This window comes from Chiloscyllium plagiosum, unplaced genomic scaffold (assembly GCF_037043375.1).
Source record: "Chiloscyllium plagiosum isolate Xiang-an unplaced genomic scaffold, Cpla_swu_hap1 HiC_scaffold_19, whole genome shotgun sequence".
Taxonomy (NCBI): domain Eukaryota; kingdom Metazoa; phylum Chordata; class Chondrichthyes; order Orectolobiformes; family Hemiscylliidae; genus Chiloscyllium; species Chiloscyllium plagiosum.
Genome location: NW_028270157.1, coordinates 35,876,964 through 35,949,052, shown reverse-complemented (window position 1 = coordinate 35,949,052; position 72,089 = coordinate 35,876,964). Strand labels below are relative to the sequence as shown.

The window sequence follows — 72,089 nt, the reverse complement described above, 5'->3', positions numbered from 1 at the left end:
CTTGAGAAGGTTGCTATAGGTTGTCTTTTTGAACTGCTGAAAGCCAATGAACATTGATTTTGATATGATTACATTCTGTTTTTGTTTCGCTAAATTTAGAAATGCAATTGATTGCTCTGGGATCAATTTTATTGTTGATAATGGCCTTTTCAATTTTACATTCCTCTGACAGCAATTAACAACACCCAGGCATCCTGTTAGAAATAGTGTTGCCATGGTACACAGAGAAAAGCCTGTGATGTTGTGAAAGACAAAGGGTGATTCTAACTAGAAAGAATGGCTGGGTCGAGGTTAAATTCAGAGATGTAACTATGAACGCAACCCACTGACATCCAAAGAGTCTGATATAATCAGCAAGAATACTGGTATAAGAGGTGTTGGTGACACTGTAAAGTGATAACTATATGCAAATAAGCACATTTTCATAACAACTTAACTTTCATTCCAATGCAAGTGGGTGGGTTGCGCTTCGGCGGGTCGGTGTCGACTTGTTGGGCCAAAGGGCCTGTTTCCACACTGTAATGTAATGTAAATGTAATGTAATGTAATGTAATGCAAGGGAAACTGACGAATGAACAAGAATGCAAGTTGCAGATGCATTCTTGCACTCATGATATCATGCTACAACTGGTCTCAGTGCAGTAGCTCCATCAACGTAGCTCCATCAACTTCAGATAATTGCAACTGAAGATATATTCATGACTGACAACTTTATCAGCTTGCTTTAACAAGTGTTTCACAGAGAACTCTTGAAGATTTGGAGAACTTTGGAAGTCTCAAGTCAGGCTGGGAACTACTGTGGATGTTTCTGACAGTATGTCAGAAGAAGATGATCACTATCCAGGGTGACAAAAAAAAAGCTGTGTTAGAATCAGTTTGATCACAGGAGAGATATCAGTGTGACAGGAGGTACTATCCATAAGGCAGTGTGTAGGGTTAGCTTCTTTGATTTGCTGGAAGAGCATTACTACATGGGTTATGGCAGTGGCAGACAACAGCAGCATCCTTGAAGACAACATGCTACCTACCTGACCTCACAGCCTAGTATTAAAGTGGTTGTTAAAGTCTGCACCACCCTCAACCTTTTCGACATTTGAGGCTGAAATGCTAAAAGATCCTGCTGCTGGGGTCCAAACGTGAGAGTGACCCTACTGTGAGGGAATATGGATGCCAGGGGCTCCATTTTACCACTGATGAGTAATTAAGAGACTTCTGTCAGGACTGTCATCCAATCTTAGTACTTCTAAACCAATTAGAGGGCAACAGCTCAACCACTTTGGCAGCATGTTGAGTGGTTCTGAGCAATTGCGGTCAGGCAGACAGGGCCCAGTTATTTGGGGCCAAATGGGCATATTGCAATAATGGTAATGGAGCTGTGAGGGCAGCTATTTCTATTGGGTAATCCCCACCATGGACCAGGCAGGTCCATTAAATTGGATTTCCTTAACTCCCCCAGAAATCTCTTGGATGCCTGCAAGTGTTGATCAGAGAGCGTAAGCCACATGGTCAGAGTGAGGGAAAGGTTGCCTGAATAAGATGGAGACAAAGGGTGTATCTGGGAATTGGGTCAAAGTGGGAATTTGGGGCAGAGGCTAAAGTAGTGCTTTAATTGGTATTTACTGCAAGGAATAAAGTCTCCAGAGCGAGAGGTGAGGGAGGCAAGAAATAAGGCACTGATTGAGAGGCCTATCTGCACTGAGACCAGTTGTAGCATGATATCATGAGTGCAAGGAAAATAGCAGCTTGTGTAGGAATGGCCAGTATTTTTAATCTTTTAAAGTGAACATTGGATATCTAGTTTGTGTTTTCATTACACACTTTTTTTCTGACAAATATCTTGTTAATTTTTCACAGTTAAGTCCATACTTCTTCAAAGAGTAACAGATAGTTTTAGAGCTATGGGATGGTAGATCATAATGGCCAAGTGGAGTGCACATCCTGCAGCATATGTGAAGTCATGGACTTGCTATGCTGGTGATTAACTTCCAAACTTCTATAGATTTTCGAATGATTCCTGAGAATTGGAAGATAGCAAACGTCACCCATTATTCAAGAAATGAGTGAGAGACAAAACAGGGAACTGAAGACCTGTTAGCCTTACATAAATATTAGGAAAAGTGCTGGAATCTATTGTAAATAGACACTTGGATCAAAAATTACCTGATTGGGCATAGTCAGCATGGGTCTGTGAATGGGTCACTGTGTTTGACAAATTTGTTGGTGTTTGGGGCAGCACGGTGACTCAGTGATTAGCACTGCTGCCTCACTGCGCCCAGGGACCTGGGTTCAATTCCTGCCTCGGGCAACTGTCTGTGTGGAGTTTGCACATTCTCCCCATGTCTGCATGGGTTTCCTCCGGGTGCTCCCGTTTCCTCCCACAGTCCAAAGATGTGCAGATTAGGTGAATTGGTCATGCTAAATTACCCGTAGTGTTCGGTGCATTAGTCAAGGGTAAATGTCAGAGAATGGGTCTGTGTGGGTTACTCTTCGGAGGGTCGGTATGGACGTGTTGGGCCGAAGGGCTTGTTTCCACACTGTAGGGAATCCAAAAAAAACATGTTAATAACAAAATTAATAAAGGAAACCCCATGAACATGGTACATTTAGATTTTCAGAAAGCGTTTGCGAAATTCCACAGCAGGAAACAGGTTATAAAGATTAAAGCACACAGCAAAGGATGCTTGGATTAATGATTGGCTAACCATTCGAAAACAGAAAGTAGGAATAAGTGGTTCAATTCCATGTTAGCAGGCTGTTACTAGTGGGATACGCTAAGGCTCTGTACTTAGGCCCCAAGTGTTCACAATATGTATCAACTATTTGGAAATGGGAACCAGATGTAATATTTCCTACTTTGAGATAATACAAAGCTAAGTAGGAACATGCGTTATGAGGAAGCTGTAAATCAGCTTCAGGAGGATTTGAACAAATGTAGTGAGTAGGCAAGATCATGGCAGATGGGATATAATATGGAAAAATAAGAGGTTATCCACTTTAGTAGAAGAAATAGCTGTGCAGATGGGAAGAGGCTGGCGAGTGTAAATATACAATGGGATCAGGATATCCTTGTTGATATAATTACTAAAGGGTAACAGCAAGCTATTAGGAAAGTTAATGGAATGTTAGGTTTTATACAAGAGGATTTGATTATTAGAATATCAAAGTCATGTTTCAATTGCATGATTCATGTGAGGAATGTCACTGATCAGGTACTGGCACATGCATCAATAAACTCCAAGCCAGTCGGTGAGATATGGAAGCTAAGACCCCTGAGGTATCTACCTTTTATGGAGGGATGCTCAATGATTTCCTCAAGTTAGCCCCTTCCATCCAATTTCCAGAGCCTAATCCATATTTATACATGCTAAGTCATTTGATAGCTATCACCTAGTTCTCGAACAATTAAAGATATTGTGAAACAATAATAATGGCAGTATTACTGTTCCACGGTATCCAATGTTAGTTGCCTCACTAATACATTGCCCTGTCATCAGCATTCCACTCACCCCTGCTCCCTCTTTGCAAAATCTTTAAGTAAAGACTGTTTATTTGAATAGCCAGTTTTGATCATAAACTATAGCCTTTTCTTCAAAGGAAAATCATTTTACCTTCTGAAGTTGCAAATGTTTCAACCTACATTTAAGATTTGCATCTGAAAACTTCACACTTGCTATAGTATAGAGCCAAAGTATGCACTGTGCAAAGGTTTCTTTTTGCCTTTCCATCCCATTCCTACATTGTAGATTGGAAAATCTGAGGATTTTCTTTGGCTCCTTGTATATCTTATTTAGTGAAAAAATGTTTAGCAAGCTAAAAAACAAATAATTGACAATCTAGCTTTGATGTGGTGCCCCTTCCCTTGTTTCCCCCATTTTGAATTTTAATTTTTTAATCACACTGCACCTCATGCATTAATTAGTTAATTCTTTGTTTTATTTGTCAACTATTTGTTAATTCAATGGTTCCTTAATTGGGTAGTTGGTTTTATTTACTAAAGTACATAAATTTGATAATGTGATTAACCAGATATTAATTCATTACAATGAGGACTATATATTTATCTGGTGCATCAACGAAAAAGCTTTGGATGATGAAGCCACATTCCAGGTGCCATGATAGGTGCCCTTCAATACTCACCACTGAGGCATCCAGAATAGTGGTGGTTTTCTGTGTCCTGCACTACATTGCACAAGTGGACGAGGACAAATGAACTCAGCTTCAGCTGAAGAGTAGATTGAAGAGAAAAGGGAGGCATATGAAGGTTATGCATCCATCCCCAAAGCAGCTGCACAATTTGCTGGCAGGTCCACCCTAATAACAGCCTGCAGTGACACTCACAGGAAAGTATCATAAAATCCCACAGTACACTTCCAACATTGACACGAAACCACCAAACCCTTCCTTTGCCCACAGCAATCCTTCAAAAACACACCCATGCATTACATATCTGCTCAATGATTGGTATTCATTAACAAATTGAAAGTGTGATCTTACACTTGAGCCCTAATTTTGGACAAAATATGAATTAATAAATGTTGTGCCCAATGAGGAAAAATAACTTAACATTTTATCAAGCTTGTGTATCTCCTTTGTACGTTACAATAGCTTAACCTTATGTTTCCTACAACTCCCACAGCATACATTGCCAGTAGCGTACAGACTGTTGAGACATATTCAAACTGAAGGCCCTGCCAAAGATTGCTCCCCCTGCTCGAAGGCAGACTTAGACACCGGAAAAAGAGGTAACATAGCAAGGAATGACTAAAGGTGGGATAATGGATGAGAAGGATAGGTAGTGCTGAAGTTGTTATGTTACTGGATTAGTAATTCATAAATGCAGATTAATATTGTGGGGATGTGTATTTAAATCCCACCCTGGATGGAAGGAAATCTGCCAACCTTACCTTGTCAGACCGACATGTGACTCCATGTCCACAGCAATGTGGTTGACTCTTTAATGCCCCCTGGACAATGAGGACAATGAGGACTGTGGTCTGGTGACCTTGCCACATGCCGTGAACTTTCTCCTGGGCCAACAGCATATCACTCTTACAAATTTGCTGCAGACCAGTTTGGTGCATGTTAGTGACACGCTTTAAGGTAGTAGTGAGTTCCTTACCTTCCTTTTTAAGGCAGCAGACGTTTTAGCAGCCAAATGCTGCAAGGGTTTGCTAGTGTTCTTTCTTTGTTTGAAGTTGCATGGAGGATGCCACTCTCCATAGCAGATATTTCACAATTTACTACTTGCCCAATTTCATTCTTCTATCTTCTCCCCGACAGTGGGGCATATGTGTTTGACAGATTTATCTTGATAAGTGGTTGATGCACAATCATTTCCCTTCTCATTAATAGCCCATGGACCTCAACATCGATGTTCAGCTCAGTGCAACTTGAAAGGGTTGTGCCCCTCAAAATAGAACTCTCCGCAATGGTCGCTGCACTGGTGTCTATTTGTGCTCACTTTAAGTTGTGAACCAGTAGATGGAAATCAAGCTGGACCTACCAAAGTGCAGATGTTTTTGTATAGTTGTGCATCCTGTAATGGTTTACCCTCAGAGGGTGTGTCATCCTCTCAGAAGTTGTTCACCTGCAGTGAGACTGAACTAAATTATTCTTCCCTGTCACAATGCTGTTAATTTCTGCATATCTTCTGCATTGGCCATTGTAAAACTCCAGCTCGACATCCACTTGGAGAGTTTATATCTAATCTCTGCCAGTCAGATCCCTGTCCAGAATCTACTGTCTGCCCAAGTGCTCCATTCCCCCACAGATCAATTGATGGTTCTTCATTTGTAGTCTTCACTTTATATGCTAAACTTCCAATGATGGAACAATGACTTCAGAATTTTTTAAAAGGCAAAATTACACAGCAATTTCCAAAATAAATTACTCAAAATACAAGGATTTATGGTGGAAATGTTTGACACTATACCTTCAATATTATCTGGATTCCACTTTCTACTTCACAGTCCTGAATTAAGATCAAAGTTTGTTCCTTAGTCTTAGCCCATTTTCTGACACGGTGTATCTCCTTTCCCCTGTATGAGGCTATTCACAAACAAACTGACTTGAATCTGAAGTATAGACACAATTGTTATAAATAAAATAAATTGTCTATTAAAAAGGAAGATCATTTACTACCTCAATATTTAAAAAAGAAATGCTTCTAACTAACTCAAATCTTCCTCATACTAAGAGTTCTGAATTGATTATGGAACTACATTTTGCAGTGGCAGTTCAGATATTGGAGATACATTGTGTATTAATTAAAGCTGCTTTTGAGATTTTCATTTACTCCTGCATCTGAATCAGTTTTGTACTTAGACTGAACTGACCGGTTACATTAGTGTGATTATTATTCACTGCTGATTGATCAACAATTAATAGTTAAAATAGCTGTGCAAAGTCAAACTGTCTCACTCAATTTAGGATCTGCTTAATTGACCCTTTTTATAAGGGACTGGTGTGGTTCAATAGCATTTGGCAGAGCCACAGGAAGCCTGACAAGGAAGGACAGTCTCAAAGGCAAATGGGAAACAAGAAATGTCTTGGTCTTTGTTGTCCCAAGCACTCCTCCTTTCTCCTGTGAAATGGGTTCAAATCCCACACCACCAAAAAAGAATATCTAATCTTTATTCTTGATATACAATTAGGGAAGAGTCAGTTGATTCTTTGTGCAAGTCAGAAGATAAAAGCAAAATTGCATTTTTGATCAGTCTATGTATCGGCTTCATTTTTCAGCCACCTGTTAGAACCAAAGTAACTCATATTCCATAACTTACAGGTAAAGTTCACTGCACAAATTTTCATCAGACCAAACTATCAAGAACAGTTTGATACTATTATGAGACTATTTGATACCGCAATAAAAAAAGTTTCTTCAGGATAAATTGTATTGTGTTGTTGTTAGATCCAGAGATCTCAACAATATAAGTGCTATATAAATTCAAGCTTTTGTAATGTAATCAAATGCCCCAAGATACTTCAAAGGAGCACTAACATGTAAAATTTGACACTGAACTGCATTGGATCGATGGTCAAAAACTTGCTATAAGAGATATGCTTCTAGGCACATCTTAGAAGTGGTAGTGTTCCTGCCTTTGATTCTGAAACTCCAGGCTCAAGACCCACACCAGGACTTGATGGACAGTCAATCAGCATATGTTCTTGTGGGCGGCATGGTGGCACAGTGGATAGCACTGCTGCCTCACAGCACCAGAGACCCGGGTTCATTTCCCGCCTCAGGCGACTCTCTGTGTGGAGTTTGCACATTCTTCCCGTGTCTGCATGGGTTTCCTCCAGGTGCTCTGGTTTCTTCCCACAATCCAAAAATGTGCAGGTTAGGTGAATTGGCCATGCTAAATTGCCCCTCATGTTAGGTGAAGGGGTAAATGTAGGGTAATGGGTCTAGGTGGGTTGCGCTTCGGTGGGTTGGTGTGGACTTGTTGGGCTGAAGGGCCTGTTTCCACACTGTAAGTAATTTAGTAATCTAGTCTTAAACGTTGAAAGTGGATTAGAGATATTTAGGTTGGGACGATTCAGAGTTTGCAGCATTGGAAACTGAAGAGTTTCTTTTATCATGTGGTTTGATGTCACATTATGAGTTTGGTTTCAAGACAGACTGGTCAATGAAAAGACTTCAGGCCTTGACTTCAAAATAATATTACTTATTATACATTGATACTAAATACACCTAAACATGGCAATCATACATATACCAGTCTTCAGTCTTTAAGTTACATTAGGTAAGGACTAAAATATCATCTTCATGTGATCTTGTCAGTGTGCTCTCAGGACTCTATAGTGCAGGCTAGCCTAATGTTGTGTGGTCTGTTCAGATTTTGCCACATTGTGCTACATAGGCCTTATAAAGTGCAACTCCGTGGCATCACCATGGAGTTGCTCCAGGATCTGAAAACATCAACACAGCAAAGCTGGCTACCAATACTTGAGCAATTAAAATCAGAGATATTCAGAAGGTGTTTGGAGGAATGCAGTCATTTTGATGGGGCTGGAACTAGAAAGGCACACTGTAATGCATGGGCCTGAAAACATGAGTATTTTAAAATTTAAATTTGTTTAACTATGACTTACCAGTGTAGGTCAATGAACACAGGCAAGGAATCTAATTCCTCTTCAAACCAGAGGATTATGAGGATCTGAAAGGTTCGCACTCCCCAACCACTCACTTCCCCACCCCACCCCTCTCCTCCCAAACTCTCCCCTCCTGTCCCCTCCCAACCTCTCTACTCCCCCCAACTTCTCCCCTCCTGTCCCCTCACAACCTCCCCCCTCCCCTCCCAACATCTTCCCCAATTATCCCCAATGGAGTAAAAGCTTGTTGCCAGTTGATTGGCTGGTTGAAAATCCATTTCACAGCCAAAATCTGCTATGGGTGGGCCAAATTGAAGCAGAGTGGCAGGAAGTCCCACCCTCTGGAGCAGCTCCAGCGTATCGAGCTCCAGATTTCTTGGTAGCCAAGGCAAGTTGATTCAGTGGGGATTAAATCAACACCAAAATAAGATTAAAAGCAAAATCCTCATCTCATCCAAGAAGAAAGCAAATGGTATATTTGACAAGCCAAGTGAAACTTAGAAAATCCATCAACAAGGACCCCAAATAAGGCCTTACTTCATCATTTACATTTCAAGGTAATATCCAATGGAGAAATTAACCATTTTTCAAAATTATGAGATTACTGGCAACCCAGGTTAGTGCTTTTCACAAAAAAAAACAGAGATTCCTGGAGAAGCCTCAGCAGTTCTGGAAGCATCTGTGCAGAGAAAGCAAAATTAATGTTTCAGGTCCAGTGATCCTTCTTTGGAACCGTGCTTTTCCTGGTCATTTGACTCTGGCAACTATATGCACCAGGTTCTAATCTGCCATTTCTTGCCCTGAAATGGGAAGAACCGAGACAGATCTGATATTGGCCTTTGTCCTTATTTATATGTGAGTGGTGAGCTGCAGATATTTGCTGGGGTGCATTAGGCAGTCTGCTGACATAATCAATTTCAAATTTGTGTCATCAGGCAGATTAATTCTGGGAGACCAATTGGTTTCAGCTCGGTTCTGGATGTCCCGTCTCTTCTGCATTCACCAACATGTCAGGTGGTGAATTTTTAAAGAAATGTCTGCATATCTACCATCCAATAAATTGGATTGTGTACTCATGTTATACTTGTAAAATATACACAATGTCAATCAGTTTCTCAGCCAACAATTTCACAATGTCCATCGTACTAAATTGGTACTCAGAGTGCAATTGTCGTCTTCAGCAATCTTTAGTTGGAAGAGTCAATAAACTAGTGTTTCAGGCCATACCGATAGTTGATTACTGGAAATTCGTTTACACTTTAATACATCTGAAACAATGATTCTAATAATAAACTGGGTGTCATGACAGAATCCACAATCCAAATCTAATATACATGCAGTGTAGCATTTACATTGAAAACCAATTGTCTATACAATTGAGTGAGCCCCTTTCACATGCTAGAATTATCCAAAGTTTCTACAGTTTAATCTATTGCTCTGAGGATCTTGTAAAAATTCTAAAATGGATGTAATTGCTTTTTGGGTTGCTTTTGCACCTGAGGTCAAACAGAAGAAAAACTGATGATCAGCCTGACTGATCAATGTAGCCATGACTTGACTAATGGTGTTACACATGACAAACTAGCTGATGCTTGCAGAATCCCCCGTGAGTGCCTATAACAAGCCAGTGGCATTAAAGTTGTGCACTGTGGTCATTTTCAAAAAAACTAAAATAAGTGTAGCAATGACAAGCTCACCTTCTGTACGTTGCTGCAAAAATATCCTTGCATAAATCAAGCACAGCTCCTTGTAAATGTCCTCCAAGTTCAACAATTGATCGTCCATGTCCACACATTACATTAAAGTAGCTGCAGCAGCTCCATGTTTTTTTCCATGACTGCCTTTGTTCTTGGTCTTCAGATTCTCCTTTTATTTAATTAAAATCAGTTTTTACCAAATGTTAATTGCTTCACTGTCCCTGACACATATTACTGAAGAGGTAAAAACAATGACTGCAGATGCTGGAAACCAGATTCTTGATTAGTGGTGCTGGAAGAGCACAGCAGTTCAGGCAGCATCCAAGGAGCAGCGAAATCGACGTTTCGGGCAAAAGCCCTTCATCAGGAATAAAGGATGCTGCCTGAATTGCTGTGCTCTTCCAGCACCACGAATCCAGAACATATTATTGAAGACCAAACAACAAAATTTGAAGTCTTTAAGTGAAGTTGCAAAAATTGTATTGTGCTGCCACAGCTTGTGTGCTCCAGAATGATAATTCTTCCCTGCATTTCAGATACAGATGGCACCATAATCCCCTACTTGAACTGTTCCATGTGTACTGTGCACGGGAAATATACCTTAGGATATGTTACCTTAAGGAATGTAAAATATGGATTTTTAAGTGACATGTAATAACTTATTGCACAAGTGGTTAATACCTTAATCCAGTAACATCTTTATCCTGTTCTCCTAAAAAGTGAAACAACAAAAACACTCTTGGAGCCATTTAGTAATATTTCAGTCTCCTGTACTTATTGTGATCATCTCGAATAATGCCTTGCCAATTGTATATCAAACTGTGGCTCTAAAGTGTGTTGGTACTACTTCACACATAGTGCCATTGCCAAGATAGATAAGAAAATCCACATTAGGAACCAGTTTCATGCATTAGGAAGAGATTTACAATACCTTTATTTGCAATATTATGTTTAGTATTTTAACCTAAAAATGCTAACAATACAGGAAGACAATACAGGAAGTAACAATGGTGCAATGTTACTTTTTTGACTTGCTTTATATAGTTGATTTTACACTTCATTTGCATAAACCTGGACATTTGATGAGCTCCATGAAGTGTGCTGGCAGTTGGTGGGGTGGGAGAGTGAAAAGTAATGTGGGATGACAGTGAAGTGTGTTAGTGTTTACTATTGGCAGGAAAGTGGCAGCTTGTCTTTTGGCCATTTGGCCAATTGAGGCCTTTAAATCACTAATGAAGGACCATATCAGGGCCTTCTGCCTCATGGTTCTTTTCTATGGGGAGATCACCAAGTATTCAAGTGAATTCCTCATTATCTTGGAGGAGGGCAACCTTGCATGATGAAAGCTCACAATATATCATTATTTGGAAACTTCTTTAGTGGAAGAAAAATGGATTTTAGTTTTTAGTACTGTAAAGATCTGATTTCTTTTAAAAAAAAATAGTTCAGTAAGTAACTGTGAATAGTGAGTTAAAAATAGCATTTCCAAGAAATGATATGATTTTAGCAAGCTACACGGGAGCTAATAGCTAAGGTGTTTGCTAACTTGAGTTCTACAACATGGAAAGAATCATTGGGTAGTGGATGGTGAAGGGAAGAGTGATGCCTGAAAAAGTTTCATTGAGAAAGAATTCCATAACATAAGAGGTGCTGTTAGTTGCATTACCCAGCACAGGAAACAGTAAGTTCTCTTGGGAGAAATCCTGAGTTGCTAAGAAGAAACATTCAGATGCAAGAAGCTGTGGATTTGTCAGAGAGGAGGAAATCCGACAGGACAGTTGAAGATTTAAGTTTAAGGAACCCATAATCAATTGTAATAATAGTATGTTAAGTTAGCAACTTACTTAAAGGGAAAGACACCAAATGAAGAAAATAGCATCAAGTTATCCTAGAAATCATCAAGAAAGAAACTAATTATTATCATGCCAACTGAGCAAGGAGCTTTAGCTCGGTCACAATTCACTGAGACTCAGAGTCTGTAATGTTATTGCTGAGTTTGTTTTCCATATTCTTAATGGGTTTGTTCAAATAGTTCTTTTGTTCTTTGGTTAAAAGTACATTGGCAGCCTCTTCTGAATTTGATTAGTGACTGATTTCCACAGTAAATTAAAAGAAGATTAAAACTTATGGTCTATCAACTCAAGTTCCACTCAAGTGTCTGATTTATGCAACATTATTGTCAGTTGGGATTATAATACATCTAGCACCATCCCGCCGTTTCAAATGCCTTCCAACACCTGACTAGTGAAAGGTATTATGGTTTTATAGTGTTATTACAGTTACTGAATTTGCAACTATTAACCAACCTCACCCTTGAGACAATTATTTTCAAAGGAGCCACTGCTCAATAACACAATTATCACTGAAGTATTTAGGCTGTCTTTTCTTTGTTACTTTGTTATTCCTTAATGTCTTATTCCAGAAGGTCTGGAAATAAAAGCAGCTCAGTATCACCACAGCAATTTGAGTGATTGTTCAAGCATAACAGCAATGAAGATGCTGAGATGTGCAACTAGTAGAAGGAGAGGACATGTAAGTAATCTTATGCCATGCAATTGTATGTAATCAAATTTCCTACCTCAACTTTAATGAGAAGCAATGTTGTCAAGAACTCTGCTTCTCTAATGACGCTAATATAGGATGTCATTTGTTGCGGCATCAGGGCATTCATATTGTTATACAGGTCACTGTGGTGCTGCTTTTTTAAAAGCCTTTAGAGCATTTCAGGTAGAAACTGATGACATTAGCAACATCAGTCAATTTGCTGTGTATTGCTGCATAAGGCAGATGACAGGTGCCCTTCCTAAAAAGCATAATCAATTTATCACATTTCCAATGATGCAACAAATAAAAGGAAATCTCGAAATTTTTTATTCATTGCCTGCTCTGTCTGCCTATGTGAATTTATATGTAATTGGCAAAAATAATGATACCTGACACCATGCTCCATATCATTCACAAATATTTAAAAAAGAGAGAAAAAATGGGGAAAACATTAGGAGCATTTCAGAATGCAAGGAGAGAAATGGTAGGGAAGTTGAGAGGCAAGATTTTACAGAACAAGGTATAAAGCCTGAAGACATAATAGCTGAAGGTGCAGCAAGAAACTATATTTATTAACAAAATTATACATCAGATGCAGTGAAGAAAAATACTAAATAACAAACCTTCTCTGGAGGGTGCAACACAGCATAGACAATCCGCGAACAAGGAAATTAAAAATAAAGGTGTTTCTCCAAAGAACTAGTATACAACAAAGTGAAGAAAATAACAAAAACAGCAATTAAAAGCACAAAAATCTTAGAGACAGAGACAGTTGGTGATTAACTTCTCCTGGATGAGGAAAGTTTCAAATTCTGTGAGGAGGCTAAATAAATGAAAATCATAAAACTTAGCAAGTGATATCATATTGTCCCAATTTTTACACTTAACAGTTACATTTTTGAAGGTGTTCTTCAGTATGATCTTTTATATCCTTATAGTTATTATGAAAAAAAGTTATTATTTCTGATTTACTTCTTCCTTTTTCTGAGGATACCTTCTACTTTGTTTGAATACATACAATTGAAAGCCTTTTGAGCAGCACCATGCAAAAAGACAGTTCTGAGTTAACTAGACGACACCATGTCTAGATATTGCAGGAGAAATAAAAGACGTGTTTTATATATCATTTGTAACAACTTTAATGCTTTACCCTTTAGAAGACCAAACTAAATTTCTACTTATTGGGTATAAAACAGGCTAAAGTTATATGACTTGAAGTATTTAGTAGATGTTGCACTAGTTTATTATACAAATTTATTATAGCACAAAAAAAATTTGGTCTGAAATTATCTGAACTGCACTCAAGTAAGTGATAAAATGGTCATATGAACTTCACAAAGATTTTTTAAAGCCAAGTTTCTTTAAAAAGTAAATGTCAATCACATTATTTGATACAAAGAAAATAGGCCATAAAATCAATTTTCTGTAAAGCTTTCTCAACTAGGCACTTCTTAAAAATTGACAGTAAGGCATTTTGTTGACATTGTTGTCACACTAACTGTTTAACCAGTATTGATTAGCATCATACAAATAAAATAAGGCTGTTCAAGAATGTTATAAATTATAAAATATATATTATGAAAATGTGATTAATTCTACCTTGTAGTATTGGTAGACATGTAGGTAATCATTTTATTGATGTGTGAAACAAATGATGTATGTATTCAGAAAAACAATGGTTCTTTCAATACTCAAATGGTTAATAATTCATAAACCAAATTTCAGTTCTTCATATATGCAACCATTGTCTTTCCTTGCATCATTCATTAAGATACTATGACTTATATCATTCCTTTTTGACAGAATCATTGGTTTCTCCTTCACAATACAACCAATACAATGAAAAAATGTATAATGCAAAACATCCTATAAAGTCATAATGATAAACAGTAACTAGAAACACAATGAATAAAACAAAATAGCAAACTTTCCATACTGTGTTTTTCAAATTAACTTCATCTGCAAATGGCTCACTCTGGAGCCGTAATTCCTCACTCTTAACATCACCATCATAAGCTTCACTTGCATGCTCATACTCAAATATTTTCTCGTTACATTCCTCAAACTCTAACCTTTCTGAACATGGATGGACATTACTGGAGATATCACTGTTTGTTATCTTTTCCTCATCCCCTTCAATTGGTTTGCTAATCAATATGACTGGACCTATGTATTTGTGATGGCTAGATGGCTCAGGATTCTGTGGTGGCATTTCAGTTCCATTTTTCTTCTCTGTTGTATCACTTGAAATGTATGGACTTGAGCCAAATTTTGCAATATTTTTAGGCCTTACTGCATTTTGGTTTTTGCTCTCATTTACTTGCATCAGTTGAGTGTCATGACACATTTCCACATTTTTCAGATAATGGGCACCTACTGATTCAGAATCTATATCAGCTCTTTCTCTTTCAATGTCCATAATAACTTCATTGGCTGCCCCACATTTTTGCTTATCAACTGCCTCATTCTCGATATTAGTTTCATCATCTGCTCCTTCTACTACAATCTGCCCAGGAACAGGCACAACTTCCTTTACAGCTTTAGACATAGTAAACTTATGTGATTGAGTAAATCCCATTGATCTAGGTTCATTTGTTCCACCATAGTGTTGCAAAATGGTGTTTATGCTCAATGCTTCTTCTCCCTTATGTTCTGTTTTTCCCACTTCTGTAGACCCTTTAAGATCTGGTGCACTGGAATTTTGTTTAAAGCCCAATTCTGAAATATGACAATGCTGTATGAAGTCTGTATTCTTTTCCCTCTCGTGGTAATGCACTTTTTCTTCTGGGAGCTCAGTCGTATTACTGGCCAACTCCTTTACAACCTCTGTGTGTATCTGTTTAACTTCATAATTGTCTGATATTTTAAGATCTGAAGATTCAAAAATATTTTCAGGAATTTTCTCACTTGTTTCAGTGATTTTTCTAGAAATTCTTCCACCTGCTTCTTCCTGAAAATTAGGAAATTCCTTCACTGAATCAGCAACATCTTGCCCAACTTCTGCAATTTTGGGTTCACTTTGACTCTCCACTTGAAAATCTGCAGTCAATTTGTGTGTAGCTTCTAAAGTTTGGCTGTAATTAAAAGATGCATCTGGAGACTTAGTGTCTTCTGAAATTGGTGCAGATGTCTTTGTTAGCAGATTTATTGTAGAAGCTGCTACTTGTGAATTTTTCTGAGAAGCATCACCTGCATCCTTTCCCATTTGTACACATACTGTATTTGTTTCCGTTATATGTTCACCAAGCTGCAAAACATCTTTTGCAATTTGTTCATGAGCACTGTGGATTTTTGAAGGTTGTTCAAGAAAAGATGTGGACCCCTCCTGAGTGGACATTGAAAATTGGTCTTCACTTGGCACATTTTGAGTAGCTTCCTCTTTTTGTGATACAAGTGTGGTACCTCTTCCTTCATCTCCACTAATTTCAAACAAAGCTGCTTCTATTGCTTCTTTAACCACTGTATCCGCTAACATACACGAGGGAGCACTCGTGCTCAGCTCTGCAATTTGTGAAGCTGGAATTTTATTTTTATTTTGCTCATTTACAATATCCTCTTTTGTTGAATCAATCTCTCGAAATTGTGTCAGAATGTCATCTACTTCACAAGGGTCTTGGTATTTTTCTTCTTCTAAAGAACCCTGCTGCTTGGGGATTTCTGGAGGTATTGTTGCAGTTTCAATATTTAGCACTGGTGCAAATTCTAGCTGTTTACTAGGTATGCTCTGGAGACAAGCACCAAACTCCTTTCCTGTATTTTGATATTTTCTATGATCAGAATCACTGTGTGTATCTGTATGTTGCATGGATTCCATGACACCTACAGTGTTTTTATCAATCGTCTTGTTATTTGAACACACATCACAAGAACTTTCTTCGTTTGCAGCAACTTCATATTTGATGACCATTTCTTTTCCAATTTTTGAATGTTTTGTAACTTCTAAAAGATCACTGACCTTGAAACCGTGTTTAATTGAAATTTGCTCTTGCCTATTTTCTGCTTCCTGGTTTGTTAAATTAGATTTTGTAGAAAAGTCATTACCATGCTGTACATCATCCAACTTCTCAACTTTACTGTAATATCGGGTTGGCTCTTGTGTGTCATTTGCTTTTACTCTGCAAACCATTTTTTCCTTTGATAAGATTGAACCATGAGGGGTAGAACTCTTTCTACCTGACTCAGATTCCAAATCAGTGTTGGTGCATACTGCAGAGACAGAAGTGGACTCTGATTCACTGATTGCTACTGTGTTGTCAGTCAAATAATCATATTCACCACTTCCATTTTCAGCACCCATGCTCTCTCGTTGAAACTGTATAGGATTTTGCGTATTATTAAGGAGCTTATCACATTTGTCAATAGCCCCCTGAATGATTACTTTATCCTGCATGTTATTAGCAAAGACACTGTCTCTGTTTCCTGAGAAACTATTCAATTCTGGTCCAGATTTAGCTGATGTATCACTTCCATGTGACGTAACAAGTTCATCTCTTACCTGACAGACAGGAAGGCAGCTTTCATGTAGTAAATCTGCTTCATCATAAAACAACATAGAAGACTTGGTCATTCTGTTGTCGTTGCTTACTGCAAAATTAACACTCTCTGTTTGTAGTGTTGAACATTCCTCATGACTCTGAGCTGGCCAACTGGATGTATTTTTGTTACTGTCCAATTGGATTCTGACCCACGTAAGTTCTTTCTCTTGTTTTTCCTCGTTTGCTATGAAATTACTTACACTTGCAAACTTATGTTCAACTTCTAAATCATTCTGCTGATTAACTGGTGACTCACTGGCTTTACTGGCATTCTGCTCTTGTTCTTCCAAAACATGAGTGTGTGATCCTTCCACAAGTGTTAAGTCAGTTTCCTGACCTCTTGGGCTGGTCAATGAAATGTGGAATGGAGAATTTATCTGTGAAAATAAATTTGAACAGTTAGGCAATAGATAAATAATAACAAATCTAACTGCACATAGTTACGCCTTCATCCAAATAATTTCCATACATATAATATGTAACATGTATGAACACCATGGGGCGGCACGGTGGCTCAGTGGTTAGCACTGCTGCCCTCACAGTGTCAGAGACCTGGGTTCGATTCCAGCCTTGGGTGCCACTCTGTGTGGAGTTTGTACATTCTCCCCATGTCTGTGTGGGTTTCCTACAGGTGCTCCGGTTTCATCCCACAATCCAAAAATGCGCAGGTTAGGTGAATTGGCCATGCTAAATTGCCCATAGTGTTAGATGCATTAGTCGGCATAAATATAGGGTAGGGGAATGGGTCTGGGTGGGTTACTCTTCGGAAGGTCGGTGTGGACTTGCTGGACTGAAGGGCCTGTTTCCACACAGTAGGGAATCTAACCAAAAAACCTACAAGCACAGCCATGAAAATAGAATGCTGTCATTAAATGTCATTAAAATCAATTGTTCGATCAATTTATAATGGAGGGTTAACAGTGTTAAAAAATAAACAGTTTTGGGAAGTTTAAATCCACAGGCACATACAAAATATTTCAATATCTCATATTACAATCTAAAAGCATAAGTGACTCTGTGCTCCATGTCAGGTATAATTTATTAAACAATGCCCAACCCAAGATTTCTTTAAACATCACGACTGCTTCTTCTGTGAAGAGCTGCAAATACATCAAGGAACCATTCTCTCACTGTGATATCTAATTTATGATGATGATGTTTGTTTCAGTAAAAAAAGAACAACTGTGGTCAATGGATTTAAAAGGAACACTTTTTTTTAAAAGTGCATTGGGAAATATCAAAATAATGTATAAATTCCTTTTATAAATGTCTTTGTACCACACATGATGCAAAAGGTAGAGCAAGGTTTGAAGCATTAACTAGCGTTAACAGAACACCAAGAGGTTGAATTTAATTCTAAGCTGGTTTCCCGTGGATGGGAGTCAATTGAGTGCAAAACTAACTTAATGAGTCCACCACATTTGCAAGCCACTGATCAGATGTTAGTCAACCTGAGCAGGAAACAGCAGCTGGTCAGTCGGTGGGAAAGGAAGTTCAGGTGGTCAGAACAAAGTGAAGCCTTGTCAGTGATCAATTAAATAGTGGGAGGATGTTTGGTATGGTCTCATGGCAGAGGTGGTGATGTGGCAATAATGTCTTGACTGGAAGATGTGGCTCTCCTGTGGGCCCTGAAGAAAACCACTGCTCTTTCTGACATCACAAGATAAAAGTTTACCTCGGGAGAATTTCTTTTGTTTGCAGTCCAGCCAGCAACCTCTTTCCCTTGACTTCCCCACCAAAATCTCAATTAAAATCATATCACGGCATCATTGACTTAATCGATTCTTGTTTGGCCTGCCAGTGGCACCCACATCCCACAAGAGAATAAAGAAAAATTCAGAAAGCACCTCTCCCTGACTGTTGAACCCAACAAAATAAAAGCCAAAGTAGTCTAAAAAGGTCATGTAAACATTTTGCCTTCACACCTGACATGTATCTGCCTGGTGGAGTGGATTAAAACTGATCTTCAAGAATATATTTCAACAAGGGAAAGATTGAAAAGGTTATTCAATAACTGATTAGAATCAATGGTCTATAATTCATTCATTGATCAATTATTTATGTCTCAATTTAATTGAATCAAACTGTCCAACTGAGCATTAACTCAAAACATTTTACTTGCCATATTTTGAAAAATCTGATTTTATGACTTGTCGAAGCTATAGCATCCAATGCATACTGAAAAGTAGAGAATATTAAATGAAGCAATTTAGTATTTTCAAGTACACTTCCCTCGTGCAATATTTGAGAAGAAAGGAAAACTTTGCATTTCTATTGTGCTTTTAATGATCACAGACATCCAATGCACTTCACAATTAAACCCTTATGAAATAACCATTGTTGTAATACAGGAAAACTGTAAGCAGTTAATTCAGGTACTGCAAGGACACATTAACAGTTATGAGATGATCCCTGCTAATCAATTCTAGTGAGATCAGGTCAGGGATAAATATTGACCTACAAAACTGAGAAAAGCTTCCTGCATTTTTTCAAATAGTGACGAGATTTTTTTTCCAAAGCTGGTAAGATGAGATTTCTTTATAAAATCTCATCTGTTAAAAAGCATATCTGACAGTAAAGCATTCCCATAGTGCTGCACTAGAGTGTCAGCTGTGATTAACATTCAAGTCCTGGAATGGTACTTGAAGCAATACCATTCTGATTCAGAGGTTAGGATTCTGCCACTGTGCACAAAGGCTAAAGCATGCTTTCATGTTACTTAAATGGATAATTAGTAGACATTGAAAGATTTCAAATTTGGAATGTTCATAAAAGCACAAAACAGAAAAAAAAACTTCTGTTCACCTAAATTAACCTATTGGTTTGCAGCAAATATTTCAAAAATGAACAAAACAAAGCATAAACGTATTGCATTATTTAGTATTAACTGAATGTAACATTTAAAAGAGATGAAAATTTGCATAGCTAATATATTATTTATAATTTCAGTATGAAAAGAGGATTTAAAAGGCCATTTCACCTAAGATGTATCATTTATTTGACAGGCTCTTAAGAATAAAAACCTTTAATCAACACACTGCACTCATTTTTATTTGAAATCAAACTTTCACAGATACTTTATAGTGAAGATGCTAAATTACAATGTTAATGTACTCTGTACTCTGTCTTCCATTGAATAGCATACATCTGACAAACAATGCTTACTATTTTACAATAAGAATGTACAATTATAATGATAGTAGTGCTTTGAATATAAGTCATAATTATAATAGATAATGTAGGCAAGGTCAGAGCTTTGACTCCAAGGAAACCCAGACTGCTTATAGAAATTACCCAAAAGCTGGAACAGCTAATTTGAAATGTTAATGATTATGAATTGATGGTGGAGAAGGCAGTTCTACAAAGTGTACGATTTATGACAATATCAGGTTGTTGTTTACATGAATGAAATGGTTACTCTGACTAAATTACAGATTGGGTTTTAGTTCTGGAAAAAAACATGCAAACTCAATGGGCAAACTGAAATTTGGGTCATTCATGTCCAAAATTTGCCAATGAAAGTGTTCCAAGACACATACTGATCATTTCATTCAAACCTCTGCTGCTGGTGAGACTTCGTTAAATGTACTGTGGTCTAGGTTTAATATTGTTCTGTCTATTTTATGGGCCTACTATCTTATATATAATGTATAAATAAATGTTACAAAGCAACGGTGCTGTAGGTTGACCCTCAGTGCCCTTGGGTGGAGTTCCTGGATTTTGAACCAGTGATAGTGAAGGAGTGTCAGTATATTTCTAAGTCAGGATGGTGAGTGGCTTGAAGGGGAATTTGCAGGTAGTAGTGTTCCCATATATTTGCCTTTGTTCTTTTAGATGGAAGGTTTTATTTTTGAAGGAGCTGTTCAATAACTGTCATAGTTGAGGAGGGGAGGAGGTGGGAATAAAGGTTAAATTCATTGGCTTCTTTGGCTGCAAACATATCCATAGAATTAGGACAAAATGAGAACAGCCCCTGAGCTGCCAGCTAGATACCAGTGGAAAGGAGTTGTAGGAGGATTGTATGGTAGACGGAGATGTGTGTAGATTGAGACAGAGAAAAAAACAATTTAGTCCTGTCATCATGTTGGGTGTGACTTGGATAAGAGTCATTTCAAAAATGTGGCAAATCATGAACTTGATTGGAAGGATTCACATGTAGAATTTGGGAAAGATGAGCACAGATTTGGTGGCACGGTGGCAAAGTGGTTAGCACTGCTGCCTCACAGCGCCAGAGACCTGGGTTCAATTCCCGCCTCAGGCGACTGACTGTGTGGAGTTAGTACATTCTCCACGTGTCTGTGTGGGTTTCCTCCGGGTGCTCCGGTTTCCTCCCACAGTCTAAAAACATGCAGGTTAGGTGAATTAGCCATGCTAAATTGCCCGTAGTGTTAGGTAAAGGGGTAAATGTAGGGGAATGGGTCTGGGTGGGTTGTGCTTCGGCGGGTCGGTAGGGACTTGTTGGGCTGAAGGGCCTGTTTCCACATTGTAAGTAATCTAAGTATCTAGTCCGCTTAGAGGTGACAACCCAATTAGTTAGGGCCCTTTTTCTGCAGCAATCCACAAACTCAAATCAGTATTTCTAGGTTTGACTCTGGGATCTGACTTGTTCAGTATTAGCATCAACTGGGTTTATAACAGGGTCGGGTTCTTTTATGGAAGTTTTGTTATTTTTAGCTCATTACTTAACTTGCCTTTCCTGTACATACATATATCTCCTGCCAGGACCTGCCAAACTCAATTTCTTCATATCATATTTGAAAGATACTTTGGCAAAATGTTACTCTCTACAACCAAAGACTACCTGTGGATATTGCATAGCAAAGCTGACTGAACCCTGGACATATCTGAGACAAGGTAGAAGGCTGCTCCTCATTTTAACAATGCCTTATTGGGCTTGATGCTGCAGGTCATCTGTGAGTGCAGACATGTCTTTGTTTCCCCGAGGATTCATATCTCTGTCTGTATCTATGAATTCAGGGAGAGTGCTCATGGGTCCATGCAAATGTTTCTTAATTTATTTGTTGCTCTGCAGGAAAAGAATGTGCAAAACCAGCATAAAAGATTACTGACTCAGGGTGAGATGTCTGACATTAGGAATCTCGAGATCTTTCAAGGCTAAACTGTGGGGTTTGTTGGAGGACATGGGTTCCAAAGCTTGTACTGAAGAGCAAACTAGATATGTTCAGCCATCCCATAAGATAACCTCCACACAAACAATAAGTGCCACTTATGAAAGAGATACATCTGAATTAAAGTTTGGGGGATGGATGGTGCTATGATGTCCAATCTTCTGACTTTTTCTCCACATCTTCCACCACACAGAGACAAGGAATGGCCAGGCTCTTTGGGAGCATACGTGTCCCCAGGCTAACTCCAGCAAACAGTCCTCAGAGGAAGGATTACAGAAGAGGAAGCTCTAGAGGTCATTGAGAATATAAAGGTGGATAAATCACAGGGATCTGATCTAATGTATCCCAGAACATTGTGGGAAGTAAGAGAGGATATCCTTAGAGTATAGGAGTTGGGAAGTTGGGAGGTGGTACAGGATATTGGTGAGGCCTCTTCTGAAATATTATGTTTAGTTCTGGTTGCCCAGTTATAGGAAGCATATTATTAAGCTGGCGTGGGTTCAGAAAAGGTTTACCAGGATGTTGCTGAGTATGAAATGTTTGAGTTATAGAAATTTATAAAACCATGAGGGGTATAGATAGGGTTAAGGGTAAGAGTTTTTTCCTAGGATGGGGGATTTCAAAATGATGGGGCACATTTTTCAGGTGAGAGGAGAGATATTTTAAAAAGTTATGAGGGGCAACATTTAGGGTGATTTATGTGTGGAATGAACTTCCTTAGGAAGTGGTGGGCGTAGGCACAATTGCAACATTTAAAATACGTTAGGAATAGGCAAGAATTGGAGGGATATGAACAATGGCAGGCAGGTGGGACTAGTTTAGACTGGGATTATGCTCGACATGAACTGGTTGGACTGAAGATTCTGTTTCTGTTTTGTATGACTCTATAACAGCCTTGTCTCTCAAGAGGATGTACCATCAATGTGGTACATCCCCACCTTCCCCACCTTCATCATTCATCATGGTGGATAATTTACACTAAATTGGCAATTTCTGTTTACATGGCTGCCTCCATGGATGGGCTGGTGGCTGCAGTGGGGAGCCGGGTCCAGTACGAAAGAAAGTCTCTGTCACAGAGATAATAGATGTCCTGAAGAAACTGCCATAGCATAGTGCTGTCTACACAGGTTGAACATCCCATGTATTAGCATTATCCATCTTGAATGTTAACACGGATTCCCAGGTTGGGCACTTCAGTATTTACAGTGTGAAAGCAGGTGAATTAGCCACTAAGTTTGTGAAGATTCCCAGATCTACATATTATCAGGACCCATGAGGTGCCAAATTTGTCAGCTGTAACTCCAATGATTCCAGACATTTTACTTTTTCTAATCTCTCAAAAATGCTCTATCCTTACTATCTAAATGGAGTCAAGTTAGGTAAAGGGGAAGTACAATGAGATCTAGGTGTTCTTGTACATCAGTTAATGAAAGCAATCATGAAGGTACAGCAGGCAGTGAAGAAAGTTGTGAGGTGACTTAATTGAGACATAAAAGTTAATCAAAGGGTTAGATCGGGTGGACAGTGAGAGCTTTTTCCTCGGATGGTGATGGCTATCATGAGGGGACATAGCTATAAATTGAGCGGTGATAGATACAGGACAGATATCAGAGATAGTTTCTTTATCCAGAGAATAGTAGGGGGGTGGAATACACTGCCTGCAACAGTAGTAGACTCACCAGCTTTAAGGGCATTTAAATGGTCATTGGATAAACATATGGATGAAAATGGAATTGTGTAGGATAGATAGGCTTCAGGTTGGTTCCACAGGTTGGCGCAACATCAAGGGCCAAAGGGCCTGTAATGCACTGTAATGTTCTGTGTTCTATGTTCGATGTAACAGTGATTGGTTACATGCAGAGACTGGATAGTCTGAGTTATAAGGAGAGGCTGAATATGCTGGGATTTTTTTGCCTGAAGCATTGGAGGCTGAAGGGTGACCTTATTAATTAATTGATTTGTAGAGGTTTATAAAATCACGTTGGGCGTAGATAAGGTGAATAGCCAAGGTATTTTCCTCAGGCTAGGGGAGTCTAAAACTAGATGGCACAAGTTAAAGGTGAGTGGGAAAAGATTTAAAAAGGACAACTTTGTCACACAGAGGGAGGTGCCAGAGGAAGTGATAAAGGCGAACACAATTACAACATTTAAGAGGCATTTGGACAGGTACATGAAAAGGAAAGGTTTAGAGGCATATGTACCAAATACAGGATTAGTTACATTTGGGTACCTCGTCGGTATGGACGAGTTGGACCAAAAGGTCTGCTTCTATGCTGTATGACTCTATTATTCTGTGATTGAATATGTCACCTATTTCTTGGCAGCAGGTGACCACTGTTTATTAATATCAAGGCACCTGGGCTGGTCAAAATTTCATAATACCTATTGACAAACCCAACTGCTTTTATGGAAGTCTTAAACTCATAAGATTAGTCATCATTCAAGTTAGGACAGCTGTCTGTACACCCATTGATTTATGCATATTCTTGTCCCATTTTCTGTTTTCTTTCCAGCAATGTGTCATGTTGGTGAGACTGGTGGGAGGGAAGAACATGAGAGCCTCTAGAGATGATAAACTAGTGACGAGAGGAGCAGCATGTAGAATTAACATAGTTATCTTAACCCTTTGGCAAGTTGCTTTACATTTAACGATCATGGAGTTTCCAGCATGAATTGCTCGGCACGACTGATTTACTGTATGTAGTGAGTAGAAGGTGTAGTGTGGTGGACACATCTTGGAAGGCTGCACAAGTATGCTGTGAAATATTCGAGGAGAAAGTGAGGACTGCAGATGCTGGAGATCAGAGCTGAAAATGTGTTGCTGGAAAAGCGCAGCAGGTCAGGCAGCATCCAAGGAACAGGAAATCGACGTTTCGGGCATAAGCCCTTCTTCAGGAATGAGGAAAGTGTGTCCAGCAGGCTAAGATAAAAGGTAGGGAGGAGGGACTTGGGGGAGGGGTGTTGGAAATGCGATAGGTGGAAGGAGATCAAGGTGAGGGTGATAGGCTGGAGTGGGGTGGGGGCGGAGAGTTCAGGAAGAAGATTGCAGGTTAGGAAGGCGGTGCTGAGTTTGAGGGATTTGACTGAGACATGGTGGGGGGGGGGGGGGAGAAAGGAGGAAACTGGAGAAATCTGAGTTCATCCCTTGTGGTTGGAGGGTTCCTAGGCGGAAGATGAGGCGCTCTTCCTCCAACCGTCGTGTTGCTATGGTCTGGCGATGGAGGAGTCCAAGGACCTGCATGTCCTTGGTGGAGTGGGACGGGGAGTTGAAGTGTTGAGCCACGGGGTGGTTGGGTTGGTTGGTCCAGGTGTCCCAGAGGTGTTCTCTGAAATGTTCTCTGAAACGTTCCGTGGACCATGACTTGGGTCTGCTCCCTGTCCCCCTCAAGGATCCTGAAAACACGATCCAAGACCACAAAACATTCCACCTGTGAGACAACACACCAACCATGCATCTCTCTTCTTCCCAAAGAACTACGTATCTGTCCCCCTATGGAGTTCCCAATGACTAATGCTCTGCTCATCTCCCCCTTCCCTTCTGAACAACAGGGACAGAGTCTGTAACTGAGACCTATACCCCATGGCTTACCCCAGGTAAGTTGTCCTCTCCAACAGTGGGTGGCATGGTGGCACAGTGGTTAGCACTGCTGCCTCATAGCACCAGAGACCCGGGTTCAATTCCCACCTCAGGCGACTCTCTGTGTGGAATTTGCATATTCACCCTGTGTCTGCGTGGGTTTCCTCCGGGTGCTCCTGTTTCCTCCCACAATCCAAAGATGTGCAGGTTAGGTGAATTGGCCATGCTAAATTGCCCAAAGTGTTAGGTGAAAGGGTAAATGTAGGGGTATGGATCTGGGTGGGTTGTGCTTAAGAGTGTCGGTGTGGACTTGTTGGGGTAAAGGGCCTGTTTCCACACTGTAAGTAATCTAATCTAAACAGTATCCAAAATGATATACTTGTTATTGAATGGAACAGCCACAGGGGATGCCTGCGTGGAACAGCCACACTGTCCCCATGACTTGTCCTACCTGCCTATCTTCTTTTCCACCTATCCACTCCACCCTCATCCCTGACCTATCACTTCCATCCCCTCCCCCACTCACCTATTGTACTCCATGCTACTTTCTACCCACCCCCACCCTCCTCTAGCTTATCTCTCCACGCTTCAGGCTCTCTGCCTTTATTCCTGACGAAGGGCTTTTGCCCGAAACGTCGATTTTGCTGCTCCTCGGATGCTGGAAGAACTACTGTGCTCTTCCAGCACCACTAATCCAGAATCTGGTTTCCAGCATCTGCAGTCATTGTTTTTACCATAGGATGATGACTTGGTTGAGAAGATGTCATGCTGGAAAGTAACCAAACATCCACATTAAATGATACACAATTATCCACAATGACAGAGAGCACACTGAGGAGATACAAATCCTGCACCAACACCTCCCCACACCCAACAACCTCCCCCCCCCCACCCCCACCAACACCCCACACTCACCTCCGTCCAAGGCCCAAAGGATCCTTCCACATCCAGCAGAGATTTTACTTCACATTCAAACACCTCACCTAGTGTATCCGTTGCTCTCTGTCATTTTCTCTACGTTGGGGAGACAGGATGCCAACTCACAGAACATCACTGGGACATGCACCAAACAACCTCACTGCCCTGTGGCCAACCACTTCAACTCCCCCTCCCACTCTGCCAAGGACATTCAAGTCCTGGGCCTCCTCCACCACCAAACCCAAGCCATCTGATGCGTGGAGGAAGAATATCTCATCTTCTGCATTGGTACCCACCAACCATCGGATCAACGTCGATTTCACCAGTTTCCTCATCTCCCTTCCCCTAATCTCATCCCAGATCCGATCTTCCAACTCAGCACCACTCTCTTGAACTGTCCTACCTGTCCATCCTCCTTCCCAGCTATCCGTTCCACCCTCCCCTCCGACCTATCACCATCACCCACCTGTATCCACCTATCACTTTCCCACTTACCTTCCCCACAGCCCCACCCCCACCTCCTATTTAGCTCCCAGTCCCCTTCTCCCCCTCCAACCCCATATTTCTGATGAAGGACTTATGCCCAAAATGTCGATTCTCCAGCTCCTCAGATGTTGCCTGACCTCCTGTGCTTTCCAGCTCTACACTTTTCAACTCTGACTCTCCAGCATCTGCAGTCCTCACTTTCTTCTAGCACACTGAGGAGCAAAACTGCACCATCAAATCAGGATAACTATAGAAGGCCTTGATCTGGTCATACCATACATCTACTAAAGCTTGATCTGAATGTGTAGGGACACTTTTATATAATATGGACATTTTTGTACATCGTATCAAGAAAGGATTCCCAATCTTTAAAGGGAGGAAGGTGAAATATTGTATAATGCCGTAGCATCCAGACCCGTCAGACCTGTATATTTAAGATAGCCACACAATGTTATGACATGTAACGCTCCAGTTTTAAGATGTCTGTCTCACCTTCAGCCATTCTTTTTGTTTAATGGAGTCAGTGTAGTCAGTTGGCTCTGTGCATTGTCCAGCAACATTAGTAAGCATAGAACCTAGACAGTAGGTGTAAGTCTGTGATATTGTGGCCTTGTAAATAGTTATATAAATAATGCTATAAATAGACCTCAAGTGATCTGACTCAATAGAACTTATCCATCTCTGGTGTATGTTCTGCAGATTAACATAGAGTTTTGAAAATAATCCATCAACACAATGAGTTTACTTTAAATATTCTTGTGTATATCGTGACAAGTTCCCAGAAATATCTGATCTCCAACATACAATTATCTGCTCCTCCATCTTAAATTGTGGAGGGCTGACTTCCAATATCACATTTCCTATCCTCGATTTATCACATCACTTATCAAGAAGTTTCAAGGTAATAAAACACATAATGAGTTCCAGTCCAAAACACTACCAGCAGAATATATTCCTTCTTTAAAAATATTAAGTTTTATTTCAGAATGTTTGTATCAAAATGTTATAACACTCTTCTCATTAATTTCTATTTTATCTTGTTTATTTTATCCATAATTTAATTAGTCACAGCAGTTTCCTGCATTTTGTCACATGCTGTTATTACCCACTGGACTCCAAATGGGTCATTGCCTTTATTATAAGATTTGTTATAAATCAGGCAATTCAGAATTTAATTATCCAGATAATAGGAAACAGAGGGTAGTTATCATTGATAATTATTCTAACTGGTAAGTAGTGATGACCAAAGCATCCCCAGTGATCAGGCCTTAGACTCTGATTGTTATACCTTTGATGAGATACTTGTAGTATTCCAGCTAAGTGAAAGAAAGACATAAAAACGTTGGATAACCAATATGCCTGATAAATAAAGTAACTTTAAAAAATAAATCTATAAACATTTTGTATTTTGAGCAGATGAATATCATTTTTCATCAAAACAGAAAGTTATTCATATGGTTTTAGAAAACAAAAAATGTGATCCCATATTTGAAGAATTTTTGTTGCTAAGATGCTGTTGGACTAAGGTTGAAGTGAGCAGGAACATCAAATGTTGCATGTTTGATCACATTATATAAGGGGAGTGGATAGAATTCTGAAGACCTATTTTCTATTAATCAGTACAACACTTGAAGCCTAATGTGACCAGTGGGCACCACACTAGCTGATGTGCATCATCACTCCCAGCTTCAATATTTTAATATAATATGTTTCCTTTAATATTTTTGGTTTTATTTGCAAGAACATAAAACCTTTTTAAAGGGGTTGCTCAATTGTTTGCTTACTAGTTCTTCAAAAGGAGGTATCATACTAATGGAACCATATTATTGGTAGAAACTTTAAAACATAAACAAGCTTCAATATAAGGAACATCCATGGCTTATCCTTTTTATAATGATGTTTATTCTTCGAAAACGTTTATAGTATTTAATTCATGTTAATGTCCATTTTATCAGTGAAATATGTCAAAGAAACTCAGTTGTATTAATATACTAATTTATTTGTGGTCTCCTTACAGTTGTCAGTATCTACGACTTGTAGATCCGAAGAGGACTTGTGGCACAGTCGGTTGCAATTCTGCCTCTTAGCCAGAAACTCCATGTTCAACTCCCGTTGATAGCCAGGAAAAGTGCGTTCATAATGCAATCAATCAAGCTGAGGATCAACTTTTAACTCCATCCAATATATAAATTAATAGAGGGTAGATGTGACTGATGTGTGGAAAGAAAATTGGACACTTGACCATCACCGTTTTTAGTACTGGATGATGACTAATATGGAGGTCTTGGGACACAGTGGTTGTGTCACTATCTCTGGGCCAGAAGCTTTATGTTCAAGTTCCACCTCAAGGTTTGATTGTCATGATACGTCATAGCTTTCGTGAGCACAGCTAAGAGCCAAAAGGAGGGAATTGTGTGCTTATTTGGTACTAGAATTAATTAGGCAATTAAAGAAATATATAGATGTACAATGTATGTCAAAATAGGAACTCATTAACATTAAAGATAGATAACCATTGTCAATGGGAACCTATTTGCAAGCGTCAAGGTTTGTGGTCAATGGACAGTAGGAGCTTGATTAGCATCTAAATAGAAAGCATTTAACTCTAAACAAAGAACTGCAGATACTGGAGATCTGAAACAAAAACAGATATTGTGGAGAAACACAGCAAGTCTGGCAGTATCTGTGGAGAGAAAGCTGAGTTAAATTTCGAATCTGATGACTCTTCAACAGAACTGAAGCATTGAACCTAACTTGGGACTGGTCCTACCTTCAAATGAGACATCAACAGTAATGACCATAAACAATACAAAACATTATGATAACTGGTAGACTGCTGAGTGTGCAAGAATGTAAAGAAAGCTTTGTTTACTGAACTGTCTCTCACAAGCTGTATTTCCATGTGCTTATGGTAGATAAAAGTCTTTACTTTGTTTGGACGCCTAGTAGTCTCACAGTCGAGTGTCACTTGAAACACCTCAATAAAGAGCTGGAAATTAATGACAAATGAATGTGGTTCACTATTTCATAGTAAGGTTTCACAGTCATGGATTTCCCAGCGTGTTATAAGCTGTGCGATTGACATATATTTTAATATAAGTTACTTTATATTTTTGAACTTTAAAGTAATGGTATATAAATTTTGTCTGTTTTTTGAGGGAGTTTAATTATTAATTTGTCAGTACTTCTGTAATCACAGTGATTTCTTTTAAACACAGTATTGGACAGAGACTGCCCAGACAATAATTGGGTTTTGTTTGCATTGGGAGAGTTTACAAGCAAACAGAATAAACCGTGTAGTACATTAGGTTGTCAGACAGAGGATTCTGGAATTCTTTTTGGATTTTATGGGAGACCTCACAGAGCTTTTCAGTTAGAGTTTGGGCAGTTTGCAGAAGTCTAGACTGAAGATGAATGTGTAAAACAGTTAGCCCGGAGCAAACAAAGAAGTCTAGAGCTATTAAGAAATTAGTTATCTTAGTGTAATATGTTTAGTTTAACAGTTCAGGACCAAAAGTATTTGCTTATAACTCTGAAGAAATGATGCTGGACTTTTTATTTCTTTATATTTCTAATTGTTCTCCTCCTAAGAATATGTACCTTTGTACCTAAGATGGCACCATAAGAGGCAACAATTTGTCAACTTTTCACTGTACTCATTTGAGTACATGACAATAAAGCTAATTCTCATTCTAATTCTTTTTTTCTCAAGCTGGGAAAGTCAACGATTAGTTTTATGAAGGTTCCAAGAAGAGACAACCAGATTTTCAAAATAAAGAATTGAAGCCACAGTAAAATTAAACTCATAAGGAGAGTCATTGTGGACTTGAAACGTTAATTTGAAGGGGTTCAGAAAAGATTCACAAGCAGGTTGCCAGGGTTGGAGGGTTTCAGTTATAGGCTGAATAGGTTGGGGCTGTTTTCTCTGGAGCATTGGAGGCTGAGGGGTAACCTTATAGTGGTTTGTAAAATCATGAGAGACGTGGATAAGGTAAATAGACAAGGTCTTTTCCCTGGGTTGGGTGGGTCCAGAACTAGAGGGTATAGATTTAAAAGGGACCAAAGGGACAACTTTTTCACACAAAGGGTGGTGTGTGCATGGAATGAGCTGCCAGACGAAGTGATGGAGACAGGTATAATTAAAAGGCATCTGAATGGGTATATGAATAGGAAGCACGTAGAGGGATATGGACCAAATGCTGACAAATGTCACTAGATTAATTTAGGATACCTGTTCAGCATGGATGAGTTGGACTGAAAGTGCTACACATCTCTATGACTCTACAACTCTGTTTTTCTCTCTCTCTCCACAGATGCTGCCTGACATGCTGAGTTTCTTCAGCATTCTCTGTGTTTGTTAAATCAAGCTTTCCATATAAACACAGAAGGAGATGAATTTCCAGTGTGAGTACAGTAAAGGAGTGCTTTTTTTGGGACGTATGGGATTATATTTCACTGTTTGTTTCAAAATCTTTAACTTTGTGTCAATGGTTTGTTTTATTCTATTTTACCTTGTGTAATAACCTTATGTTTTATTATTAAACCTGATCTGAAGTATTGCATGCGTGTGCTTCATTGTAAGATCACATTGTCAAATTACAAAAAATATTTGTCAAGCCAAATTTGACTTATTCGGTAATAACATTAGGTGAAACAAGATGCATATCATTTTGTTGTGGAGAAACTGGGGACGATACTTTTGCTACTGAAGTTAGTGACTTGGGCTGGCGAGATTTTCTGACTTGGGAGACTTATTTCAGTTTAGAAGGTTCCATTATTTCTAATCTTATTCAGGAAGGGCTCGGACAGGATAGAGTCGAGTCCACCAACCCAGCAAGTAAATCATAGGCAGCCACATGGATGGCAGGTGCCAAGGCACATTGATTAGAAAGGGCTCCTCAGTTCTCTGGGACTTTGTTCCAATTGCATTAAAAGTGATTATGTCCTGTAGTCCCCACTCCTGCCTCATCCACCCACATTGCTCCAAACATGTCCTCCCTGCTCCCTATACGCCCATTCACCAATGTTGTTCTATGTGGAGAATCAATGTCCACATAATAACAATGGCAAGTATTGAAATGCTGAGAAATAAAACACCCATTTGAAAATCTTCTTTGAAAAAACTGTTGTCCCTGCACCCTCAACAATGTGTCAATCAGTATCGGTAACAGAAGTTTTAAGCACTTTCATATTCCTTAATATTATTCAAATAAATGTTCAACATTGATAAAGGAGCACAATAAAAATAACTTAATTATAACCACATAAAGATTGCAATCAAGCAAAGTAAACATTTTACTCGGTTTCCAAAACAGAATATCTTGCTGAGCTAAAGCAATTGAGTGTCTTGGAGTTCAGCCAAACATTCATAATGAGGCTGAGAACTGTTTCAGTCGAAGCAGCTGGACAGGCATTTTGATTATGATGAAAGAAGGACACATGTAAGACCTTTCCAACATAGCCCTTCTAAGTTTCCCAAATTTAGACTCATCTAAGGGGTGAACTTCGATTCATCCAGAAATTCCTTGATAATTGTGTATGGGGTGGCGTTTGGGATGGTGGTGCTATGATATGCCTAACCATGCAATGGAGCTGGCCACGTTAGGTACAGGGGATTACTATCTGTGCACTTATCCTGCCCCAGCAAAAACAGCTGATGCTGGAAATGCGGACAGAATTCCCAGCATTGGGGCCACCAATTTTGCCATGAACACCTAGGCCTGAGTAGTTGAGGGAATGACTCCTTTGTCAACTTTCCCTGCTGAAATCAGCATTTCATCCCAGGAGGAAGGAGAAAAAGGTAAAATTGGATCAAAGTGTAAATATACAAAGAGCAGTGAATGACTACTTCATACCTGCGTGTCTAGTAGTTGTTTACTTCTTTCTTCTTTTTGTTCTGGATTATCATCAAATATGCTTTCGGTATTCAAATGCATCAATTTGTTCATTTCCAAAGGTGTCTCCCTATTTTCCTGCTGGGCTGTGTCTGGGTAAATTCAGAACAATATCAGTAATTTATCATGGGCAGCTCTTTAGCTTTAATAATCATAGATGTAAGCAGCTTAAAAAGAAATAATTTATACCTTTGGTACTTTGTCCTACTGTATAGCCATCATCATCAGGTGTTTCCAGGTTCTCTTTGCTTTAAAAAAAGACATAATTTATATTAGAGTTATATCATATAAAGTTTCTTGATTAAAATTTAACCAGATCAAACTTTAGGAATGTTATTTTAACCAGAGGTCTGGACTTCACACTGTGATCCCATATGGTATCAGGTCAGTGACCCTCCATTCCTTTCAGTCAACTCTTGGTTTTCCCTTCTCTGAATTTAAAGAGACAGACCACAGTTTTTTGCTCCATTTTTCTCCCATCTGTCCTTAGTTCCACTGCTCCCGCAAACTATTTGCTAGAAAATGTCCGACAACTGATTTTTACTGTTGATAAGTCCCGAATTGTGTCAGTGAAGGATGAGGCCAACAAAAGGACTATGTTTCTCTATCCTTGAAGATTTTTTCTGCATTTTCTTGCCATTGGGTTTGAGGCTGCAGCACTTGTCCATTCCACCAACAGCTTTCCTTGCTCCAGTTTCCAGAACTTGCACACTCCTTCTTCATGACAGAATCCAATAAGATTCTGCCTCGCAGGCAAAATGACCTCCCCAATGCATGAAAATTCTCTGGGTTTATGTCAGCTTCAAAGGAGCAGACAGAAGTCTAGTCCTGCTTCTACAAAGTGCCATCAAAAGGAAAAGACCGTCATCATGCCTAACTGAACCTTAGATACTAATAGCAACAAGTTTAAATCCATACCTTAGTTGTAAGTCTCAAAGCAGTTTAAATCATATGCTAAGTACTGGAGGTCTAATTGCCTCCAGATTCAACATGACAAACTCCCTCTAGTACTTAAAACTGATTTCCACCTCTCATGAATACCAAGCAGAGTACTGCAATTGATGCTGGCGATATTAACATTAAAAGTATCCAGCAAGGAGATAAACTGTCATCTCTACACTCTCTGAATTTCAGTTAAACCCTTCCACTGCTCAAGTCTCAATTGTCTCTTCGACTTCCTGTTGCCAATTGTCAGGTGAGACAATATTAACTTTAAAGCTTCCTGCAAGTCAGCTTGTCAAAATATAACAGACTTTCAATTAGCCAAATCATTTGGGATAAAATAACAGCTCAGATCTTCGAAAAGCTGCTTCTATTTCATAGGGAAGGAACATATTCACATGCAGTGCCAAATAATATGAACAGATTGATATATTTTTCCCTTTGTGATATTATTGTTGATGTGTGAAAATGTCACACATGAAATTAGTGATAATGGATATAAATTTATACATTATATTCCCAACTAAGGATAAAACAATCATTTGAACTAATGTTCTTCAACAAGATCCTTGTTTTGATCTCCCCAATAGTGGACAAAAACAATCCATTATTGTCTTTCACAGTAAGTTTACATAATGACTGTCTGTGCATTTCCAATTTAATAACTGCAGCAGCAGCCTACCTGTCTACTGGCCAAAAACCAGTGGCAACCCTGCCACGGCCATATTCAGGTAGCCTGATAGAAATGAAACCTAATGTGACCCTTACCTAGTCCTCATCAAGGGCAGAGACATTCCTTCCTGCTGGGACTATCCTTATTGGTGCCAGATCCCTCCGTGTGATTTAGCCGGAGTGTGGCAACATATTACACTTTTCACTTTTGCAAAGTACAAATGATAATAAATCATTCAAATCAAGTCATTCGGTGTCTTTGAGGACAGGGGAGTATCTGTGTGTAAACCCAATGGAGTTTGCTGTGTGATTACCCCACATGGTGAGTGCCTCATGACAGATCCATGAGTCATTAGTCAGTCAGTTGGGGAGCTTCACAGAGATCAGTCAAGGGTCCAATCATCAAATAGTCAGGGCTGTCTGTCCAAATAGGTCAGGGGTCAAGCCATGGTCAGTCCTGAGGGTCAGCTCAATGAAAGCCAGGGCAGGTGATCAGAAGTTACGGTTGTGGTAGGGAAATTCGGAGAAATCAATTCTGGCGATTTGAGGCAGCTTACTGTGTCACAGAGGGGACAAATGGGGAATCTCAACAGAAAAGGGAGAGACTATAGTGCACTGGAGGACACAGGTTAATACAGGAGGGGGTGTCGTCAGTCACAGCCATGCTGGCCTCAACAGGGGCAGTTGAAAATGATGGTTGGCTTGACTAAGTTGTAGGGCCGGTGCTCCAGAATTAATGTTAGGAGATTAAGTGGCAATTCCAAGAGGTATGTAGGAACATATCGAACATGGGGTTTGACAGGGAGTGCAAGGAAGAAAGAAACATGGAGGCTTTGGAGGGCCTCGTGATTACTAGGCTGAGCCTGTGACTTACTATGTAAAACATGACTTGCCTTCCATGCTCCTGAAAATCATACATGTGCAATGAAAATGAAAAATAGCTGTAATTGCACTTGGAGTGAATGGAGTCAATTGCTGTTTTCTTTCTGAGCACACAGATTCTAGTGTGTGAGATGCATGTAGTGTCCAACTGTGTGAGATACAAAGCCTAGTCACAATCAATCTTTTTTTCTCCGCCTAACTGCAGTAGTGCTAATTTGACACTCCTGTTTATTTCTTTTTTTTTTCTATATTTTTTTTTATTAACCCCCACACTACCACCTAAGTGCAGTAGTGCTTATTTTATCCCCAGCAATCTCCTGTTTATTTATTTTTTTTCTCTTCTTTTTTTCTAAATCAAAATAGAGTTGGAGTAATCCCTGTTGATTTTTTCTTTTTTTTATTATTTTTTATTTAACCCCCACACCACAATCAATCTTGACAAGTCATTGCTCGTTGTAGCTTAATCATTGCTGTCTCTGGGAATTGGAATTGATCAAAGGTGTCAATACAAGATCTTTTAGACTGCACAAAGGCCCAGATTTTCTCTACTCTTGAACTGAAAGTACTCACCAAGATACTTCTATCTGCCACATTGCCTTTCTTCATTGATTGGGGGGGAGCTGTTGGAAATGGGACAAGAGGCCTCGCAGCACTTTCCAAACAGTGTACAACTACAGCAGCCACAGAGGGGATATGATGGACTCTGAAGAGTTCAGAGATTAGTAGTAGTCGTCTGAGGAGGACAGTGAGCAGGAAGAACATCACCTTCCACATGATGAAGCACTGTGGTGTCAGATATAATAAGTCTGACAGGACTTAATTGACTTCCGTTTCCAATAGATGTGAGCAGGGTGCAGTGATCACTTAATTATTGACTATAAAATTGCTGCTGCTTGAAAGGCAAGCAGTCTTTGCATATTCTCAAAATCAAATACAACTTTTGTTTATTTGACTTTTCTTCACTTTTGTTGTTGTTGAGTAAAAGTGAACATTTTCAATTATTTGAAGACGTCCCAGTATCTGATGGTCCCACATTGAACAATGAGAAAGTTTTAAATTACACTGCGCATCAGGGAAAGAGTAGCACTCCCTTAGACAGTGTTCTCTGATGGCATGATGCTAAGAATTTATAACCTGAAGCTTGATTCTCAAATAGCATTTCATTTATGAATGTGAGCTTGTATTTACAATGAAATGTCATTTATGTGCCTTCAGAACCATTTTTTTGTTTCCCTCGCTCCTTGAGAAAATTTTATGGTTTTCTTCATGCTATTCTCCACAGTCCGCCTCATTAGCTATGCACCATGCCTCTATAGTGCCTCACTCATTCTATCTTGCCTCTTGCCAGTGGCTGAAGTACTCATCAGTGCCAGGATTACCTGCTGCCATTTTTAAAGACGAGCCATCCACCAAGTCAGGAACGGCCAGACAGGAACAGCTTTTCACAGTGTACATAAAGTGGAAGGGCTACTTGCCAAAAATGACACTCAGCCTATTTCTGGGAAAATTCAGTCCACTATGTCTGGTTCTAAGTTTTAGATTTTACCTCCTCATCCTTGACTCCTAGTCAGCAGAAACTGTCTCTCGCCTTGATACTTTGTATGCTGCAGTGCTTTGCAGCATTCAAAAATGGCCCCATCCCAAGGCAAGCTGGGATAATGGCAGATCACATATAAAGGGAACCGTTTTATAAAGGGGTTCATTAAGGGCTCTCTCCAAGTCTGAATAGCAGTTGCCCAGTGGTGACCTAAACACAACCTGTGAAGAAAGGCAGCCTCTTGACAGCTGAATGGGAACTAGTTTTCCGGAGACGTTTCAAATCATGCGAACCACCCTAAGTAATTTGCCCTTTATGTCTTTTTTAAATCTGTCTCCTCTCAGCATAAAAATACGCCCCTGGTGTCTTGAAATTTCCCATGCTAGGGAAAAGACACCTACCATTAACCCTTCTATACCCCTCATTTCCCCATGCTAGGGAAAAGACACCTACCATTAACCCTTCTATACCCCTCATTTCCCCATGCTAGGGAAAAGACACCTACCATTAACCCTTCTATACCCCCCATGATTTTATAAAGGTCCGATATAAGGTCACCTATCTACATCCTACGCTCCAGTGAAAAAAGTCCCAGCCTATCCAGCCTTTCTTTATCACTCAAACCATCCATGCTCACCATCTTAAAGCTAGTTAACAACCCGTTCTGCCACTTGTCTCTAACTATACACTCACTAATCATAACAATCAGTATATTATGAGGGATCCTATTGAAGGTTTTCTGATAATCCAGGCAAATTATATTTACTGCAATATCACATATGTTCTCTCTGTCAGCTCAAGCAGGTTGGTCACATAAGATTCTCCCTTTTAATTTTTCATTTCTACACCTTCTTCTATTCTAAGTAGGAATTCCATTATTTTTCCTCCTGCTTATATGCAGCTGGCTAATCTCTAATTTTCTAGACATGTTTCCTTCCCTCTCTCTTTTAGATCTAGAGATATATAGGGCAGCACGGTGGCATAGTGGTTAGCATTGTTGCCTCATAGTGCCGGGATACTCTACGGTGGGGCAGTGCAGACTCAATGGGCCAAATGGCCTCCCTCTGCACTGTAGGGATTTAGTATCTACATCTGGATATTTAAAAAGCTATCCTCCAGTCCTCAGGCACAAAAAGTATTTTCTAACATTTTCCCTACTATGACTGTCCTAAATTACGTACAATGCATAGAGGTAATCCATCCAAACCAAGGGTTTTATCTTTTTTGGGACTGAATAGTTTATTTAATATGTTATTTTAAAAAATCAAATGCACTTCCCTCATTACTCATCCTTTAATGTCATGTTCACCTGTTCTAATTCCCTGCTAAATCCAAAGCAAATATTTTCTGCTATCTCTTTATCTTTAGCCATCTGTCATTTTGCATAAAATGAATTCTGTTGTCATACTGCCCTCTCAGTATCAGCAGACTGCACTTAGAATAGTTATTATTAAACTCCAAATAGGCTTATGCAGAGCCTCAAACAGGTTTCTTTATCCAAAATGAATTCACGCATATGATTTTTATAAACAGGACTTATTTTCTTAAAGAACAGACTTTGTGAAATATCTCTGAGAAATTTTAGATGTGCATTGAATAACTGTGTTTATGAATTTGATATTTATCTGTGCTGCTAATAATTTTTAACTTTCAATATTATTAAGCTTATAATCAGTAGAGGTGATATATGCCTGTTGTCAATTTCTGAGGATAAGCTAGGTTTGTTTTGATTATAATTAGATCACAAAATTAGAGTTGAACTATTGTGGTAAGTCATGAGATGCAGTGGCATTGATAAATATGAATGCTCCTTTCATAAGTCTAAAACAACTTTAATGTACAATATATTAGACTGATAAACAGCCCCATATAAAAGGTACAATTATTTGTACATAAAAACATATCATGCCAATTAAATTTTGGGTTGGTTACATCCATGAGCCTCCATTAAAAGCTGTTGGAACAGCTCCTGGTGGGTATTAAAATGTATAGAATAGAATCCCATCAGTGTGGAAAACAGGCCATTGGGTCCAACAAGTTCACTCCACCTCTTCAAAGAGTAATCCACCCAGACACATTTCCCTACCCTATTACTTCACATTTATCCCTGACTAATGCACCTAACCTACACATCTCTGAAGACTATGGCAATTCAGCATGGCCAATTCACTTAAACTGTACATCTTTGGACTATGGGAGGAAACTGGAGCACTCAGACATGGGGAGAATGTGCAAACTCCAAACAGATAGTGGCCCAAAGCTGGAGTTGAACCCAGGTTCCTGGTGTTATGAGGTCGCAGTGCTAACCATTTAGCCACCATGCTGCCCTATACTGCTGATTTTATTTTTGCCAGCATCTTTGTGTGTAGTTTCAGATCTGAGGTTTTGAGGCATCAAGCATTTTTACTCTGTTTACTATCCCATACTGATAGAAAATGAAGAACTATTTTCATTTGCTTCGAAAAGATGCTAGCTCCAACACAGAATTCGAGTTTTTTGCTCGGACACTTCTCAAATAGCATCTTGGGACACCGGAATGTAAATATCTAACTCTTTCATCTACATTCTTTCCTCTGACATTCTATCGAGGAGTGTTCCCTTTCATCCTGGTCTTTAAAGTTCGACATACCATACAATAGCTTTACTAATTTCATTTTCGGTTGCATTTTGTTTTGCCAGAGTAAAGAAGGAACCTAAAATAAATTGTATTATATATTCTATCTATAGGAAAATCATTTAACTCCAATTGCAATATAGGGTCTGCAGTTAGAACAGATGAGAATGTATCTTTAAACATTTTTAATTTGTCATGCAGGCCAAGACATTAGGCTGCAATAACAGTTACTGCTTCAGTGCAAAGTGGCCCCTGCCCAAGTCTCCATTATGTTGGACAGGAGAGAAGGCTCATTTGCAATTCTGGTCTCCTTCCTATTGGAAGGATGTTGTGAAACTTGAAAGGGTTCAGAAAAGATTCACAAGGATGTTGCCAGGGTTGGAGGATTTGAGCTATAGGGAGAGGATGAATAGGCTGGGGCTGCTTTCGCTGGAGCATCAGAGGCTGAGAGGTGACCTTAAAGAGGTTTGTAAAATCATGAGGGGCATGGATAGGGTAAATAGATAAGGTCTTTTCCTTGGGGTGGGGGAGTCCAGAACTAGAGGGCATAGGTTTAGGGTGAAAGGGGAAAAATATAAAAGAGACCGAAGGGGCAAAGTTTTTATACAGAGGTTGGTGTGTGTATGGAATGAGCTGCCAGAGGAAGTGCTGGAGGCTGGTACAATTGCAACATTTAAAAGGCATCTGGAAGGGTATATAAATAGGAAGGGTTTGGAGGGATATGGGCAGTTGGGACTAGATTGGGTTGGGATATCCGGTTGGCATGATCGAGTTGGACTGAAGGGTCTGTTTCTGTGCTGTACATCTCTATGACTCTGAGTGTCAATTTGATAAAGTCACCAAAAAACAGTATGTTGGTCATAACATAAACACACATTCGACCCATGTACATACAAATAAGGACCATTCAATACAATTGGTTCCCTTGAGGCACATCTGTATTGGTAGTCTATTAACTTAAAACTGTCCAAAGTAATTTATTTTGGAAGGTTGTACATTAATAACACTAGTAAAAGTGGTTTGTGCAAAGAAAATTCAATTGAATAATATTTTTTTCCTACTTCCAAAAACTTTCCAGTATCATGCACTATCACTTGCTATTCAATAGTACCTTGAAAGTAGAATCCCAGGTAGACAGGATAATGAAGAAAGGTGTTTGGTACGCTTGCTTTTATTGGTCAGTGTATTGAGTATCGGAGTTGGGAAGTCATATTATAGCTGCACAAGACATTGGTTTGGCCACTTTTGGAATACTGCATGACAATTCCGGTCTCAGTGATAAAAGAAGGATGTTGTGGGACTTGAAAGTTTTCAGAAAAGATTTACATGGATGTTGTCAGGGTTGGAGGGTTTGAGCTATAGGGAGAGGCTAGATAGGTTGGGGCTGTTTTTCCTGCAGCGTCGGAGACTGAGGGGTGATCTGATAGAGGTTTATAAAATCATAAGGTGCATCAATAGGGTGAATAGCCAAGGTCTTTTTCCCAGGGTAAGGGAGTCCAAATCTAGAGGGCATAGGTTTAAGATGAAAGGGGAAAGATTTAAGAGAGACCTAAGAGACAACGTTTCATGCAGAGGGTGGTGCATGTGTGGAATGAGTTGCCAGAGGAAATGGAGGCTGGTACAATTACAACATTTAAAAGACACCTGTATGGGTGTACAAATAGGAAGGGTTTAGAGGGATATGGGCCAAATGCTGGCAAAAGAGGCTGGATTAATTTAGAATATCTGGTTGGCATAGACGAGTTTGACTGAAAGGTCTGTTTCCACGCTATATATCTCTATGACTCTATAATCCCAAGTTATTTTATAGGTTGTTAAGGCATTAGTTTAATTGATCTTTCAATTCTTAGTAGTAACATGCTGCAATATCCTTAGGCCAATTAGAATATCAAAGTGAATTAAATTAAAGCTCAATTTAATTTTTGAATTTAAAATGAAACTGAAGGATAACCAGTGGTGATGAGAAATTCTATTCAATGAATATTATTCCTAATTATCCTTTTCTGACAACAGGCCACAGTACCTATGATCAAAACAAGAACATAAGAACTAGGAGCAGGAGTAGGCCATCTGATCCCTCAAGCCTGCTCCACCATTCAATAAGATCATGGCTGATCTTCCTGTGGCCTCAGCTCCAATTACCCACCCCCTCACCATAACCATTAATTCCTTTACTGTTCAAAAAATTATCCACCTTAGCTTTAAGAACATGTATTGAGGAAACCTCAACTACTTCACTGGGCAGGGAATTTCACAGGTTCACAAATATCTGTGTGAAGAAGTTCCTTCTCAATTCAGTCTTAAATCTGCTCCCTCTAATTTTGAGGCTATGCCCTCTTGTCCTAGTTTCATCTGCCAGTGGAAACATCTTCTCTACTTCTATCTTATCTATTCCCTTCATAATTTTATATGTTTCTATAAGATCACCCCTCATTCTTCTAAATTCCAAACAATATAATCCCAGTCTATTCAGTTGCTCCTCATAAGCCAACCCCTGCAACTCTGGAGTCAATCTAGTGAACATCCTCTGCATCCCCTCTAGTGCTAATATATCCTTTCTCAATAATACTCAAGGTATTACTGCATGCAATACTCTAGGTGTGGCCTCACCAGCTGCAACATAATCTGCTGAGTTTCTCCAGCAATTTCTGTTTTTGTTTCAGATTTCCAGCATTTTAGTTAATTTAAGATATTAGTAAGACATAAATATCATTCTGAAACTGCTTGAACAAATAGCAGTGGTGATTATCTTTCAGAAAACTTTTTTTAAAGAAACAGAACCATATCAAGGGCTTATTTGTCCTTGATATGAAAACTTTTTTCCAAACTAAATTCAGGATTATTGGTGAAAGGGGAATGACAAAAATAAAGGCTATGGCTTAATGGTCCACAATTGCTCTTAGTTTTAACAGGGTTTGTCATCATATTCTGTAGCCAGAAGTTTGTGCTGCCTGCAACTAGTGAGTGCACTTTATGGGGCAGGAGGCAAGAGTTAGAGTTTGTAAAGCAGAGAATTACAGCTACAGTTGATCAGAATTTTGTGGCTAATTTTAATGCACCTGCATTTGATAAATACTTTATTAAAATAGCATTTCATCAGATTAAATAATTCCTTTGCAATGAACTCTGCAGCAAATGAGAAACATGTTTTTAGATGCACAACTGGCTACACTTTGTATTCAGCAAGTGAGGTAATCTTTCTGGTAATACTGAAATGTACAGGAGGCCTTTTCTTTCAATGGGAGCTTTGTTAGGCCATACAGATGATGGATTGATATCAGTTGGTGATGGTGCAAGACAGAGATGATCAAGTGAGGGTTGGGGTTCATAATGCACCTGTAGTGGTCACTTTGGCAGAGGGAAGATGCTGAATTACACAGAGTGTCATTTCCTACTAACAGGAGGCCAAGCACGATTGTGGGTGAGATCCTATGGTGTAGAAGGAAGGTGAACGATTAGATCTTGAGAGTTGATTGCAACAGAGGACAAGTGATATGTCTTGGAGGAAGGTTCGATAATTGTGGTGGCAGGTCAAGGACACGAGAGGACGTGGGAGGTGCAATCCAGATACCCAAAAGTGGGCTGAGGGAGGCAAATCAATGGTAAATGAAAGTTAATCAAGCATGTTGGTGCTAACTCAAAGGTCAATAAAGCCAAGGTAAGTATGATAGAACGAGGGTGAAAGGTGACTGAGTGAGTATGCAAGGTGATTGGCTTCCACCTCTCGGATCAAGGTAGGACTATTCACAGACATAGCTGAGATAATGTGAAGGTCTGTAGTTTAGGTCAAGGATAGAGATGTACACAGTGCTGTGGAGACCAGAATTTGGATGAAACAAACCACATGGCTTTCCACTAATTGAAAACTCCTAAGTCAGCAGGGAGGACCATAATGACTGTGCTGACCAGATTTTTGCCTCCCTTGCATCTGCAGTTCAGCTCAGGCAGACAAGATGGATCAAGTGGACAGAGCGCTTCTCTAAGCTGTGGTCCACCTGGAAAGTAAATGGCATTTGGAAGTCCAGGACCAAGTGCAACAATGACTAGAATAGAAAAAGGGATGCCAGCAAAGGGCCGGGCTGTTTAGGACGATGGAAACCAGGGGCCAGTGAGATGTCAAGCAATGCATGTAATCAAATATACTGCAGGTGGAGCCAATGTGGGAGATGGCTAATGATGTCAAGGGATTCTGTTACTAGCCTATGTCAGCTACTTCAGGAAGACCTGGGTTCTCATGGTCTGGGAGGTAATTTGATGCCATTAGCTTTAAAATTAACAGCAGCATTGAATTTCTGTGTCACTGGATCATTCCAAGATTTCACTGATGACATGTGTAGCATCTTGCAGTCAGCCACTCACAAATACATCAGGGTGATCACCAATGCCTTGTACGAACAGTCCAAATTAATTTATGACATTCATCACAGATCCTAAGATCCAGGCAGCAAGAGTTGTGAGATTTGGTAACATCAAGAAATTTCTTCAATTACAAGGGATAAATCATTACCCATACGTTCAGCTATGAGTTCCTCTGAATATTCACTAACTAAAATAATTTTCACTTTCTTAATTTGGTTTGCAATCACTGGAATTGAATTCTGCAAGTGTACACTGGACTCTCAGGTGCTGGAACTGTTTACTTTCCCTTCAGCAACTGCAGGGATGTCTCACCTCTACAGGGGAAAGGGGATATCTAAAAAGGACCTTCTCATAATACCTATGTGGAATCACCAAGGCCAGTAGGGAAAGGTGCAAAGCTGCCCCTGCCTCAACAAGGGCAGCAGTCAAACCAATGGACTGCTCAAGATGACGATTCTCTGTCTGGAGTTTTTTGGTGGAGGGCTGCATGATGCACCGCAGATATTCTCTGGATCACTGGGATCCACCGTGCCCTACACAAACCTGTGCAGCAAAGATGTGAACAATCTGCAAGCAAGAAATGGAGGAGCTTCAGACCTCCAAATGAAAAAGAGGAGGAGCCTGGTGGGGGAACCTAAGGGAATGTCCGGCACTGCTATACCTGCAGATACGAGGATGATGGAGCAATGCACCACGTTACCCCATTAAAACCCTCATTGAAACATATTTCCAACAAAGGTGAGACCCCTGCAAGGTGCTGTCCTTCTCAATAAATGTAATGCTGGAAGTGCCAGGAGATACAGCACACTCCATTCATGCCAGCCAACATTCCCATGAACTTAACACCCAGAAACATAAAGGCTGCAGGCCCTTGGAATGCAAACCTACACGTATGGTTTTGTCAAAGCCATATAAATTTGTGGTTTGTAAGCAAGTTGTACATATCTCAGTGACACATGCTCCACAAGCTGATGAGGCCTTGCACAGAGCTCTATGTTCACACACTATGAATGGTCCAGCTTTGAATGTTGTTTAGACAATAGCTTATGGTGGATGGTGAGGGTTTAACATCACATACTGCCTTGACAACCAGGTTCAAAACCTAACAAAGATTCCTTAATTAAAAAGCTATATATGGCAAGACTTTCAGAGATGCTGCTCCTTTCCAGGCCATGCAATAAATGGCACCATTATTGATCATCAATGAAATGTTAGACTTTTAAAAGAACTTATCACTTTGTACAACTTGCAGCGTACTGACCATGCAACACACGTAAGGAAAATGATTCAAATATATATTTACACATAACTCATTATATCCACAGTAAGAAGAGTCACCATTGCCTCTTGAATTTTTAAATGTATGTTTCCTAACATTAATACAGGTTTCAGTTTCAAACACATGGCTGTGATGGGTGTTTTCTTTGAATGTAACTTTGAGGCCTGAATCTTTGTGTCATGTTGAGTGGGCCAACAGATATATTGAAAGTACGTGGAACTTCGCCTTGGAGATGGGACAACTGAAGCCATCAGAGGAGATTTTGCAGGGAAGAGGTTTGGAAGTTAATTGAGCTTTATAACCATTGTAGACAGACACCTTTTAAAAAGAAATTTGAACTTCGAAAGAATGATGATTATTAGATTAGATTCCCTACAGTGTGGAAACAGGCCCTTCGGCTCAACCAGTCCACACCGACCCTCCGAAGAGTAACCCACCCAGACCCATTTCCCTCTGACTAATGCACCTAACACTATGGCCACTTCACCTGGCGTGCACATCTTTGGACTGTGGGATGAAACCAGAGCACCTGGAGGAAACCCACGCAGACATGGGGAGAAAGTGCAAACTCCACACAGACAGTCAGCCAAGGCTGGAATCGCACCTGGGACCCTGGTGCTGTGAGGCAGCAATGCTAACCACTGAGCCACCATGATCAAAATCTCTAAACATTTGCTGTAACAAATGACTTAAAAAAACTATTGACTAAACATTACTTCTTTAGGCAAGTTATACTTTGTGCAGCAAAAAGAGGGAATGCCTTTTATATTTCTCACCCCTTGCACTCTTCACGGAAGTATAGTCCTTTTCACAAGCAGTTGAAGCTTGCTTCTGGCTTCCACCGACATCCCTGTGCCGCAATTTTGCTAAGTATGCTTCTCTTCGACCTGAGACTAACTCCATTTTACATCTGTTCGTGGTATCCCTCAAAGTTGAGCAGTCTTTTTTCACTGCTGACCATACAGAATTTCAGGTGTCTGCCTGGGATATTAATTGGTTTGTAAGGAAATGGATCACTTGATCTTAAAAATAACTTTCCCTGAATTTGTCCCCACGGTGATGTAAAATGAATTAGCCTTGCATCTCAATGGAAGTGCTAATTAGCTATCATTGATCCTGGCTCCCTTTCAGTTTAGAAGTAAATGGACAGACTGCAGGGACCTTTTAAAAATTCAATACCTCTAACCCCTTTCTGGGACTGTGGGAAACTTGAGTGAACCAATGGTAAGCCTAGAGCCTGCAGAAATGTTCTCTTGGTGTAAATTTGTTGCACCATTTTCTCAGCAAAACAATCCAAGCCCCCCTATGCTATCGAACAAACCAGCCATCCTACTGTGAGGCAAACTTCACAGTCTCTTCACAGAGTCTTCATTTAAAGCGGTAGTTCCAAAATATACTAATTTTATATATGTTAAACGATGTTAGTCCGGAAATGTCAGATCTCAAGAAACCATCAATTTAAAACTACAGAAAACAGTCTTATAGAGATGTTTGTTCCGGGTGCTTTGTTTGTATTTGTGTGTTGTCATGGGACGGGGGGAGCTGCTGGGGAGGGGGAGAACACTTGAGCCAGGTATGAAGCCTCATTATTATGTTGTAAGATCTTGCCTTTCAACATGTTGGAACTCTTACCGGGTTTCATCAGTAAAGTCATCACAAAAGGCCACTTGCCAGTCCTGTTGATGAGGGAGTGCGTGGTGATGATATAAAAGAGGCTGAGGTGCCAATGGTTTAAATATGTCCAATCAATATTTTAAAGGCAATTTTTCCATTTAAGTCTGTTCTCACAAAATTGTTTTTCTTTTATCCCTCCAGCAACATAGATACATATATCATTCTAAAGTGTCCTCAGAAGCATCAAGACAAAGTGTCAAGAATTTAAAGAATTATGATTTAGAACAAGGTTATTGCCATGACATTTTAAAATTCATTCATGGGATGTGAGCATCGTTGGCATTTATCACTCATCCCTAATTGCCCAGAGAACAGTGAGAAAAATTACATTGCTATGGGTCTGGAGTCAAAAATAGGCAGACCAGGGAAGGGCAGCAGATCTCCATTCTCCAAGGACATTAATGAGCCAGGTGGATTTTTATGACAATCAATATATTGGTCACCGTTAGTTTGGCTTTGTATTCTAGAATTTTACTAAATTCAAATTTCACCATCTGCCATGATTGGATTTCAACCCTTTTCCGCATACCTTCAACATGGTATTCTGATTTACCAGTCCAGTGAAATGATCACTACATTGCTGTCTCCCCCATTACATCCATGCAAACCATTAGCTTTAAGCATTTTAATCCTTTCTCTTGGCAGACAAAAATTAGCACAAGATTTAAACTTGGCGAAAGTGAGTACTGCAGATGCTGGAGATCAGAGTCAAGATTAGAGGAGTCAGAGTCAAGATCCAGGAGTCAGGTGATGAGGGAGTGGCAATGGGGAGTTGAAATGTTCAGCCATGGGATGGTGGAGTTGATTGGTGCGGGTGTCCCGGAGATGTTCTCTGAAGCGCTCTGCGAGTAGGCGTCCCATCTCCCCAGTGTGGAGGAGATCGCATTGGGAGCAACAGATACAGTAAATTACATGGGAGTGGAAGTGCTGGTGAAACTTTAATGGATGTGAAAGGCTCCTTTGAGGCCTTGGTTGGAGATGATGGAGGAGGTGTGGGTGCAGGTTTTGCAATTCCAGAGGTGGCAGGAGAAAGTGCCGGGAGGGGAGGGTGGGTTATTAGGGGGCGTGAACCTGACCAGATAGTTGTGAAGGGAATGGACTTTACAGAAAGTGGATAGGGATGGGGAGGGAAATATATCTCTGGTGGTAGGGTCAGTTTGTAGAGTGGAAATGGTGGATAGCTGTGGATAACACCTCCTCCCACACTGCCTCCTGCGAAAATGCTATCCCTTATTCACAATTGTTCCGTCTCCTCTGTATCTGTTCTCAGGAGGACCAGTTCCACCAGAGAATACACCATATGCCCTCCTTCTTTAAAGATCACAATTTCCCCTCCAACGTGGCCAATGATGCTCTCCAGCACATCTCATCCACTTCCCTCACCTCTGCCTTCAAGCCCCACCCCTCCAACCGCAGCAAGGACAGAACCCCACCTTCCACCCCACCGACCTCCACATACATCACATCATCCTCCGCCATTTCTGCCATCTACAAATGGACCCCACCACCAGAGATATATTTCCCTCCCCACCCCTATATGCTTTCCATAAAGTCCATTCCACCGCAACTACCTGGTCAGATACACGCCCCCTAACAACTCCCTCCGCCCCCCCATCACTGGCTCCTGGCACCTTCCCCTGCCACCGAAAGAATTACAAAACCTGCGCCCACACCTCCCCTGCTCACCTCCATCCAAGGCCCCAAAGGAGCTTTCCACATCCATCAAAGTTTAACCTGCACACCCACATGTCATTTACTGTATCCGTTGCTCCCAATGCGGTCTCCTCTACATTGGGGAGACCAGATGCCTACTCGCAAAGCACTTCAGAGAACATCTCCTGGACACCCGCGCCAATCAACACCACCACCCTGTGGCTGAATATTTCAACTTCCCCTCCCATTCTGCCAAGGATATGCAGGTCCTGGGCCTCCTCCATCATCACTCCCTAACCATCCGATGCCTGGAGGAAGAATGCCTCATCTTCCACCTCTGGACCCTTCAACCCCATGGCATCAATATGGACTTCACCAGTTTCCTCATTTCCCCTCCCCTACCTTACCCCAGTTCCAAACTTCTAGCTCAGCACTGTCCTCATGTCCTTCCCACCACCTATTCCTCTCCGACCTATCACCTGCACCCCTAACTCCATCCACCTATTGTACTCTCAGCTAGCTTCCCCCCAGCCCTCCCCCTCCCATTTATCTCACCACCCCCGAGGCTCCCAGCCTCATTCCTGATGAAGGGCTTTTGCCTGAAACATCGATTTTCCTGCTCCTCGGATGCTGCCTGACCTGCTAAGCTTTTCCAGCATCACTCTAATTTTGACAAGATTTAAACTTCCCTATTTGCCCTGATCACTATATTACATAAAACTCATTTGGCTACACACAGACTCGCTGAGGGATCATCCATTAACTGTCCTCCGTCACTGATTTAAGACAGCTGCAAGGAAATAGTGTCTTTCGGAAACTATTAAGGCAGCATGTGGTGTCAGAACGTCATATGGAAGTGACAGAACATGGCTGGCATGGAAACAGTAGAAGGATGGGCCATCTGAGACTGTCTAACAGAGAATACTGGTGAGAGCTTCTCGGTGCAATCAACAGGTATGGGGGCGAGAGTATTGTGTTCACTGTGGAGAGGGGAGGAATCAGGCTGTAGTCCACATATTTAAAAAGGTCACTGAGGGTTTTGAAGGCCAAGGTGATAATTTCAGAATTGAGACTATTGCTTAAGCAAGAGCCCATGTCAACTTGTGAACACAAAGGCAATAGTGACTGGGACTTGGTTCAAGTTAGCTTACAGTCAGCAGTACAGATTTTGCTGCACATTCTTGTCACAATTGTCACAATAACTCTATGTGCTATGAAGCTTGGGAGTGGTCAGTCGAATGCCATAGGAACCTTAAATTTACAAAGGAAGAGGAGAACAGCAGGACTGTCAAGTTTAGATTTACCAGAAGTTTAGATGAGGGTTTCAGCAGCAAATGAGCTGAGGCAGGGCATTATAGGCTCCCAGAGATGGTGTGGATTTGAATCTCATCCTGAGCTAAAAGGCTCCAGATTCGCCAAAGTCTAGTTCAGTCTCAGAGATTTACCAGGAGGAAGGCTGGTGTAAGGAGCAAGTCAACAGATTTTGTGGCAGGGCACAAAGATGGTGGCTTCAGTATTCCTAATTCGTTGGAGAACATTTACGCTCACCCACTAATAGATGTCAGAAAAACAACCTGACAATTACGTTGAGGGGTCAAAAGAGGTGATGCTGAGGTAGTCCTGGGAATTGCCAGCTTTCAGATAACGTCATTGAGTAACAGCATTTAGATGTGAATTAGCAGAAAGCCAAGAATATATCTTGGCAATGATATAGGAATGTGAAGGAAAACATAAATTGGATAAAATCAGAGAGGACAATGTTTATAATTCTATTGGAGCTAATCATTTCTTGAGAGACAAAATAATAACATTTAAAAAAAAACAAATATACCAACGTTTGTGGCAGAATGCAGAAACAAAACCAGAATAAGGTATACATAAAAATGCATGGCATTGGAGATTTCTGGAACTAATTTTTGGTTCGGTCCTGTGAAATCAAGTTGAAATATTGAAATGAGAGATCATATAGCTAATGGTGTCCACAACATAATTTGACATAAAGTAATTATGGACAGCTATATCTAATACGAAGTGTTCAATTGGAGAAATGCTACTTTCAAGTTAGGAAGCCTACCACAAATAGGTTGGAAAAAACAATTTCATGGTAAAGCATTCAGGAAATAAACAATTCAGATAGAATGCATCTTCCTTGGAAATTTAAATGCTAGAGTATCCAAATGTAATAAGCCCCGATGACAAAGGAAATAAAAACCAAAGTTAAAACACAAAAGTGAGGCTTGTGCCAAATGTCGTGAGCAAAATTCAATTAGTAACCAGGAAGGTGAAGTAAGAACATACAGGAGGAAGTTTAATTGAAAGTACAAGAGGAAATTGTAGATGTGTCTAGAGGAAACAAAGGGTCACTATGAGAAACAATTAGCAGACAACATTAAATTGAGCTGCAAAACATTTTTGTAACCATTTAAAATGTAGGCGATTTTGCCAGAGAAAATACACAAAAGTTGTTATGTAGAGGCAAAGGACACGATAAAAGTATTAAATTAGGTATATACAAAGAGAGCAGATGATGTGAAAGTTATGCTAAAGGAGACTGAAGTTATGATCATTCCTAATGAAGGGCTTTTGTCCGAAACATCGTTTTCCTGCTCCTCAGATGCTGCCTGACTGGCTGTGCTTTTCCAGCACCACACTCTTGGCTGAAGTTATGATCAGCATATTAATATTAAGGATACACCAAAAGGATGCAGTTGGAATGCTTTCTAATCATAAATTGCTGAAAGAAGCAAAGGTAAAAATATCAGCGGAATTGGTTAGAATCCTTCATTCCTCGGTGGTTGGGTGGGAAAGTTACTGAAACCATTATCTGGAATGAAATTAACTTCTATTTGGAAAGGCATGTGTTAATCAAGGAAAGCCAACATGGATTTGTTAACTGTAATTTCTCACCAATTAACTTGACTGAATTCTTTGAGGTGACAAAGTTTCTGACAGCAATGTGGAAGATGATGTAGATTTAGAACTTTGGATGGCATTTATAAAGTGCCACATAGAAGGCTTATTAAGAAGTGGAAGCATATGGAATTCAGGAGAGCAATTATGGTATTGATGTAAATGTAGCTCAATAAGGGGAAGAAAAGGGAAGATGTAGATAGATCTTTTCCAGAGGATGTTTGCAATGGTGTTCCAAACAATTAGTTTTGGGCCCATTACTCGTTTTCGTAAATAGCCCAGGGTTTGAGGTATAAATTAATTTTATAAAGTTTGTAGATGATATTAAACTTAACAAAATCAATCATAATGAGGATGGTTACAGACTTTAGAATGGCATAGAATGATAAAATGGACAGAAGTATGTCCAATGGAGTTCAAAGTGGACAAGTGTGAAGTGATACACTTTGGACTAAAATGAAAACACAACAGACTAGGAACAGTATGTTTTTGAAAAGTGTAGATGAGCAAAGAGACACTGCTAATTCCATACACATCCTTAATATTATTAGAGCAGATTGAGGTGAAAAAGGCATATGAGCACTTTGGTTTATAAACAGAGGAATACAATATAAATGCTAACATTGCAGGAGGACCTTAAAAATCACTGATGAGACCACAGCTGGAGGTATTATGCCCAATTCTGGTAATTCCACTTCAGAACAAATGTAAAGGCATTCACAAAATGTAGAAGATGTGTGCCAGGATATCACCAGGAATAAGGTCAAAAGAAAGGAAGACATAGCAGTAGGAATCAGCTATTCAGCCCTTCAAGGGAGCTCCACTACTCGGTTGATCATGGCTAATCCAGTGCTCTACCTTCTTGCACATTTTCCAGAACTTATTTCTCTTTTGTTTTGTAAATATATTTATTAGCTTTTTTTTAAACTTTACAAACATATAAAATTATTTCAAAAAACAATCAATCACAAATATCAGTATAATAAAAAGAAAAAAAACACAAATTACAATACAACTACTATCTACTAACTACTAACCTACTCTATAATACAAAGCAAACCCTAACACTGTGCAAAGCAACACCAAAAAGAAAAGAAAAAAACCAAAAAAACACACAAGATACAGAACAGCTATGCTTGCCGCAAGGCTCCCAAACAAAGGAACGGGAGCATTGTATGCATACCCGTATTAACTCGGGAGACCCCCTCCAGGGCCCAGGACTTGACAAATCTAATCATCCTGGTTAAACAAATGCCCTAGTTAAGATAACCGATAAATCTCTATTCAAATAACTCAAGTAGGGCTGCCATGTCTTATAAAAATTGTCTGTTGTGTGGTGCACCATGTTTGTGAAAAAGTCCAAGGGAATGTGCTCCATAATTAATTTCTGCCATCCCAGCAAGCGGGTTCTCAGACATCCAATTCATCAGAATAATCTTCCGTGCACAGTATGCAAGAATATTAAATAGTTTCTTCCCATGCCCGTCTAAAGATGGTAAATGTGGAAGACCTAAGAGGAGAGATATCGGGTCTACTTTGACTTCAGTCCTCAATATCCTCCCTATCTCTCCCGCTACAGCGCTCCAATAAACATGGAGCCTGTGGCATGTCCAGAAGCAATGGGTAAGAGTACCTACACTTATTTTACATTTGGGGCACACTGAAGATGCCCCTTATTTAAACTTCGCCAGACAGTCTGGTGCCAGATGAGCCCTGTGCAGAACTTTTAACTGAGTAGCGCATGTCCTATTACAGATTGAGATCTTTTGAGTATTCTCCCATATGTTCTCCCATGTTTCAGAAGAGATCTCCACTCCCAGCTCTTGCTCCCAGACCTCACATAACCGGTTAATATCCTGCCAGGCCCTGCCACCCAGCAGGCGATAGAGGGCACTAACCGAAAGGGTGCTTGTGGAGCGTAGCAACAACCTCTCTGTATCGGGCTTATAGGCTTAGTGAGAAATGTAGTCTTCTTCTGGATGAAATCCCTAACCTGAAAAAACGGAAAAGGTCTCTGCTGGGCAACCCGAATTTGCGGCTCAGTTGCTGAAAAGACATCATAACCTCCCCCTCAAACAAGTCTCCCAAACTAGAAACTCCTCTCTCTGTACTAATGACAATGGGGTTCCGGCAGTGGTCCATAACTGTTCTCATCTTATCCATGAACAAAAGGTTAATAAGAGGGCACTTTACTTGGGAGGCCTCAATATCCAGCCATATTGAGTTTGGATCGTTACCTACCCAATCACTGACAAAGGACAGCAGGGAACTCAATTGATACCTCCTGATGTCTGGGAAATCAACTCCTCCCCCTCCATGAGGCAACTGCAATTTAATAAGTTTGATGAGGGGCCGCCCACGATGCCAGACAAAGGAACCAAACCACCCCATAAGCTTCCGCAACGTTGACCTGGGAAACATTATAGGGAGCATACACATGGGATAAAGCAACGAGGAAGAACATTCATCTTAATGAGAGATTTTCAGCCCAGCCATGAAATTGGAAGAGCCTCCCATCTCTGGAGATCTCGCCTAATATTGTCGAGCAAGTGAGCAAAGTTAGTCTGAAATAACAGATCAAACTTGGGGGTAATAAAAATGCCTAGGTATCGGAATCCTGCCTGTGACCACTTAAAAGGGAACTTAGAGCCACCTTCAACTTCTGGCACATCCTTAAGGTTCCACAAAGGCATAGCCTCCGATTTTGCAAAGTTAATCTTATATCCTGAAATAGCCCCAAATGAAGTGATACATTGTATCAAATTGGGTAGGGAAGTGATTGGGTTCGATAAAAGCAGAAGGACATCATCCGCGTACAGTACAATCTTGTGTGCCCTCGATCCCACCTCTGTAGTGGTTATGTGGATGTTCTGATGAATAGCCTCTACCAGCGGCTCTATCACCAATGTAAACAAGAATGGTGAGAGGGGGCAGCCTTGCCAATCGCAAAATTCCCAGACTTCACCCCATTGGTGATAACCGCGGCCAGAGGGTGGCGATATAAAACCTCCACCCACCGAGCAAAGACACCACCAAACACAAACTGTTTTAAGACATAAACAATATATGGGTATTCCACCTGGTCAAATGCTTTCTCTGCATCTAAGGAAATCACCAAACCCTGAATCAATTGTTGCTGACAAACTTGGGCCACATTCAGCAACCTTCTAATATTATTAGAGGACCTATGGCCCCTTATAAAGCCTGTCTGGCCCTCTTTAATAATATGGGGCAACACCCTTTCCAATCTCAGCGCCAGGATCTTGGACAGAATCTTGAAATCTGAATTTAATAGAAAGATGGGCCTGTATGAGGCACAATCCTCAGGAACCTTCCCCTTCTTAAGAATTAAGGAAATATTAGCTTCTCTCAAAAGATGGTGGTAGGCATTCATGCATGTGGAGTGATTGTACATCTCCAGCATTGGCCCTGACAGAATCCCTATAAACTCCTTATAAAACTCACCCAGGAGACCATCAGGGCCAGGTGCTTTCCCACTCTGAAGTTGCCGAGCTGCCTCCTGTATTTCCTGAACTGTGAAGGGCGTGTTAAGGAGAGAGGCCTGTTCCAAGGTTACCCCTGGGAGGTCCAGGTTCTTAAAAAAAGGTCTCCATTTTAGCCCTCCTGTCTTCAAAACCTTCAGACCGATACAATTCAGAGTAAAAGCTCTGAAAAGCCTCATTAAACTTTTTAGCATCGCATGTAAGGACCCCGGCACTGTCTCTGCAGTAATGGATTGGGGAGCACGCTTTTTCCTAGTCAGGTATGCTAAATACTTCCCTGGCCTATCCCCATATTCGAACAGCCTCTGTCTAGCAAAAGCAAGTTCTTTCTTTGCGTTTTGTGTCAGCATTGAATTCAAGGCAGCCCGAAGGGCCGTGATCCACTGTAGCTTAGTCACCGAAGGCCGCGCAAAATGTGCTGCCTCCGCGGCTTTCAACCGCATCTCAAGTAGACACTGCTGTTCCTCCTTCTGCCGTTTCCTGAAACAGCTAACCCCCTAGCAAAGGCCTTAGCAGTCTCCCATAGCATGGACGGACTACTAGCTGTGGCTGAGTTGATAGTCAAGAATTCCTGAAACTCCTTCAAAAAGTATTCCACAAATTTGGAATCCTTAAGGAAAAAGGGGTCCAAATGCCAGTGCCGCAAACCTAGCCCTTCACTTTTGGCCTTAAACTCCAAATATACTGCCGCGTGATCAGAGATAGCTATATTCCCAATTTTACAACTCATAATCGAACCCAGAAGGGCCAAGGGAGCCAGAAAGAAGTCAATCCTCGTGTGACATTTATGTGGGTTTGAAAAAAATGTGAAGTCCCTGCCGATAGGGTGAAGACATCTCCAAATATCCACCAGCCCCAACTCCTCACATAAGTCAACCACCTGCTTGGCCTGAGAAGAAATAGTTGGGGGCCCACAAGGCATCCTGTCCACTGTCGGATCCCAAAGACAATTAAAATCCCCCCCTATAATAATGTGTCATGTTCCAAAGCACTCAACTTAGAGAAAGCACTAATCAAAAAGTTAGGGGAATGCTCGGGAGAACAGTAGATGTTTAAAATGCCATATACCTCCCCATGTATCAGGGCTTTAAGTATCACAAGCCGCCCCTGCTCATTTTTCACCTGCTCTAATAATGGTGAACGGAAGTTTTTCTGGATAAGTACCACCACTCCCCTACTTTTAGTCGTAAAGGATGAAAAGAATACCCAGTCATAACCCCCCTGTTGTAGTTTCAGGTGTTCCCCATCATCAAGATGGGTTTCCTGCAACAAAGAGATATCAACCCTTTCCCTCTTAAGGCTAGAAAGCACTTTTTCCTTTTAATAGGTGAATGACTTCCCTTAATGTTCCAGGTGCACCATTTAATAACACACTTCGCCATATCCTCTTTCAGACACCCTTGAACCCCTCTGAAAGAGAACCCTGCTTACAAAGCACTGAGCATAATTAAATAAAGACTCATAGAATAGAAAAACTATATATACAAAAACTACTCTACCATAACTATAAACCACTATTATTACCAAAAAACTACAAAGAAAACCAACAATAGAACCTTGAATGGAAGACTCTTTCCCCTGCCCATAGGGGACACTCATCCTACCCATCCCCTCTTTCACAGCTCCTTCAAACCTGGACTGTGCCCCAGCCTTAGGCCAGAAAAAAATAAGGAGATGATCCTTAAATCAAAAGACAAAGTCAGGATGAGCACTTCACCCATCCCTGGCTTCATGACACCCCTACTTGTGACTGAAAGAGAAGCAGAACAAACAAAAAAAAGGGGGAGAGACAACAAAGAACATCCACAAAATTTCCCATCAGAAAATCCAGTTATTAAAAAAAGGAACAACTTATTCCAAAGTCTTTTCCCTCCTTCCCAAAAAGGAAATTATTAGGGAGAAAGAAAGGAATAAAAAAAGGAAGAGAAAACATGGGGAAAAATAGAAAAGAGAACAAACATTAACCATATTCTTCAGGCCAATCCGTCTATTTTAAAGTGTCCACAAAGTTTTAGCCTTATCCACCGAGTCAAATGCATAAACTGAGTCCTCGTGACTGAAACAAAGTACTGCGGGGTATCTCATGGAGTACTGGATGCCCAGGTTCCTCAGCATCTTTTTAACTTCATTGAAGGACTTCCTCTTTCGGATTACAGCTGCTGAAAAATCCTGGAAAAACATGATTTTTGACCCTTTGTACAGCAGCGCCTGTGGATCTTTTCTCAGGGATCTGGAAGCTTCTATGACTTTTTGCTTGTCCTTATATGAGTGGAGGTGCACTAGGATCGGGCGGGGAGGCTGCACTGGCCCTGACCTGTGCACTGTAACCCAATATACCCTTTCAATCTGAAGCCTGCTGGACTCGATGTGAAGGCCCAAAAACTTCGGCAGCCAGTTTTCAAAGAAGCTGACTGGCTGCTCACCTTCAGGGAGCCCGACAATTTGGAGATTTATCCTCTGACCTCGACTTTCGAGGTCGTCGATATGGTCTCGCAAGGCCTGCACCTCTCGCTCCAGCACCTGGATCCGACTGGATGAGGACTCCATCGCAGCTTCCGAGGCCTTAGTTCGACCCTCCACCTCCTCCAGCCTCTCCCCGAGGCCCTGGATCTCCTGTTCATGCTTCTGCAGCATGGATGCAATAGGTTGGACCTGAGCACGAATCTCCCCATGGATTTCCTCAATCGCAGCCGTAACTTTCAAGGTAAGTCTCTCCATCACCGCAGCCAATTCCTGAGAGTCTGTCAGGTCCCTGGCGGGGAGGGGGGGTGAGGGGTTCAGGAGAGGCTGCTGCTGCTGCAGCTCTGGTGTTGCAGGTGCTGCAGGGGAGTGTCCTCCCTGCTGCTGTTTGCTTGCTCCTTTTCCCTTTGGCATCCTTCCCACTCCCAAATATTAACAAATATGTGTTCTGTAAGGTTTTAAACTAATATTTTCACCACATAAGTTGGCCAGGGATGGCAAATAACACCGGTGTGCCTTGTCTGTTAGGCAGAGCTGTCCATAGCAGCTCCACAGAATCGCCGCCATCTTGCTGAGTCCCAGAACTTATTTCTCTTAATGGTGACATACATATGCACTCAAAAACTAAGCACTCACAGGTGTCTAGTGTAACAAATTGCAAAAACATACAATCAATGTATTAAAATATGTTTCTTTGTGTCAGTCCTAAATGGTTGACATGTTATTCTGAAACTGTGTTCCCATTGTTCTTCATCCTCATGTTAGGGGACACAAACCCCTAGTATTTAGCTTGTGCCCCTTTAAAATGTTATAATTTTTAATGAGATCACCTCTCAACCTTTGAAACTCAAGGCCTAGTCTATGTGATCTCACCTTATATGACAATTCCATCATTCTAGTAATCAGTCTAGTGAATCCTTATAGTGCTTCCTCTTAGACAAGTTTAATCCTTCTTTTGGTAAGATGATACCAAAACGACATAAGTGGTCTCAGCATGGCTCTAAACAATTATAGTAAGACTCTTTACATCTATACTTCAGTCCTTTTGTAACAAAAGCTAACCCAAAATTCTGCTTTTCTATTTTTCATCCAAAATGAATTAATGCACAATTGCCCCAAATGATATCCCAATTGCTATGTTCTTGCCCAATAATTTAAATTGAGTATATTCTTTCGCAGTCCCTTTGTATCCTTCTCTTAGCAAACTTTCCCACATAACTTTGTATTGTCTGTAAACCTGGATATGTTACACCTACTCTCTCATTCAAGTCATAGGTATAAATGGTAAGTAGCAGACATCCAAGCGCAGATGCTGCTAGTTATAGATTGTCAAATCAGAAATGACCCTTGTATTACTACTTTCTATTTTCTGTCCAACAAGATGCGATAAAGATTTAAGTTATATGGAGTGTTTGGAAAAGCCAGGATTGATCTCTGTGAAACAGGGAGTGCTACAACGTGGCTTAATGAATACACACCAAATAGGAACAGAAGTGGGGTGGTATGGTGGCTCAGTAGTTAGCAGTGCTGCCTCACTACATCAGGATCCCAGGTTCGATCCCAGCTTCGGGCGACTGTCTACGTGGAGTTTGCACATTCTCTGCGTGGGTTTCCTCCGGGTGCTCCAGTTTCCTCCCACAGTCCAAAGATGTGTAAGTCAGGTGAATTGGCTATGCTAAATTGCCCTTGGTTAGATGCATTAGTCAGAAGGAAATGGATCTGGGTGGGTTGCTCTTTGGAGGATCGGTGTGGACTGGTTGGGCTGAAGGGCCTGTTTCCACACTGTAGGGAATTTAATCTAGATTGTTGGTCCACCGTTCAAAAAAGATCATGGCTGATCTGATTGTCCCTCAAATCCACTTTCCTGCTGACACTCAATATCCACAGATTTTTGACTAACAAAGGAATCAATCTCCCTCTGACACTCAATGATCCTGCCTCCACCATTCTCCGGGAAAGTGAGTTTCACTGACTTATGGCTCTCTCAGGGAGAAAAAGTCCTTCAACTTCACTTTAAATAGGAGACCACTTATTCTTAACTCTGTCCCCAGATCCAATTTCTCCTACAAGGTGAAGCATCCTTTCAGAACTTATCCTGTGAAGTCCCCTTCAGATATTGTGTTTCTTCTGACTCCAATGGATATTGGCTTAAACTGCCTAAATTCTCCCCATAAGGTAAACCCTAACCCAGAAATCAATTCTGTGGAGTTCTCTGGACTAAAAGATGCTTTCAAAATGGTGAGAGATTTTGGTGAAATAAATAGTGAATAAATGGTTAATGGGTAATCGGTATTAACTTAAGGTCACAGATTCATAAATATTGACAACAGATTTAGCAAGGAAATTAGAATTTATTTTCATTTAGAGAGTTGTGAGGATCTGAATGCTCTACCTGAAAAGGTATTGGACGTTGGCTCCCTGAATAATTTTAGAAGGGTGTCGCATAGATGTTTGACCATGAGGTTTTGGCAGATTTGCAGACAAAAAAGCAGGTCTAAGTAAAACTGCTCTTTCAAAGTGCTCGCACAAACATGATGGGCCAAATGGCCTCTTTCTTTGCTGTAGATTTCTATGATCCATCTATCATTCCCAAAGAAGAATGGCTACCACACCTTTAAAATGTTGACGTTAATTTGGATTATTAAAGTAATGAACTGAACATTTCAAATTAGTCCCTAAGTGGTAAGACACCATGGTCCCTCCAAACCGCTGGGCTCCACTGAGAGAGATAACTAATGGTGATTTTACCCAAGGCTCACCACAGCTGGTATAGGAATTAAACCCACGCTGATAGCTTTACTCTGTATTGCACACAGCTGTCCAGCTAATTGAGCCAAATGATCCCTTCCAATAAACTGTAAGGTCTTAATGCTTACATTTAATGTAAAAAAATTGAGAAAGCCCTATTAATTCAGTATTATGAAGATGTGGGTGTACTATACCTTTAAGAGACTAAAAGCTAGCAGTGACAGCACCAAGTGTTCTCAATAAGACACAGTGTAACATGAGCTGTAGCTACTGTGGTAGCTAGTTGCCTGGGAAGGACAAAAAAGATTTGAATTAGGCCAGTCAGCTTAAATTATACCCTGAAAAATACCAAATTCCAATCAAGTTTGAATTGAGCATACTGACAATTTTAAAAGCCAATGACACAATCCGATGTTTTTTGGGGTATAAGACTGGGGAAAATTGAACAGTTGGGAGAAGAACTGCTACCAAACCAACAGTTATAGACTGCTAGTCAGAACTCTCTGAGAGGTACCTGTCTAGAGAAGGAGTTTGCACAGAGAAAAACCTCAACACTGACCTAGAGAGCCAATCTACGGACGAAGATAAAGAGAAGATTCAACCAGTGGCTGGTCGAATTTACAGAAAAATTTGAATTTTCCTGTAAATCTTAATTGGGTGTTTTATCAGGCTAGTAGTATAGAAGAGAAGATAAAGATAGGTTAGAGAAAGGAGATGTAAATAGTTGAGTTAATTATTCTCTCTTATACTTTCAGAAATAAAGTTGTAAGTTTTTACTTTAAATAGTTCTTGGCCACTCAAAGTTTTACAGATTAATCTTTTCCGTGTTTCTGGTTTTCAATTAAGCAGGAGGGCTTATCCCTTGATTTAACATCAGCATATAGCGAAAATATTCTTTCATCTTAGTTACAAATTGATGTAAGCTACAACGCAAACCTGAGGAACAAGCTGACTATATGAAATTTGTCTGTGATTTAAAAAAGGTTAACTTACTCAAAGATATCTCTGCTCATATCTGAACTCAGTTCTCCTGAGCCAGAGGTGGGGACATTATCACTGTATGAGAATCTCATTAAATCCTTCTATAATTAACAGATGACATTTAACATCCAAGTCCTTAAAACAAACCACTGAAATTAAAGTGAATATTTTCTGATACGTTCCTTGGCAAATATTGTCAACTCAGTAAACAAAAAAAACTTATTTATTGCATTCCTTCAATTGATAACATTTATGTATTTAATTAAGACGGCATCCAAAAGCTTGGTTACTAAAAATTATTTGTTTCAGTCATGAAAGCAGATTTCATTTAAAGTTCATTGGCCATGTTGCTACTTGCACCTCAGCACACACTAAGGAATTCTATTCCCAGCTCCAACTTATCCATCATCTCACTTCAACTTGTTTTCACATCTACTCTGATGCCAAGTCAGTGATACATAAAAGTAGCTCTAACTGAACATCGGGACAATGAAGGTCATTATTTGCAGGCTCTGCCAAATTTCTGTTTCATTTCTCCACCTAGAACCCTATTTTCCACCCAAATGTGACCTGACTTCAGAAACAGTCATATGCTTCTAACGCCCAATATTAGGCCCCTTATAAATTGGAGCTTGTTGTATCACTATTATTAACATTTTGAGGCCATTATGGCTCCATTAAAGGTAAGGCATGTTTTTAATATTCTAAATGTTAGTAATTAGGAAAAAAAACTCAGTTAATAATTAATAACTTTTAAGGAAATGAATGGCGGTAGAAAGGAATTGGATTTTTTTTTAGAAACAATTTGAGATTTTAGAATACCAGGTGAATACATTTCTACCTCACCCAAAAACATGACAGAGATTTACTTGAAAGGAAATTCATTTGTATATCAAGCAATCCACTGAAAGGAATGTGAGTACACTATAAATAATTTAGCATAAACTTATAATACCTTTGAAGGAAAAATGAGTCAGCTATAGGCATGTAAAAGAAATTGAGCTAAAAATAGTATTAAATAATAATAACGTAATGAGAAATTTTTGATTCTAAGAAAGTGCTACACTTGCAGGAAGAGTGCACTTTTTGCATGGCCTTTAATATATTGTATAGAAATTTACATCCGCAGTAAATTACAATGCAACTTTTACTAAGAACTTTCAAACATAGCAATTCTTATCTGGAAAGACCAAAGTGAATCCAGTCCACCATCTCACATGCTGTTGATTGCATGATGCAGTGAGATTGGAGTTACTGATTAATCAAGTAATCAATCAATCTATAATTTACTGAGACTTGACATAAGGAAAACCCCATTGGTAGGGAGCTATGAGAAACATAGCTTCAAACACAGCTTATCCTCACAAATATACAATCCTCAAACACATCCTATAACCCATAAACTGGATCCCAAAACACTCTTTTCGAAAAGAAATCTGGTTATTTACACTTACATGATTCAAGGCTAACATTTGATTACAAGCAATACTCAGCTGTTTATTAAGCTCCCGATGTGATTTTAATTCTCATGTTTAAATTTATTTTAACTCTATGCACAGGAGAACTCATGCACCATTTAAAATGTGAACATGAAATGGAAGTAGAAAAGACTTAAAGCAAGTTGTTTCAAATCACAAGGAGTTAGACTTGACTTTTATTGATAAAAGCTGGGCTAAAAAGACATCAACAGATTACCAAAAATGTTAGACCATTTTGCCAATTTTTCTTCTGGTTTACTGACACATGTATATTAGATTTTGCCAGTTAATTCACACATTACAGTAATCAATAAGGTTGAATTGTAATTACTCACTCTACATACTTTAAATGTCTTTAATTGCTTTCAGCATTGGAAATGTTTTTACTTTCTTTTGAAGAAAGCTTTTTTCACTTAGATATACTTAATATTTAGCAGACGTTTTGTCTTCAGTTATTGTATTATTGTCTGCCACAGATCTGTAATCACATATAAAGCACATACATGTTTTCTTTTATTTGCATGTCTTTCAATTTCCTAACTCAAATAAGTCTTCTAATCATGCTCACTGCTGAAAATTAAAGAGAATAAAAACTAATTGTCTGCTCAGAAGAATTCGATGAGAATTCTACTGAAATCATAGAATTATATAGAAGTTACAACATGGAAATTGACACTCAATCTAACCATTTTGTGGTGGTGTTTAACATCCATACGAACAGTAGCCCTACTTCCTCTATTCTAACATTCATTTAACAATAATGTTGCCACTGCTTAAAGCAATGAAGCAATTTTCTCTTTTCTGAAACATGTCAAGGTCCCTTTTTAAATGACTTTAATCACTGTTCCTATCACATCTCTCTAAAGTTTGTTTCAAAGATGATAAAATGCTGTTAAAAAGAAAGCTTAATAGCATTTAACCTTAGAAATACCAACCCATTTAATGGAGGGAATTTTAAATCACAAAATGAGTAAATATTTGCTCTCAGGCAGGGAGAAATTGGGGCAGGAGTGGTAAGGCAATTGCTATTTTGAGATCTGGACATCATCTTTAATTTTCTTCACAGACAAAAACAAAAATTGCTGTCAAAAACTTCCTGCTCCAGAAGCATTTGTAGGAAGATAGCAAAGTTAACATTTTGAGTCCGGTAACTCCTCATCACAACTGAAGAATCACCAGACTTGAAACGTTTTTACTTGTTCCCCACAGATGCTGAGAGACCTGCTGAGTTTTGCCAGCAATTTCAGTATTTGTTTCAGATCTCTAGAATGCGCAGTTCTTTGTTTTACTTTTTTTCAGTTGGTTTCCCAGCCACAGCTAGCTGATTAACAGACTGTTGGCTGAGTGGGAACTTGAGAAGAGAAATTAAAAAACAAAAGGAAGTGAATGAGGAAAGAACAGCCACAAACATTAAAGGGAATCCAAAATTTTAAAGGCAGGTCAGCAGTAAAAGTTAAAGGATGTGAGAAGGCTGACTGGAGACAAAAACAGAATTTATGCAAAATGGGATCTACAGATAAATACAGAGACCACAGCTGAACTGTTAAGTGAATACTTTGCAACTTTAGCAAAGAAGGTATTGCTTTAATCACAGAGAATTAGATAGTGGTTGAGGTATTAGATGAGATATTAAAAAGTTTAGCTTTCCTTGAAGTTGATGAGTCACCAGTACCAAAAGGAATGCATCTGAGGATGCAGATGGAAATAAAGGTGAGACTTATGGAGGTATTGATCATAATATCCTAATACAGGGTATATCTGAAATAGAGAGGTGGTTTCAGATCATTAAGAATGTCACGAGTTCACAGCATCTAAAAACCAGCTAATTTAACTGATGGTGGGAAAGCTATTAGAAACAATGATCAGGACAAAACTAACAGCCATTTGGACATATGTGGGTTAATTAAAGAAAGCTGGATTTGTTAAAAGCAAATCATATTTAACCAATTTTTCAGTTTTTTTGATGAAGTGCAAGGTTGACAAGGCTGAAGCATTTAATGTGATGTACATGACCTTCCAAAGGACCTTTGATAAAGTGTCAAATGATAGGCCTGTTGGAGTAAAAGAGACAGTGGCAGAGTGGATACAAAGTTTGCTGAACAGAACAGTGACAAGAAATACAAAGGAGGTTAATGATTGTTTTTCTAGAGAAAAGTATATAGTTGAATCCCCTATGTATTAGTACTTGGACTTCTATTTCTCTTGATATATTTTAATTGTTTAAACATAGTGTACAAGACACAATCTGTCAAAATTTGCACATGACATAAAACATTCTGAATTGTGAACATAACTTATGCATGAAAAAGGGTGTTGGCTAGATAATGTGTAGACTTACGGTCACTGATAACATTTAACACAAATAAGGTAAAGTGATACATTTTTTAAAGAAAATTAAAAGGCAATATAAGCCAAAGAATAGAATACTAAAATGGATGCTGAACAAGAGACACTTGGGAGAATATGTTCACAAATCATTATAGTTGACAGAATGGTTATAATGTTAGAACATACAGGATTTTGGATTTAATAAATAGAAGCATTGTGCTTGAAAACAACGAAATTACAATGCATCTTTAAAAACATCTGGTTAAGCCTCAGTTGGATAGTGTCCAATTCTAGGTGTCTTGTTTTAGGAAGAATGGACAGTATTCAGAAATGGCACAGAAAGACTCAGAGGAATGGTTCCATGTATAAGGAACTCCCACTATGTGGACAGTTTGGAGAAGTTGGCATTATTTTCCCAGGAGAAGGGAGAATATGATTAGATAAGATTCCCTCCAATGTGGAAGCAGGCCTTTCGGCCCAACAAGTCTACACCAACTCTCTAAAGCATAACCCACCCAGGCCCGTATCCCTCTGACTAATGCACCTAATAATATAGGCAATTTAGCATGGCCAATTCATCTGACCTGCACATCTTTGGACTGTGGGAGGAAACCAGAGCACCTGGAGGAAACCCACACAGACACAGGGAGAACGTGCAAACTCCACACAGACAGTCGCCCAAGGCTGGAACTGAACCTGGGTTCCTGGCGCTGTGAGGCTGCAGTGCTAACCACTGAGCCACCGTGCTAGAGGTTGAAAGGAAATTGAATTGAAATGCTCAGACTCATGAGGGATACATGCATTGTGAATAAAGATAAATTGGTTCCACTGGGGAAAGGATCGAGAATGAGAGGGTACCAATTTACAATGATTGGCTGACAAAGCAAATGCAACACCAGAAAAAGTTTTCTTGAGATGATATTCCCTGGAATATGCAGACTAATTTATGATCTTTCAAATGGAAACTGGATAAACTGATGAGAGTGATTTTCAGCTAAACCAAATGTGTATTAGGGCAGGAGTGGAGGGCATTGGTAGTGGGAGTGGTGGGAGTGATCATTGGGGAAATGATGGTAGTCAGGAGAGCTGATGGCAGAGGGAATCAGATTAAGTGGGGAGGGGGAAGATTCCAATTATGGAAAGGATTCGATCACTGGGGTTGGGGGAGAGGTGGTTGGTGATCTGTGTTTATGCTTTCGCAAGATAGATGAGCAGATGGTGCTGTGTGTTGGTCTGATGGTTGAACAATGGGAAACCTGGTCAACTCTGGTTAAAAATAGAACTACTGTTAAATAAAGGCATGAGACCACAAGAAATATGTACAGGAGTAGGCTATTCAGCCCCTCGAGCCTGCTCCATTATTCAATAAGATCATGGCTGATCCAACATTCCTCCTGTCCACTTTCCTGCCCTTTCCCTGGAACCTTTGATTCTCCTACTGATCAAAAATCTATCTTAGCTTTAAATATACACAAGAACGGTGCCCACATTGCTCTTTGTGGCAATGAATTCCAAAGACCTACAGCCCTCTTAGAAAAGAGGGAAGAATGCAGTAATGTTAAAAACTGCATGACTTAGAGAAATCTCTCTCCCCCAAGTCCCTGGGCCATAAAAGTGCCTTCCCACTCATCTCTGAGCTAATAGTAACCCTGCATGTTTGATTACCAGTGTTAACATCTCTTGCTGTTTCAAATAGCCAAACAAATCAGATATATCCCAATGTCTCATCATTTTAAAACCTTTATTGTATCCCTCCTCAGCCCATGCTTCTCCAATGTAAATAAGACACTGACAACATAACTTCATTTCCACCTAATGCATACCCTGATATCCTATATATTGGTCATACCCTTTGAGCAATGTCCTTTGGTCTAAGCAAATAACCTATATATAAATATTCAAACACCAAGTATAAGGAAAGGTACAATTTGAAATATAGGTTTTATGTCTTCTTACTGTCTACAGATTTTTTTTGTCAGCATGCATTATCACAGTAGAAACTACTCTCCAATCAGTGCAGAGAAGAAGACGGATGGCTGATTGAAAATTACAAGGCAATTATTCAGTCAAGCAGTTCTGTGTCTTTGAGAGGGAAATTAGTCTTATTTATGATTGTCAGAAAATCCCAGCAATTAATGTCTTTGAACCAGTTATCATTCAACTTCCATCCAATTTGCTTTTCTGTCACTTTTATTCTGAAAGGAAGAAGTAATGAACTTGCCTTCACATTTTCAGAATTGTCCAAATCACTTTACACTCTATGAATAACTTTTTAAAGGGTAATATAGGAGGCAAGGAGCATAACCCAGTCTGTGCACGGTAAGTTCCCCAAACCAGCAAATGAATTGGTTGACCAGGGAACCTGTTTTACTTTGTATATATTGTTAGTTGAATACAGATTTTGATGGGACAGTGCTAAAGCCTCAAGCTTCTTTTGCCCTATTTCTACGGGTGTTCACATAGCCAGCAGAAATGACCATGGTGATCAGGAGCAGAATTTCAGCCACTGGCCAACTCAATTTGGACATTGTCACTGCTATCAACTTTGAGTTAAACTAACACAGTATCAATAACAGGTCAAACTGGAATTGCTGTCTCCAATCTGTTTATGTCAGTGACACACACGTGACCTTACTGAGGTGCTGTCTGATCGGGGCAAGAGTTAAAAAGGGCAATGATGCCAAAGGAACGTTTCCAACATATTAGTGATAGCACAGCAAGACATGTCAGAACACGGGAAGTAGAATTATCATCACTGAGAGGAATAATTATATTTTCTGCGTGATTTTTCAAATTAATTAATGAGCATCCCATCCCCAGTTAGGACGAAACAATTTTAATTGCGAAGAATGATTTTGTTAATTCGAATGTGCTGATATACAGAAAACATTTTCCTGTTGTTTGGAATCTGATAGTCTACAAAGCCCGGAAACAGTGAACATGATTAACCCTTCCGACGCAATATTTCAGGGCTGTACATTGGCTCATACAGCCAGTCTCCTCACCTGTATGATGTCTTTAGGCAGCTTTTTAAGTTTCGATCATCGAGTTCCTCTGGCGATTTTCCGTTGGCGTTGGGGTCACCTTTCTTGTGGCATAAAACCACGTAATTTTTATGATCGTTGTTTGCCCAGTAAACAGCACCTGGCGTTTCATAGCGAATTGCAAATTCGATTTTGGCCCCGTCCTTAAGGTAAGGGGGGACCAGTGAAATTTTGAATATAAACTGGTCAGTCGCACCATCACAGGAATCAGCCACATAATCAGCCAGAATGTCATAGTAACTCTCCCAATGATTCAGTGTCATCCGGATATACACCAGCTTTGCATACGATATGTTCAAGACACGGATGAGTCCCTTCATGCAGGTCGTTCCCGGAGGAAACTCTGTCGATTCCAGTTCCACTTTCTGGGTGTAAAGTTTCTGCATCAGGTCGTCAGGGGAGAACGGGAGTTCAAACAGCGGGAGTAAAAGACATTCCTCAAGGGGTAAGCGATCACCTGGCAGCTCCCCACCCAGTGTGCCAGTGGGCAAATCCCATTTGTCAAATTCTCTGACAGACACAAGTTCAAGACCAAATGCATCAGCAAAGGAAACTTTTCGATTCGGGGTCGGGGGAGGTTCTGGGCCCTCGTCTGAGGAAGAACTCCGTCTTCGTGGAAGCGGGGAAGATTTTGGCTTGATCCAAATTTCATTCGCGTCTTCGTCCTCAGCAAAAACATCATCTTCAGCTGGCAGACCCAGTAAACTGACTGCAAAATGTTGGTTGGGGACTTTATCCGCCGACTCCATTAGTGTGTCTAAAGTTTACCGAAGCAAGACCTCTCAACTACTGGCTGTAGATATTTCAGGCAAACACACTTTAACACAACGGCTTTGGTTACAGTTGACATTGTAAAAGAACTCAGGCCTATTAATAGCTCCACTGACTTGTAAACTATGCTCGCCTGCCTTCAGGAAGATTTGCTCCTCTTGACATCAGCGTTGTGTTTTGGCTCCACACAGCGCAGGAAGCTGAGCCAAGCCTCTTTGCACAGATAACATAGGAGCAAAGATTGAAGGGGCAAGGGACATTGCTGCATATAAGGAAAGCCAGTCTCAAAAAGGAACTTAATCCTTGCCTTGTCACTTTATTGGGAAAGTAGGCATTCTCGTTTCAGAGAAATCATTACTTCAGTTGAGTTGTTTTGTTGAACATAAATACGATCACGTATTCGCTCACCGAAGGTGCTGCAAATGCTCAGCAGGTCAGGTTGAGTATTTGGAGAGAGAGAGAGAGGGACACGCTGGTCGACGATCTTTCATTAGAACAGCGTCCGCGCAGACAACATTCTGGCAATGCTTTCAATTAGGATTAAGAAAATATATTGTTTCAAAGACATTACCACTGTGTAGTGCGACAGAAAAGTTTACAAGATGCAACATTCCCACAAATCTGAAAAGATGTAGGATTAGTGTCAAGAGAAAGCTGTCAGCATTGTAGGGCAGGAGGTGAAATAGCCCAGTCTGTTCCTCTCCCGACAGTCCTGCTGGTATTTCCAGAATTTTCTATTTTCCAAATAGATCTGGAGTCAACCCAATTTGCTTCTGAAAGTAAACAGCAAGACTCCTTAGAGGGGATTGATTCACACACTCTAGTTTGATACTGCACAGACAGTAAATGCAATATTATAAAGAGTTATATTTGCAAAAGAAAACCATGGGTTCACTTAAACTACTTACTCTTTAAATATGCTTAACCTCAATTTAAATGCATACAGAATATGAAGAGGGAGAAATTAGTATCTTCTGTGCTTATTTTTTTGAGGAAAGGCACTGTTTCTGCTGACAGCAAAATGTAGAACATGGAGGCACTGTCTCAAAGTTTGGAGCTGATCATCTATTATGGAGAGGAGAAATTTCTTCATACAAAGGATTGTGAATCTTTTGAGTTCCCTATCCCAGAGGGTTGTGAAAGCCCCGTTATTGAATATATTTAAGGTTGAGCTTACATTTGTCATATCTCTGAGGGAACCAAGGGACCATGGCGAGCAGGAGAGAAATTGAAGCTGAAACCCACCACTAGCCATGATCATATAGAATGGTGGAGCAGGCCCAATTGACCATATGGTTTTACCTAGAATTGTTCCTTATCCCTTTTTTTAAAGGGCTTTTCTTCTCCAGGTACATCCTTAATTATTTGAGTGCCACCAAACCACAATTTCTGCTGTGATTTTACGATTGAGAAAAGAAAGACAGCAGGCACAAGTCTGTGCTATTAGTATTACTCTGCAACACACGCTAGCCATCTAGCCAACCAAACCAGCCAGAACATTTAAAAGGATCATCACCTACTTAGAGATTGGTTGGAGTTGGTGTCATCTCATTGGTTCTTTGATTCCAGAAGTATTTTTGTTGTGTTATGTCTTATAGTCAATGTAGAAGGATGCCTTTAAGAGACACAGTATATCTGTATTCCTTTAAAAGACATACTCTGTAACTGTATCATAGCATATGACCTGAGTGTAAGAAGGTCTCTAATGTCATTTTACTTGGTGGATCACTTGAAGCATGACATGTTATTGAAAGCATGTTGCTCTTTGTGACTTCATAACAACTTTAACCACACAGATTGTAATGTGCCTGTGAAAGAAATGTTTGTACATAATAGCTGACTGTAATGATTGTCTTCCAATACACCCTGCTTTATCCTCATTGGAGGATTTCTTCCCTCAGGGCCCTCTGTCTTGTCGACCCATTTCTGAAACTTCTGGCCTCACTCCTCCCCCTTCCTAGAAAAAGGTTCCCTTTGGCACTACCTTGTACTCTACCAGCCTTGGCATTTCCACTGCTCCCAGTAAGTGCAACAAATACATCTTCATCTGCCCTCCACTGTCAGCATTCTGCAGGGAACATTCCCTCAATGACAAAAAGAAGGGTGGATAATGAGGAACCAACTGATGTGCTATATTTGGATTTTCTGGTCCTATGGTGGATAATAAGGGACCAGAAGATCCAAATATAGCATGTCAGTTGGTTCCTCATTATCTGCCATAGGAAGCTGTGCATTAATAAAGGCCTTTAACAAAGTATTTAACAAACTATAATCCCCCTTAATTGGTAACTCATTGCTGCCTAGTAAGAAACTCATCATGTTGCTTATTAAAAGCAAAAAATTTGGAGTGAGATACTCCTGACGTCAGGATCAGCCTCAAGGATCTTCTCATATGATTCTGCCACAAATCACATCATATCCCACATTGCACAGACTGCTGGAAGATTCCACCTTTTGAGTATTTTGTATCTATCTTCACAATAGAAGACACTAAGCATTGCCAAGAGTCGTGGAAAATCAAAAGGCAAATGACAGGGGAGAACTTCAAAACATTCACTAACACTTAAGAAAAATTGCTAGGAAAATGTAGAGACTAAACTCTAACCAATCCCCTAGATGTGATGTCCTGCATTCTTGGGTCTTAAAAGAAGTGGCTGCAGAGACAGTGGGTGGATTGGCCATGACCTTCCAAAATTCCCTGGATTCTGGAATGATTCCAACACATTGTAAAACTGGAAATGTAAAGCTTATATTCAAGAAAGGAGGGAGACAGAAAGCAAGAATCTATAGGCCAATTAGCATGAGATCTGTCATTGAAAGATTCTGGAATCCATAATTAAGAAAGTAGTCATAGGACATTTATAAAACCATAATGCAATCAAACTGAGCCAACATATTATTGTGAAAGGCAAATCATGTTTCAAATATAGTGGTTTCTTTGAGGATGTAGTAAAAATGACAGATAATGAGGGACCACTAAATGTGGTGTATTTGGATTTTCAATAGGCCTTTACTAAACTTCCACATGAAAGCTTATTACATAAAATAGGAACCCACAGTGTTGGACATAATATTATTAGCATCGACTATCTGGCTAACATGTAACAGAGTCAGGATAAATAAACCAATTTTAGGTTGCATGCTGCACTAATCAGGTGCCACAAGAATCAATGTTGAGACCTCAACAGTTTACAATCTGTATTAATTCCTTTGATGAAGGGACCAAATGTCAGATTTTATGGCAATGCAGTTAGGCAGGAAAGCAGGTTGTGAGATGAACACAAAAGAATCTGCAAAGAGATATATAGTAGATAAGTTAAGTGAGTGGGCAAAACATTAGCAGATGGAACAAAATGTGGGAATATTCAAAAGTTGTGAAG

General features: G+C 40.0%; 1 protein-coding gene across 1 annotated transcript; it reads right to left on the bottom strand.

Moving 5' to 3' along the window:
* Positions 1 to 12,886: 12,886 nt before the first annotated feature.
* Positions 12,887 to 70,597, bottom strand: ppp1r3ab (protein phosphatase 1, regulatory subunit 3Ab). The gene is made up of 4 exons (XM_043709539.2): positions 67,900 to 70,597; positions 33,064 to 33,122; positions 32,836 to 32,966; positions 12,887 to 17,247 (listed from the first exon to the last, which is right to left on the bottom strand). The coding sequence occupies exons 1-4, from the start codon at positions 68,685 to 68,687 to the stop codon at positions 14,122 to 14,124; spliced, it is 4,104 nt and encodes a 1,367-aa protein (XP_043565474.2). The 5' UTR covers positions 68,688 to 70,597; the 3' UTR covers positions 12,887 to 14,121.
* Positions 70,598 to 72,089: the final 1,492 nt, after the last annotated feature.

Bases quoted from the DNA above. Each gene is read 5' to 3' on its own strand.
- ppp1r3ab (XM_043709539.2), bottom strand. From the start codon at position 68,687: ATGGAGTCGGCGGATAAAGTCCCCAACCAACATTTTGCAGTCAGTTTA. The intron at 33,123-67,899 runs GTGAGGAGACTG...CTTTTTTTAAAG, and splicing joins TGCCTAAAGACATCATACAG to CAAAGAGAACCTGGAAACAC. The intron at 17,248-32,835 runs GTATGAAGTAGT...TTATTTTCACAG, and splicing joins AACAACTACTAGACACGCAG to ATAAATTCTCCATTCCACAT.